Here is a 72,089-nt window from a genome sequence, read left to right as displayed (position 1 = left end):
GTGCCTGCTGGCCCTGTGGATTCCCAAGCTCTAGCATTTCCCCATCAAAACAACCTCGAGCTGCGCCAATAGCGGGAGAAAGGCTCGTCGCTCCAGCTTGGAAAGGCCCATTCGTGCCCCAATAGTTTTGGCACCCAATATTCGGTTCACTGCACGGTCTAAGCCATCCCGGCATCAGAGAGACACAAAGTCTTATTACAAACCGCTTCGTCTGGCCAGAGATCAACCAACTTGTTCGAAGCTGTGCAAGAAGCTGCCAAACCTGTCAAGCCGTTAAAGTGAACTGGCACACGCGTTCAGCGGGGCAACCGTTTCAATCACTAGAGAGATGTTTCGATCACGTGCATTGAGACGAGGTGGGGTCTCTTCCGCCTTGCCAAGGTTTCACGTAACTCCTTACATCTGTCTACCGCTGCTCAAGGTGGCCTGAAGCGACGCCTCCACAAGGCATCACAGCTGAAACAGTGGCGGAAGCATTTGTTGCTACGTGGGTGTCGCGATGCGGTTGCCCTTTGAGCATAACTGCTGATCGAGGCCGGCAATACCAAAGCTCGCTTTTTCTGCCTTGGCGAGACCGCTCGGTACGCGCCTTCAAAGCACCACGGCTTACAACACGCAGCTCGGCATGGTCGAATGTCTCCACCGACAATTGAAGGCGTCATTGACCGCCATGCTTGACAAACAGCCCTGGGGTGCAAAAGCTACCTCTAAATCTGCTTGGGCTGCGAACAGCAATCAAGGATGACCTCGGAGTCAGCGCAGTCGATATGCGCTGTGGGTCGTCAATCTGCGTTCCAGGCGAGTTTTTCGGCACCCAGCCAGGCACTCCGCCAGCGGCCGCGCTGCACATAGAGAGGCTACATTCCGGGCTCAGCCACATTCGACCTACACCCCCACATGTCGCCCGCGGGCATGCAGTGTTTGGTTTCACGACAATGAACACAACCACGCACGCCACCATTACTTCTTCCTATGAAGGCCGCTTTCGTGTGGTTTCGCGTCCAGAGGAAATCTTGGAGATTGGTTGTCACTATAGAGAAGAGAAAGCTTCGTGTGACCACGGGAAACCAGCCTATCTAGAACAACTCTTCATTCCTTCCGTCATTCATGCCTAAGCTTCTGGAACTCTTGGGGGGGTGGGGGAGACCTTGTAGCGACCATCCGTCACTACCTTGTCGCCACTTCGCCGAAATCAAGTTTTCCTTGCCTCGCTGTGGCGCCATTGCCCTGTGTGTTTTGGGGGGAAATCAAGGGGGCTGCCCGACTGGGCCGCCACCATAGTACTCAAGCAACCTGCTTTTACTTTTGAATGAAGCCATTCGACTCTCCAGTCTCAAGCTGTGGGAGCATGTATTCCTTGCCTCCGCAAAACTGAGCTCCTAGGAGAAGTAATAGAGCGTAATTTCACTAGGAGGAAAATGAAATATTGTAAAGTACATTGAAGACAGAGTCTTACAATATAGATGTTTCTCTTGAATGGCGGGCCAGAAGAAGAGCGTACAGCTTACGCACTTCATCGTCTTTCGTGGCACCGACCTTTGCACTGCGGGAGCCCCACATCTTTGTGTCAATTGCCCCCCATGCGAAAATCGACCGTCTCGGTCGCGTCAAAAAGTTCTTTCAGCGACATAAGTAATGGAGCTCCTCGGGTGCATCTCGGCGTTCACGTACGTGCATAGTATGGTTTCATGCGCACTACATGAACGACCTCAGCGCGAGGACGACAACGAAGGGAACCTGGGTCAAAGCTGCAGGGGACGACTTCGTAGGTCACGTCACTGAGGCGGCGTGTAACCTTGTATGGACAAAAATATGGGCGGATTAACTTTTCCGAGGGTCCACGGCAACGGACAGCCGTCCAGACCCACACGCAGGCGCCGGTATTGTTATGGGCGTCGCGTCGACCCTGGTTGTATCGAAGGGTATCGGTATGCTGTTGGCTCCGATTACGATGCCGAGCAAGCTGACGTGCCTCTTAGGCTCTTTGTACGAACTCTTCCACATGTTCGCTGGTCGGGCTATTATCAGCCACAGGTAGCATGGCGTCAAGTGTTGACGTGACGTGGCGCCCTTATACAAGTTCGAACGGCGTAAACTATGTAGTATCCTGTACAGCAGCGCTATACGCGAAAGTCACATAGGGTAAGATCTCGTCCCACGTCTTGTGCTCTACGTCGACATACATGGATAGCATATCAGCCAGCGTTCTATTCAGACGTTCTGTTAATCCATTGGTTTGGGGATGATATGCAGTGTTCTTGCGGTGAGAGCTATGCGTCAGCTGCAGAACGTTTCGCGACTCAGCAGCCACAATGGACGTGGTGCATTTTTACGTTCGTTCTTACGTTTTTTTCTGAAGTGTATTCGATTGTTAGTTGATTTTAATAACCACGTCTTAACGCTCTCAAGAAATGGCTGTTTTTAGTGTTGGGGGGGGGGGGGATGTGCGCGGGTTCTCTTTCTTTCTTGCGATTTGTTGTTGTGGGTCCAGCACTGTTCTGGGGCAATTGCTTGCCCATGCAGGAGACGAAAAGTTGCGAGACCTGCTTGCAAGAACAATTTCACCCGACCGGATATGGGAGAAAAGTCACAAGAGTGCCACGAGGACTGATGACAACTCCCAGGAACCTACCAGCTACGAACTAAGGGTTCGTCACCTCTAATGGGAATTCTGCTGCTGAATCGCCGATACCTCGCACAGCGGCTGCTGCCCCTTACGCGTCGGGATCTTCCTCCCCCCGCCGGAGATGCTGTTATGGTTGGCGTCTGGCACCACGTGCACAAAGGAATTTCACCCTATCTTCTCTCACCATGTCTCGTCGAAATGAGGTGTGACTTCTCCTGCCACAGCTGGCGTCCCGCACCTCGTGCAGAAAGGACTTTCTCGCACCCGACCTTCACCCACCAGGCCTCGCCGAAATGAAGCGTGACTTCCTAATGCGCCATGACCATTTCGAGTTTCTGGTCTGGCGGAAGTCCCGAAGTGTTTACAGGCCTCTTTTGTGTGTGTGTGTGCGGCTTTAGAGGGACCCTTTTCTCGAACGGCCAAACTCTACAGGAAAACTTCCACGAACTAGCAACGCACAAGAGACGGACAAGCGTCTACAATTCCAGGAGGCGGGACGCCATCCTCCTTGCAGCAGGCTCGGTATAACAAGAGGAGGAGGGGCCCTCTTTCTGTGCCGGTCACGTGCCGTCGACAGAAGCAAGATCCCTCCCACGATTGTAGAGAGCCGAAATGGGGGTTCCGAAATGTACTTTGATCACTCCATTCTCTTCTCATCATCTTTCTTCAACTTTTGAATAAACCACGCAAGTTTCGCACTAGAAATTGTCTCGTCCTTGCCCGGTCGCCATGGTCTACCGGATGCCGGCAGCCCGCCGCCAACGCCACATTACCCTATTAGCAACGTCGGTCAAGCTTCGATATGCAGGCATCGCTGCAACTCGGCAGCAGTACGATACGCTACCCGGGAGTACGCAACACCAGCCAAAGTTAAGGTCATGTGTCAGCTGGCGGCTCAAGCAGTCTTTAGTTTTTTTTGTTTCTGCGTCCGTTCTGCCTGCGTCTGCGATGAAAACAACAAGTGGGAAGACAGATAAAGAGAAAGTGGTGAGGGGAGGTTGTAGCGTAATGGTTAGCGTGCCTAGCTAAGAAATGCAGAATGCTACGAATACATGGGCTCGAATCCCAGTGGCTTGTTTGCGAAGACAGCTCTCTGGTGACGGCAAAGCTCAGAATGAGGAGGCTGCCTGACGACAACGGTCGCCGTCAGCGTAACAGAATAAGCGGACGTGCAAGGTAACACCTAAAGCCGAAAGTATATTTAGAGGAAATATACTATGCTCCTATAAAAATGCCGCAAAGGACGCGATGACGCCACGGCACTGTACGCCAACAAATGAAGATAACTTTTTTAAGGTGAAGCTTTTTTTGCTTCTTCCTTCGACTTTTCCACTGGTGCTGTTGCCGTCTTGCACGTCGTGTCGAAGGGAGGTTCAGAGCGTTCGTATAGGAAGGAGCGTAGAAAAGAGGGAAGGTGGCGCAAGAAACTCGTTTGGACCTTTCCATCGCATCACATGTGCACAGTGCCCTCTGGAGCTTCCTGGGTGTTGTCACATTAGCCTCTCGGCAGTTGTAATTATCCCTGACCCGCCGCAAAAAGCATTGCAGAAATGGCCGCGCTTACTCTTAGCCTAACATGCGAGTCCTGAAGATAGGTACATAGAACGATAAAGACGGGGCAAAAAGAAGAGGCGGAGAATGGGTAAAACCGGGGTATTCGCGAAACTAGTGAATAATACCCTTTCCATTGTTCGCGCGCAGTTCTCATACAGGGGGGAAGGATGGGACAGGGAAAGGGCGACGTCAGGGCGAAAGGGCGAAACGCTATTACTACGGATAGACATGACCGTGGTTGCGGGCAAACTGAAGGGACGGTACTGCACGTTTCTGCTATTTCTAAAAAATAAAAACCATGCAAATTTGTCGAGTGGCCAACTGACGCATGGCGTGCCGACGCAAATCCGCAATTAATTACCGTAGGGTATAGGTGAAACTATGAAGTGGTCGCACGTCAAATCAATACTTATGTGCTCACCGCGGTGCTTCGCTCTTAGTGCTATTACCCGAACGCAAGTGCGATAAAATGCTGGCTACGAATACCCCGTGTCGTTCATGGCGAGCGGACGCAGCAGTCCGATGAAAACGGACAATTAAAACGATGATCACGTGGTACCGCAGAGGCAGGATGGCGAGGAATACCACGTAAAAGAGAGAGCAGGGCGCAAAGAGAGTGACACGGGGAAAAAAATGTTGACTCCGAGGTTAGGTCTTTCATGGCGGTTGGGCAGAAATGCGTCAGGTGTAGGACTCAATGTCGGAGTGGAACCGGTAGGCCTAGTTGGATTGCCACAGCATTTTCGAGATAGGGGCGGTTAACTTGCTTCCGTGCTCGTGGTCCCCGCGGCACGGAAGCGTACTCCAGAACAATGTGAGGAAAAAAGCAAAGAAGAAAAAAATTGTAATACTATAAACAAGCTGGGCACCAGATTGAGGCCCCTCGCCTTCGCTGTGAACTGAAACTGAAACCGCTTTAATTTACTGCCTAACGAATCACTCGAACAATCAAGGCAATTTGAACATGCAGCAGAACACGCAAGACGGACAAGCAAGCGCCGGCCAAACAAGAAAATTCGCAAAGGCAGAAAGAATAAATAAAATAAATTAAGGGGTTTGAGGTGCCAAAGCCAGGATCTGATTACGAGGGACGCCATAGCGAAGGACTCCGTAATAAATTGGACCACCTGGGGGTATCTTAACGTGCACCTAAACCCAAGTATACGGTAGTTTTCGCACTTCGGACGCCGATTTTCACCCCCCTCGAAATGCGAGAGCCGTGGCCGGGATTTGATCCCGCGGCCTCGCGCTGCCCAACACTATAGGCAACCACGGCGGGTGGGGCGAAAAATAAAGCCCTTGGTTTCGCGGACGCTAAGCAAATCGTTTTCCCTCGCACCGCAGCACTCTCGAAAAAAAAAAACCCAAGGGGGTCGAGCTCCACCAGCGCCTCCACCAGGCCCACTTCTAGAAAGCCCCGAACACAGTCTCAGCTGTGTTCTTATCGGGCAGCCTCCTTGTCTGCAGCCACCTGCGCGAGTTCTTCGGAGTCTAACTCGATGCGTGTGCTTCCTCCATGCGACGGGTGCTGTTGTGACACGCGTTTCAAAGGTTTCCAACTCGCGTGCTGCAGAGCAGGGCCCACAGGCCCGACAACACGTACTCGTACATACATACATACATGCATACATACATACATACATACATACATACATACATACATACATACATACATACATACATACATACATACATACATACATACATACATACATACATACATACATACATACATACATACATACATACATACATACATACATACATACATACATACATACATACACACATACACACATACACACATACACACATACACACATACACACACACATACATACATACATACATACATACATACATACATACATACATACATACATACATACATACATACATACATACATACATACATACATACATACATACATACATACATACATACATACCCCCGCAAGGAGCGTGAAGTACCCTGGGGATGATAACGCATTTCCAATTATGGCCTGGCATATCCCAAGTTCTTCAGCTTCGTGAACGTATAAACGCACTTTAAGACGTGGACGTAGTTCAAGGTATGCGCTGAGCGCGTACAAACCTAGTTGTTAGAAAATCATGTATTGAATAAAGTCCCACTCTCGCCCGAAATACGAAGCATCGACTGCGATAGCAATGTAGTAGAATTCCATATACGAGGTATCGGCCCCCTATCGACTCGAAACATTCGCTTAGTAACTGAATTAACAAGCATTGGTGTCCGTGCGCACTAGCAAACATGAATACATCACACTGGATGAGAGCGGAGACTTGCTGCAAAATACTAGACGCTGATGTGGGCAAGCCTCGCAGCAGCAGCGAGCGAAGTGACATTTGTGTTATCTATCGCTTCAATACAAGAACAGCGGGAAGACAGCGCGCACAAAGGCGTGAGAAGTCTGCAGAGCCCTTTCAAGATACGGCGCGCGCGCCAGATTAAGCCAGGATCGTCGGCTCCCTTCACCTGCTTTCACTCGCTCATACAGCATAGTGCGCGCGGCGACAGTGTTATCGCCCTTGGACTTTATACGGAACATCACGGTGATGCCGACGACGAAGGCAAAAGTGCGCCTGGATTGTCCATATAATTCCTATCGCAGCAATACATAGGCTCCCATATGTTACACTAAGCCCTTAAGCCTCCATTTGAAGCACGTGGAATCACGGGTGCTCAGCTGGAATGTTAGGGACCAAGTGTTCACTGGAATTTATACCAGCAATACGTCTGCAAGCGATAATATGTATGATCACATAACATTTTGTTATCTCAGACAGTACTGAAAAGAACATACAACGTTTTTATATATGCTAAATTTATTTCTTCGTTCCTTCTTTGTTTTGAAATATTTATATTTTTCAATAGCACACTCTTTAACCGATTTTCTTATACTTCGATATAAGCTCAACTAGTGTGTCATGCTTCTCACAGATAGAGTATACATTCTTATGGTCGTCTTAAAAATCGCTTGCCTATCTCCTAGAGTGGACATGTGCCACTAGCACACAAAATTGGGTGGGAATTTTACGCCCCCGGAGAAGACGACTATTGCTACTAGTAGAAGTACAATTAGTTACTACTACTATCATTGCTACCACTGCGACTGCCTCTACTATCAGAATCACCATACGCTACTGTTACATATATGAATAGCAGTGTTTTTCCCTACACGCGAACATAGTGCACGTTCTTAAATTGGTCATGTATGTGACTCTGAAGTGAGCCGATCATTTTGGCCACGCCCATGCTATACACAAGTCAAATAGGAGCAATACATAAATACCGCCGTTTTTATATTGACAATACGAGAAGCATGTAATTTCGACGTCAAGAAAATTTTCGTGATCGTGCCCAGCACCTGAATGAAAGCAAACAGAGCAACCATAAGGCTCCAATGTTATCCTTTCGGCCTTTTTCCTGTTAAAACGAAGAAAATTCCTGCGTGGTCTGCATTTTAGAATACACGAGCAATTTACAAGTACGGACACACCTGCTTTTCAAGCAACGCATCATCGCAAGGTGAGCGAATGGATAAGTAAAGTTAATATTTTGCAGCGTCAAGCACCTTGGTGGCTATTTCGCGGAGTCGTGGAGCCACCGTCTGTTTGTTAGCTCCAAGAATCGCTATGAGCTCTTTTGCACGCCGGCTGTCGTTGGGGCTGATAAAGGTGTACGCCGTGCCCTGATCAGCGCAGCGGGTGGCGTGCTCCACCCGCTTATGGTAGTCCTCCAGACACAGCGGGTAGTCGTAGTTGATCACGAAACGCACGTCGCCATCGTCCAGCTGACGCGTGGCCACGTCCGTTGCGACTAATACGGCCGCCGAGCCTTTTCGAAATGCGTTGAGTTCGCGGTCGCGGATTCCTTCCGTCATACCGCCGTGAATGGCGACAGCTGGCCAGCCCAGCATTTGCAGATTTAGCACCAATACATTCACGCTTTGTCTCGTTCCTGCGAAAACTATCACCTTGTCGCACTTCTTGAGGAGAATGTCCTCAAAGATGGCAATTAATTTGTCGTCTTTCTCAGCTTTACCACAGATGACAACAACATGCTCAATCTGTCCGCTTTGATGCGCCGTCTGTAACCCGAAGCTCACCCGAACGTAGTCGTGCATCAATTCATCGGCAAGATGGGAAACGGCCCAATTTGGTGAAGCAACCAACATTATCTTCTGACAGACTGGGTGAACTAGGGCGTTGATGGTGCGAATTTGTTTTTCTAAGCCCATAATCAGCATGAGGTCCACTCGGTCCATCACCAGGTAGGAGCAGCGACGAAGATTCACCTTGCCTTCTTTCAGGAAGGACAACAGACGGCCAGGTGACGCAACGCAAACCTCACATGGGCCTCTCTTCAGGGCTTTCAGTTGCCGTAGCTTCCATTCCCCGCGAGACAGGCACACGCTGCGAACTGCCGTGTATTTCTCCATGTGGCAGTTCAGCTCGTGGGTCTGTCGTGCCAGCTCCGGCGTCGCTACTAGCACGAGCACGATGGGGCCGTCACCAGACTGGAGAGGTGGTTGGTGCATGACGTGCACGATGGCTGGAAGCAGGTAGGCCAGTGTCTTGTCTCTAGGGGGAACGCTGCGTTCGCCGAAGAGTGCGGACGTGCCTCACATGCACTCCGTGATTTTGGGGTCCTTTGACCCGGTTAATCCCATCGGACTACCGAAATTCTGGTCGGAATCGACGTCGGAAGTGAAGAGGACCACGAGGATACCAATTTCAAGCCGGTGGGTCCTTTTTTCGGATTTTATCGGCATTTGAAGTTCCCACGTGGTCGGCAGGGCGTTACGTACGGGGCTCCGCGGCCTTCCCGGCTTCGGCCCGCGGTGAAGACGCATCGGAGCGATGTCCCGAACGAGCAATCCGAGCTACGACCAACCCGTGACCTTAAGACCGACAAGATTTTCGGCTGAATCCCAGGAAAACATGGAAGAAGACTTCCACGACACCATCGAAGTGGCCCACATGCAGCAAGACCGAGACGGCCTCGCTGCAGCAGGGATCCAAGCCCCGGGAAGCAGCACCTCAACGATCCAACGCTCACAAGTAAGCGGAATCGACAGAGAAAAAGAAGACGACTGGATAGTCGCCATGTCGAAGAAACAACGGAAACGCCAAGACGGCGGCGGCAAGCAGCAAGTCTTGGCGGGAAACGGCCTAGATTGCGCGCCTTTTTCAGGGGCGACGAAGAACGCAGCTGGCGCGCCAGCCGCGGCGGAGAAGAAGGAGAGGGAGGGAGCGCCGAGGCGACGCCTGCCTCCGCTCCCCAGAGACGACTTTAAAATCGTCCTCCGGCCGAGAGGACTCGCAGTCAGAGACTTGCACCAACACCACGTGGCGCGGGCGGTAGTCGCGGCTACCGAGCGGGGATGTAAGGAAGAAGACCTGATCATCCGGCTGCGCATTGGATCGAACATCATAATTGTGAGCACCAGCAACGAAGAAGCGGCCAAGAAGATTATGCGCATCAAGCAGCTGAGCTTCGGAGACAAGAACTACGCCGTAAACGCACACGTGGCGGCGCCGGACGGCACGCTACGCGGGGTGATCCACGGAGTGGATCCGGAGACTTCGCCCGAGGAACTCAAGGCAAGCCTCAGAGTTCGCACGCAAGGCGTGAAGATCCTAACAGCCAGAATGCTCGGGAGATCCAGCACGGCCATCATCACCTTCGACGGCCCCACCCTCCCGAAGCAAGTTCTCTACCACAGCGGAGAATTTTGGTGCTACCCGTACCGGCCCACGAGGCAGGTATGCTACACCTGCGGCCAACAGGGGCACCGAATGGACGTCTGCCCGAATCCGGAGACTAGGGCCTGCAGACAGTGCGGTCTCCAGAACCCGGCGGCAGACCACCCATGCACACCCAAATGCCTGCTGTGTGGCGGCGACCACGTGGCGGGCACGAGAGACTGCAAACAGCGACTCAAGTCGGCGAGCGAGCTGCGGTGGGGCCCCCTGCAGCAGCAACGCCGTAGCCGGGGCCGCAGCCGGGGAAGAACACCAAGATGGTTCCGTGACGAGAGTCAGGAGTCGGGCCGGAGCAGCCGCGGGGGCAGCCGGAACCGGAGCCAGAGCCGGGGATCCGAAAAGGACGAGTCCTTCCCACCCCTGGGCGGCAACGACAAGCAACAGCAGAAGCAGACGCAAGGGCAGAGACAGCAAAAGAAGAAGAGCGGCGGCGTTAAGGTGAGCTGGGGAGACGGCCCTCCCAAATCACTCTTTGCTCCGCACTCGAACACAAACAACACACAAACCGCACGCGAGAAACAGCTAGCGGAGGAAAATACGACACTTAAACGTGAACTTGAGCAGCTTAGGAAGCAGCTAAGCGAGGTTATCAGAGAACTACGTGAATCGAGGACAGGCTATGCCCCGCCTAGGACTCTGACCCCACCGCCTAGGGCGATGGAGACGGGGCAACAACACCACGAGGGAGGGACCTCCAACGATGACCTTAAAACCTTCATGATGAACATGCAGAGGCAGATGCAAGAGCAGATGCAGCAGTTAAAAAGCGAAATGCAGCAGGGACAACAAAAGTTTGCCCTGTTAGAACAGAATGTCAGGACGCACATCAAGAGCCAAAACACACAGAGAATAACCAATGATGCTAGAGACAGATTACTTAACGAACGCAGGTTCGGCACAGAAACCCCCAACGCAAATAATGGTAACCCATCATGGCAGAACGCCTCCAACAATTAGAGATGTGACAGTGGAACTGCAGGGGGTACAGGCAAAAACAAGGCCTCCTGCAGCAATTCATCTATGCCAGAGGAACCCCACCAGACGTAATTATGCTACAGGAAACAAACTGCACCCCTACGCTTAGGGGCTACACGTGTCAGGAAAATGGCCGTACGGCAACTCTCATTAGCAAACAAGTAGTAGCCATAGCACATAACGAAATAAAGGACACCCGGATCGAACACGTGATCACGGAGATAATCCCCAAAAAGAAAGCACGATCTAAAATCACTTATATTATAAACCTATACAGCCCGCCCAGACAGAAAGATGGGGACTTTATTAGGCTCTTTACGGAGGCGAAAAAGTTCGCGGGGAACAACACCCTAGTAATAGCAGGTGATTTCAACGCCAAGAGCCCGAGGTGGGGCTACAATAAAGACGACAAGAAGGGACGTGGCATTTGCGCTGCAGCAGAACAGGCAGAGTGCGAATTGCTAACCGACGAACACCACCCAACTAGACAGGGGAACAGCGTCAGTTCAGACACGTGCCCTGACTTAACCTTCGTAAGGGGCGCCAGACAAGCAGAATGGGAGAACCTGCTCGAGAACCTTGGAAGCGACCACCACATAATAAGGATCAGCACAACCGCAAACAATATCAAGCGGAAAATAGGCAAGGTCCGCCTAACGGACTGGGACGCCTTCAGAGCACACAGCAAGCAGATCAAGGGCGACATTGTATCTGCGGAGGAGTGGAGCCAGCAACTCAGACAGATCCAAGAACTCTATACTAAAGAGGTGGATAGAACCGAACAAACTCCGGAGGTGGACAAGCGGCTCCTCAAGCTATGGGAGGCGAGACGCGGCCTCACCAAGCATTGGAAAAGACAGAAGTTCAATAGGAAGCTAAAGATTAAAATAGCCGAAATAACTAAACAAGCGGAGGAGTATGCAACGCAGCTGGCTAGGCAAGGATGGCAGCAATTCAGCAACGCGCTGAACGGCACCCTCAGCACGGCCAGGACGTGGCAGATCCTCAAGTCCCTCATGGACCCGAGCAAGAACAAATCAGAAAGCGGCAAATCGATTCAGAGGCTGGTGCACCAGTACACGGGCACGGACGAACAGCTACTCGAGGAAGTCCGGGTCAAATGCTACGGCAGAGACCAGGTCGAAAGCTACCAAGAAGAGTACCAGGGCGAAGAGAATCCCACCATGGATCGGCCCATAACGAGAGAGGAAGTCGTCGAGGCGATCAGGTCGGCAACAAAAAACACAGCAGCGGGGGCGGACAGAATCAAGAACTCGCTCATAAGAAACCTCAGCGATGGCGCCATAGATCAGCTCACAGCCTACTTCAACAAGCTCTGGCACGAAGGAAAAGTGCCGGCCGAGTGGAAACACGCGGTAGTGGTAATGATCCCGAAGCCAGGCAAGAAACTCCAGGTCGAGAACCTCAGGCCGATCTCCCTCACGTCGTGCCTGGGCAAGATGTACGAGAAAGTAATCACAAAAAGGATCCAGTCGCACCTAGAGAGGAACCAACTGTACCCAGACAGCATGTACGGGTTCAGAGCCCACCTGTCTACGCAGGACGTACTACTCCAACTCAAGGAGGAAGTACTCGAGAAAATGCCGAGAAGTGGCGAAAACGTTGTCATGGCCCTCGACATAAAGGGAGCCTTCGACAACGTGAGCCACGCCGCCATCATGGAAGGCATCAACAACACCAACTGCGGGGGAAGAACCCACGACTACATCAGGGCCTTCCTGAGCGACAGAACAGCGACCGTGGGACTAGGCGAGCTGAGAAGCGACGTCTTCACCACGCCTTGCAAAGGAACACCCCAAGGCTCCGTGATATCGCCCGTCCTGTTCAATATGGCGATGATCGGGCTAGCAAGACGCCTCAAGGAAATCCCGGGCATCCAACACGCGATGTACGCCGACGACATCACGGTGTGGGTCACCCAAGGATCGTTAGGGGAGAAGCAGGACAGACTACAAGAAGCTGCGACCTGCGTAGAGACCTACGTCAGGGAGAGAGGCCTCAGATGTTCGACGGAGAAGTCGGAAATCATCAGGATCGGAAGAAATCCTACCAAAGCCTCGCTGGAAGTAGTTCTAGAGGGGCAATTGATCCCAGAGCAGAACATGGTACGAATCCTAGGCATGTGGCTGCAGAGCAGCCGAAAATGCAGCCATACCATCAGCCTGCTGAGAAGAGCCGCGGAGCAGGTTGGCAGAATGATCAGTAGAGTCTCTCAGAGAAGGTACGGGATGAAAGAAGAAGATACCCTCAAACTCGTCAACAGCCTAATCGTTAGCAGAGTTATGTACTCCTTGCCCTACCACGCAACAACAAAGGCGGAGCGAGAGCAAGCCGACTGTATTCTCAGGAAGGCATACAAGATTTCTCTACACCTGCCCAGAAACGCATCAAACGAGAAGCTACTCCAACTCGGAATCAGCAATACCTTCGATGAGCTTGCCGAGGCTCAATTGGGGGCACAACTCATCAGACTCAGAGGCTCCTCTACGGGAAGGGCGCTCCTGAGAAGGTTGGGTCGGAACACGTGCGGACTGGTAGACAGATACGCGGACGTACCGGACGACCTTAGAAAGACCTTTAATGTAGGACCCCTGCCTAAAAACATGGATCCTAACCTACACGAGGACAGACGAACAGCAAGGGCCGAGCAGCTAGAAAGGAGGCTTGGCCGGTCAGAGAACACAGTCTATACGGACGCCTCCATGTACGTAGATGCAGGGAAGCGCTTAGCCGCTACGGTGGTAGCTAATAGCACAGGAGACATGGCCACATGCGCCTCAGTGGAGGTCGTGGGCATAACGGAGGCCGAGGAAATTGCCGTCGCGCTGGCGGTAGCAGAAGGCTATGGGAAAGGCCGATCCCTAAACATCTTAACAGACTCGAAAGACACGTGTAAAAACTATACGAAGGGCAGAATTAGCGGCATGGCCCTCAGGATAATCAGTGGGGCAGCAGCCTCTGCTGAGCAGACACCCATACAACACATAATCTGGGTCCCAGGCCACGCAGGCGTAGCGGGGAACGAAAGAGCAGACAGCCTAGCTCGAGGGCTTACATACCGAGCAGGCATGTCAGATGTTCTGGAGCTTCAGCTACTAGCATGCGAGGGGGGATACACAGAGACATTACAACTATACAGGGGGACTAGATTCAAGTACCCACCACCACACAAAGCCCTCACGAGGGAGGAAGCAGTCGGCTGGCGTAGGCTACAAACAAACTCCTTCGCCAACTTGTACATCTATAACAAGATGTCACCAACACAATACAGAGCAAACTGCCCCTGGTGCGGCGACACACCCACACTATACCACATCACATGGGAGTGCGAACGAAATAAAGCATTCCACCAACACGAATTCCCGAGTGCGGAGCAATGGGAGAGCCGGCTCACCAGCAGCGAGCTCGCGGCCCAAAGGGCCTTAGTGCGGCACGCTGCTGATGCAGCGCGACTCAGTGGAGCCCTGGACTAGGGGCCCAACCTTGCTGAAGAGAAGCCTCAAGTCGCCGGCGCCAAGAAAGACGACGGAGGCTTCGAATCCGCGAATCTCTTAAACGATCTCATTAAAAGTTTTCTACTACTACTACTTGTCTCTAGCTCCGCCGTGTGCCGTGACCATAAGGTCCCTGCCCTTGAGAGCAATGGGCCAGCACTGGGCCTGAATGTCGGTTGGCGGACCGTACTTCCCCGCTTCGATGCCTTCTAGCACGCCGCCAGGAAAGTTGGCTTCGTAAAGGCGTAGAACGGGCTTCGGCACGGCGCGCCCCTCGACAGTGATGCCCTTTGTTTTTCTGTACGCGTCCACGTCCACGGAGGAACGCCGGGCTGTCGCGAAGTGCTCTCGGTAGACGTTCTTTCGGAAAGGCAGCGTCTCCGCCGGTCGCCATTTGGGTGCGCGAACGTCAAGGTCAACGTCGCTCTCGGGGATTCCCTTTTCGGTTCGCACAAGCAGCTTGCTTGCGAACATGCCCTCACCTCTTGGCAGATAAATCCGCCGATAAAATGCGACTTCATCAGCCGTGAGGTCTGGTAGCGGCGGCGGGACGCCCCATAGCTCGATCACGCCAGTAGCGTCGTTCATGCCGTTGAGTCCGTTGACGCCGGCCGCTTCGTTCATGGCGGCTGTTCGCCGGCCTCCTTTGCCCCGATTTTTCGGCTCCTACCCCAGCCCTGCTTGTGACCCACCCTGTTTGACGATGAAACCCACTGTGGGGGTGACCCCACGAACCGGTGGTATTAGCACTATAGTTATAAGCGCAGATGGGAAAGAAACCAATTATAAATAAATCATATAGTGTGTAATAAAGTAGTCAGCCCTGCATGAGCACGTCGAGTCAAAAGTAGTTAATGTCATTTAATGGCCAGAGTATAGTAAATGGTAATGTATTAAAGAATAGGTTTAATTAAAAAGTAATATTGTTAATAATAATAATTAGTATTTGTCTTCTTGCTATTTGAATATTATATTTTATTTCATTGGTATTCATTTGGCCGACTTCCTCTTTCCTGGAATGAAACCCTAACCCACTGCAGATTTATGGCAAGAAGCACTTGCGTAAATGCAAGTTTTTCATCGTGGACAGGAGTCGCAAGTTGCATTTCTATTACTGGCCCACCGTAAAATATACAATAGCGTAATACCCGAGTTAATCTCGCAAAATAACGGATGATGCCTTCGTTAGCTGCTTCAGTTTCCTTTCCAACTGCTCTTAATTTTCTGCAAGAGCGATTAGGCCGCTCATTCTAACGAGTAATTTTGTATATCAACAGCACTTGCACTATTTGCAACTCCAGAATCCGCAGCTTGAGCTGCCCTAATAAAGGTGGCCACGACACCCAGGTTCACGGTGGCCCTATTGCTTCGTGCTTTGGTCACGTTTCTATTTTGTTGTGTCTGAACGAGGTGTTTCGTGGAAGCCGAAACAATCCTTGTTGCTGAGCACCTCATTTTGACCAGTCTAAAGGATTGGAGCGGCAAATCACTGAAATAGTTGCGCTGTGCGGGTAAGCGTCCGGCCTGCCCAGCGAGCCGCATCATATTTTCTTGCAGACAAACAGCCGTTCAAGCGGGCCAGACGTTAAATAAAGGGAAGTATTCGTGCGTAACGGGACTCTGAAAGCGGAAGAAGTTGTTCACGGGTTTGCTTCACGGCTGGAGGAATGATACTTGGTCGTTTTCTAGCTTCATAGGCTACTCTTGCTAGCAATAAAAGCAGCGCTAAACGACGGGACGAGTGAAGGGACACAGACAACAGCGCTGTTGTCTGTGTCCCTTCACTCGTCCCGTCGTTTAGCGCTGTTTTTATTGCTCTTAATCATGAACCAACCAGCCCAAATGCGTACTCTTTTGCAGTCTACTCTCGCTAGGCTACACACTGCAAATCTTGTTACAATGAGGCGTTAGCATCTCACAGTGTATAGCAGTAATGTCGCTCGTGCTTTCAGAAGCTATATAAAGATATTCTTCACTCTTAGAACGAGACTACAGACTGTAAAGTTTTCTGGTCAGTGTGTCTTAGAATAAAAACAAATGAAGGGCGGGATACACCTTCTTTTTGTGTTTAGCTGATACGTGCAATAACTTCGTCTGTATCCGATGACAGGCGCTTGTCCTTGCTCGCAGTATGCAGTGTTCGAGCCAGTGCCCAGGTTTGGGAACACAGCAGGCACCTGACGCCCATAGAATTCTCAAACCCGGTGAAACGTGAAAATGAATACGCATACGAACCTATCGGACTAAGTTTAGTTTCTTCTAATATGTTTCCAAAAGTTAGCGAGGGTTTCCTTTCGGCAAATTCAGGCCGTAGTAGTGTACATGCAGATTTGTATACCAGTTAGACCACTTGTAGTGGAATTTAACTGTGTGCACAATGTGTGCGCCGCTAGTTTGCTTTCTGACATAGTGCTAGCGGCATCTCACCGCGTTTAATGAGCAAGAGCTCGATAGTAATGCACATAGCTTCTGAAGATGACCTACAAAACTTGTTTGATTACCAATTCTCATCTATTTTAGTACTTGTTTACTCTTCCAATGTCCTTGGCCATAGACGAAGATGGCCTGTTAAGCAGTGACAAAAATACGTCAATATTTTACTCCAATATCCGCAGTGTGAGGAAGAACCTGAACCTTCTAGTGGCTTCTATGACAAGATATTCCCGATCTTTTGATATTGTAGCACTTACAGAAACCTGGCAGCATAAAGATGAGAAAGTTGTGCTTCCTGGCTAGGTTATGCTATCTCATCCGAGGGAATAAAAAAACTGTGGCGGTGGTGTTGCCTTTTTTCTCAAAAATGGACTGTCTTTCTCGTTTTTGGCACCAGTCATCCTCAGGCATACAGACGTAGAAGCACTGTTCAAAAAACTGCCCTATTCATTCACTGTTGGAGTTATTTACCGCCCACCAAATTCACGCCTTTCGTCCTTTCTTGATAAACTCGCAGGAATTCTTGAAACGCTTACTACTTACTCAGAACGCATAATTATTGTTGGCGATTTCAACATTGATACCACTACTGAGTGCCACAAGGACTATGTGACCCTGTTAACATCGTACATTTTCCGAAATAGGATTAATACACCCACGCGTGTAACTACCTCCTCTTCATCTATTATTGATCATGCATTAACAAATATACAGACTGGGATACGCACGGGGGTTTACAGAGAACGCATCTCCGATCACCTCCCACTTTTTGTTGCTACTCACACTGATATACAACCAGAGCGTGAGAGCAAGAAGTATGTGTCTAAAATATATGATGCACTACTGCATGATAATCTATTGGCCGTCGACCCAAGTGCAATATACCATGATGACGTCGATACAGAGTTTATTAAGCTAATTGACGCGCTTTCGCAGATGGTTACTAACTGCAGCCGAAATATTAGTCTTAGCTCTTACGAAGTACCATTATGCCATTGGATGACTGCGGCAATCCTCGCCGTTCTAAAAGAGAGCGATTCATGGTACCGCAAATGGAAGCAACAAAAGGATAATGTTTGCTATCTAAACCAATTTAAGAGCCTGCGCAACAGAACCGTGTCGATGATTAGGGCAGGAAAAAAGCATATTACAAGCGTCTCGTTGAACAGGCTTCCGTCAATTCACATAGGCTCTCGAAAATAATCAATGAGGTTGCTGCCAAAGCCAGTTAGCGCCGTGTTCTCCCGGAAAAAATAGATCGCACTACTATAGAAAGATTTATTTCCTTTTTCATCAATATCGGCGTGGCATTGGCTGCTCAATTATCTGAATCACAACAACAAAATGCTGGATCCAGTCCAGTTCTCCATACTTTTGGAATGTTTGAAATCGAACCCGATGAAATTAAATCCATCATTCTCAGCTTACCAGGCAATAAATCGGCCGGACTGGAGGGAATTTACCCATGCATACTTAAGGAAAACACTGATATCTTGGTACCCCCCCCCATGGCATGCAAACTTTTTAATCATTCATTAAAATGTGCAATGTACCCCTCTGCACTAACGATTGCCAAAGTCGTCCCGGTATACAAAGATGGAGACCGATCCAACCCGTCAAGCTACAGCCCTATTTCTATGCTAAGTATTATTAATAATATTTGCGGCGAGATTCTATCCAATACTATTTGCTAATTATTAGAAAAATACAACTTACTCTGTCAACAGCAACATGGATTTCGAAAACATCATTCAATGGCATCTGCAGTCCTAAGCTTGACTCAATTAATTATTACAGCATTACACGAAAACAAACTGGCCGCCGTTGTATTTGTTGATTTAAAGAAAGCATTTGAAACCATGGTTCACACTAATATGCTCACGAAATTAAACCACTATGGATTCCGCGTTGAAGTCTACAGCTTGCTTTCCAGTTACATTGAAAACAGTCAGCAAGCTGTAGTTATCAATAACATATCATCACTTCAATATTTACAGGCCGGGGTTCCTCAAGAATCCGTTTTAGGGCCCATGTTATTTTCGTTATACTTGACTGATTTGCCGAAGGTCCTAAGTTGCTCTGATATTTGAATCTATGCAAATAACACTGTGATCATAGTTACAGCTGACAACAATGAGAATCTATAAGCAAAGACAAACGCTGAATTGAAAAAAATTTCAAGCTGGTTTTTCACCAACAATCTAACTATTAATTCAAGCAAAGCCAAATACATAGTATTTAGCTCACGAGCAAAAGTTATTGACAGCTTCCAAAATTAACATTTTCATTAACGACCACTCTCTCGAACGAACACATTCATTTAAGTATCTTGGTGTCATTATAGATGAATATCTTCACTGGACAAATCAGATTAGCGCCGTCTGTTCGAAGTTGGCTTCTAGCTGCTATGCTTTTTTACAGGCCCGCAATTGTTTTAACACACATACACTGCGTACCCTTTATTTTGCCCTTATTAACAGTCAATTTACATACTGTGTAGAAACATGGTGTTTGACATACAACACTTACCTTGATCCTATCTGGCGATTACAAAAGCGGGCTATCCGAATTATAACACAAAGCAAGTATACTGAACCAAGTAAACCAATTTTCCAGTTATTAAATATCCTTCCTTTTGACCTCTTGTGGTCTTTAAAAATGGCGGTGTGTGTAAACAACATAGGAAAATATATTCAACTTTTCAATGCCCTCCTGACCCGCCGCGGTTGCTCAGTGGCTATGGTGTTGGGCTGCTGAGCACGAGGTCGCGGGATCGAATCCTGGCTACGGCGGCCGCATTTCGATGGGGGCGAAATGCGAAAACACCCGTGTACTTAGATTTAGGTGCACGTTAAAGAACCCCCGGTGGTCTAAATTGCCGGAGCCCTCCACTACGGCGTGCCTCATAATCAGAAAGTGGTTTTGGCACGTAAAACGCCATTATTTATTGCCTTCCTATTTCGCTCTCCTTGTCTACTCACAAGGAACCTCACACATAGTAACTTTAATCTGCCACCGAATATTAATATCTACAGTGAAAGATTGGTGCAGTTTTCAGGAGCCAAGGTTTGGAATGCTTTACCCCTTGAAATAAAACAGTCCCACGAAACAAATAAACCAATAAGAGCACACTCTATGAGCCTTATTTGATCTGTGTGACAATCGTTTTCGGTTTGTGTTTGTTGTACCGTGTTGTTCATGACAGATCTTTATTCACTCTGCTGTAAAGTGCAGATTATTTTATTTTCTCCTCATTGTATGCTGTACTTTGGTATTTCACCGTGATTTTGGGCTTTTCATTTTACACAAGTACTCTGTCATTGCCATCGTATATTTTTGTTTCTGAAGCCCACACTAGCCTCTGGCCATGGGTTCATTCAGTGTTTTGATCATTTGTGTGGCAAGAGTAGCAATAAAATGAAGATGAAATGAAATGAAAACAACACCTTCTACTTCTGCCGCTAAACTAAACTACGGTATAAAAGTGATATATCGCTTCGCGGCATGACATGTGCCATGGTCAACTTCAGACCTACCGAGGCAGTTATAATTCCAGCTTCCATGCCTACAGGTTAGGTATATGAGCGAGAATACTCCTGCTGATTAAATCATAGGTAACACTCACGCTGTGGCGGGAAACTATAAAGGAACAAAATAAACTCACAATCCCGGCCCTGCGAAAGTATGTCCAGCGAAGCTATTGAAAACCACCGTTACAACTGATGAGAGAGGCATGCAATGCTTCATGCCTTGAGAGTAAGGGTAGTAGTGCCATGTTAAGGTTATGGAAGGAATGGGAGCAATTGTAATTTTGACAGCACGCCGCCGGCCATAGCGGTGCTGCAACAACATTGAAATCAGTTGCTGGGCTAGTTTATTTATTTATTAGCTGCATGGCCCCGTAGGGCATTACGGAAGGGAGGTTATAGACTTAACTAGGTACACGAACGAATTATTGTAATGAGTGGAAAAAAAACGTAATTTGATGCGACATATGCAACGCTTGATGACAAACTGTTCCAATCTCGAGCAGTTCTAACAAAAAAGGAATAACACAAGATGTCACCCCCACAAGAAAGTCTTTTGCGACACGGGTATCTTCACAAGAAAGCGGTAGTTCAAAAGCGGAATCGGATGTTCTGGCATACTTCGGTGCTAACCATCGAGGTAGAGGGCGCGACGCCAGTGTGGAGGCCGCAACCTCAAGGTCATCAGTATGGAAGATTTATAAAAACTTCATATGTACCCGTACTATGTACATGTTCATCAAATATTTGAACACAGAGATTTTGAAAACAGACTTGACCTGGTCAATTGTATATTCCCGAAATGTGAAAAAGCACCAAACTTTCTCACTCGCATGCCTTGGACGGATGAGGCTAATTTCTCCAGAAACGCACACGTTAATCTTCGCAACGCGCACTACTGTAGTGATAGGAATCCCCACTAGCTGGCACAAACGACACCAATACCAGTGGTCGTTTAATGTGTGGTGCGGCATTTCTAATCAAAACATCTTTTTGACAACACACTAACGACGCAACGCTACGTCAACGCCATCTTCGAGGGCCCCGTGAACAACGTGTGTTGCAACGTTCCACTTGTGCACCTTCGGAACATCTGATTTCGACACGATGGTGCTCCTGCGCATAGTAGCAGTCACTCTCGAGCGTGGCTCGACAAGTTTTTTCCTGGACGGTGGATTGGCCGGCACGGACCTGTACCCTGGCCTGCAAGGTCGCCGGACATGACACCGCTGGACTTCTTCTCGTGGGGCTACGTGAAAGATCGCGTATATAGCAGCGAAACTACCCTACCGGACGCCCTGAAGGCAAAAATAAGCAGAGTCTGCCGCGAGATTCCAACGTCGTTGATCAAAGCTGCAACAGCATAAGTGTTGAAAGAAGCAAATACTGCATTGGCTTCAGACGGTGACCTGTTTGAGCACGTGCTATAAGTGGCAGTGGAAAATATCACTGAAAACTAGTTAACCACTGAAAATACCATTGAAACTGTTTAACGCACAAACATGACTGTTTAACGCACATTCATGATGTCACCCTATCCTTAGATAAAAAAAGCTTGCAACATAGACAGAAATAGGCAGAAGGAACTGCTTTGTTTTGTCTCTTTTACGGAGTTCAAGAGACTGAAATGGTAAATGGATAAACCAGTTGCACCTTTGGGTGTTTCATTGTGGGCGGCTGAGACTCCTTACGTGCTTTTTGTTTATGTTGTATTGAAATAAACTCCTGAGTAGCTCTTTTCGGTTCTTCCAAGAGCTGCCTTTTCTTTCATCGTGCTTTTTTGCACACTGTTTGTGACAATGGTTGAATTTCTTTTGCAGATTTGTTTCGAGAAATGCGAAGGTTAAAGCTATCCCGAGTGCCTCGTGATCGAGCAAAACATTCTTGCGCTCGCATATGCTGACGCTTGTCGCACCACGCTGGTTAAGTCGCGAAACCTTTCGAGCCATCCTACGCGACGAAGGCTTCTAAAATGCTGCGATAAACAAATGCAGCCGTATATCTTTCAAAGGTTGCTTCAAGGCTCTTCATTAGCGCCACGCGATGGCTCATCTATTTCATATTTCGCGTATTTCGCGAGCTTTTGTTTTTTTTCCTGTAAAGAAGACAACCAGACACTTCAGCACGAAAGAAATGCTTGAATCGCAGGTTATTTGAGGTGCCCTACAACTTTTCCATTGACATGTTTGCTACTCAATCACTAAGTAAAAGTTCGCAGATTAAAAGCAATTAATTAGCACTCCGTGAAGAAAAAATACTGCCTGTAAGTACACACGACTGCCCCTACAATGCACTCTGTCCAATTTCTCTAGTACTCTTGTTTTCTTTTTAACCTAGCTGCTAATTAACTGGGACACCCGGTATAGCTTAAGAAGGAGCGCACATTCAAAAGAAAGCATGCTCACTTGCCTACGTTACCGCCGTGGCATGGCCTTCGTCGGTATAACGAAGGTCGTTCCATGGCCGTAATGTCAGAAAGTGAGCATTTGTTTTGTTTTTAGAAACACTTTGCACGCAAAACAAATATATACGAAGAAAAGGAGCAACACAAGGACCAGTGCTCGTCTTTAAGTTGCTCCTTTTCTTGGTCCTTGTTTGTTTTGCGCTCAAAGTGCTTTTAAAAATTAATCTGTTCCAACTAGGCCGACTCGCAGATATGCTTCATTCGTTTTGTTAATGTGTGCCCCTTCAGGCTAAACTACGCGCATACCCCCGGACCTACAGACTGTACTGTATATATATGTATATATGTACGTTTTCTTCAAAGTTCAGCACGCAGGACCTGACGTAACATACGCAGGAAAGAGACGACAAACTTTTGGGAAGACTTCTTTAATTACTGCTTTCGGCTGGGCAGCCGAAAACGTTAGGAAGTCTTCCAAAAAGTTCGTCGTCTCTTTCCTGCGTGTGTGTATATATATATATATATATATATATATGTATGTATATATATATATATATATATATATATATAGATGTGTGTGTGTGTGTGTGTGTGTGTGTGTGTGTCTGTGTGTGTGTCTGTGTGTGTGTGTGTGTGCGCGCGCATGTGTGTGTGTGCGTGTGTGTGTGTGTGTATTCCCGCTTTCTTAAAGATCGCTTATCATCGCAGCGCTATTAAACTAAGCGTACTGTAGAGTGCACTGTGTTGCCGGTATACACGAGCGTTCACGGTACGCAGTGCTCGAGCACTGGAAAATGTATGTACCACAGACAGGGTTAAAACCCTGTGGAGTGGGCGAGTGCATGCAAAATTGCATTAGTTCACTTAGTGACAAGGCAGGAGGCGAATTGCGCATTGGCCGATACTCGAGCACAATAAGCAGCGCATGCGCATTGCCCTTTCTCGGTGTCACATTAGTTCGGCACAAGGCGCGAGAATGCAATTTGGCATCAAGTCCATAGATTAAGTATATTGAAAGCTTTGTCGGGTCACCGTTAACATGCCTTCACACCGTCTCCCTTTACCGCCACTTCCTAGACATGAGCAGTGCGTCACGCGGCATTTTTTTCCGGCTAGTTTGCTGTTTTTAATGCATTATTATGTCTTTAAGTAGTATTGTTCTCACGAACATAAGCTTAAATAAGTGCACGAAATACAGTTTCAAAACGAGTATTCATGAGAAGTACAGCACAACGCAAGGTAGAAGTCATTAGTTGTTGCACGCGTTTTGAGAGATTTTTAACCCACGAGGGAAGAGCATTAGAGAAGTAGAGCAGCGGGAAAGCAAGAATGACGCCATGTAGAAACTTATCTACCTCTATTTTGGAACGTTATCGTAGATTTCGCCAAACCAAACGCGCAGGTTTGCGGCCGTGTATCCCACAGTGACTGGGAACCCGCTTGAATGTTATGTGGTGGCCGTTTTCTTGCACTAAAGTTTTTTTGGCTCGGCAGTTTGAAGAGCCAACACTCTGTAAGCGCTTTCTTTCAACACCACTCTAAGTAGTTGCAGAGCTGAGTTTGCGTCACTGAAGACTGTCCATATTTGAGGAGGTAGCCGCGAAATATATTGAACGGCCTCTCTAATTGCCACTAGTTCCGTAGATGTTGCAGTCGTCTTGTTACATAGACGAAACCGTCGAATGACTTACCAGAATTTACCAAGTGCATTCTGATTTTCTGTCAGCGTATTTGCCTGAACAAATATGAGGTCTTTGTTTGCTGGTTAAGCTCTGCGCCACCACGTAGCTAGACCGTGGAGACAGATCAGGTCGCTCACGTACGGCTACGCTAAGTTCCTACATCACAACGGTAGTGGTATGGACGGGCTTTAGTTTGCGCCTCCGCCCATCCGTCAAAACACGCAGCTTGCCTGTAGTTACCTGAATACTGGACGCACTGCGACAGAATTCTCGCAAAGCACGCTGCTTCTATAGCTCTCGCTTGGAGCGGCTGGCGGAGAGGTTCGAGAGGCGCTGATTACAAGACAACCGGAAGTAGACGACACGACGTCCCGTCATGACGCAGAACCATTGAAGGCGGAGCTTAGCGCCAATCGTTCGGCGAACAAGTCGAGGAGAAAAAGCATGGCTATGGCTTAGGGTAACTTGTAACCGTCCGTAACTTCGCATATATTGCGGTGTGAATGTTTTACTGTACCTGTACGGTAGGCATCTATAAAGCCTGTCCGAACGGTTTCTTGGACCCTTTACCAACCCTCCCCACCCCCCCTATTGCAGCACCCATTCATACGAATTTATTTTCCCTTCCCGTACACTACAATATAGAAAGGACCCGAACAATAGCCGAGAACTAGTTCACAACAACTCGAGCCCCTTTAACAAAAACGACCTACATATGCTCGCCACTTATAAAAGGTTTACACGCTTTAGAGCTTATCTTGTCCCACAACAGTAATCGCCATTGCCTTCCGTTCGTTTCATTTCTTGAAAACTCTTCGCGCGTTATATTCCTGTCAAAACTGCTATGTCAGGTGGATGTGCATATCGTTTATGGCTTAGAAGTACGAGGAGTGCAGCACTAAGGAAAGGAAAGACGCCCAAGGTAAATGGCGATAATTGTGGGAAAAGATAAGCCCCTAAGCGTTCAAACTCTTTTTAAGAGTTTACCAGGCATAGTATTGCTTGCTTAGTAAAGAATTCAATGTTATTCAACCACTAAAAGAAACAAGTAGAATTTGTTATCAAGTTATCGCTATGCTAGCTTGTCAAGTGCGATCTTTATACTCACTCGGAGCTTCTCTAGCACCCTCACAGGTTTGTTTCTGGTAAACGATTCATTTTACGAGGAAGAACCCTTAAACTGCAGCTCCACCTTCTTGGATTACATTTAACTGTGGCGCATTTGGTATACTTCGGTGCCTCGGCTCTTATGGTATCTTCAATATGGCCGCCTTGATCCTCGAAATCAGTGCCGTGCCGGCCCGACGTTGTTTTTTTTTTCTTTAGCTCAGAAGCACACAACGAGCAGGCAAGCCGAACGTACCACCCGCTCTCGGAGCAGGATGAAACGGCAGACGCCGAACCACATGACTACAGCGAACGTCCAATTTCGCTCAGCCGAAGTTCCCGGTGCTGCTGGAAAGAACAGCGCACGCACAGGTAGGACGAACGTTCCATAAGAAACCGCCATGCAATGGCTTTTTTTAACAGTGCAAGATCGCCAAAAGCGGCGACGCTGCGCTGTGATGACGTGCGGCGCAAAACGCTCTCAGTCTTGACGAGTGCTCTTAGGACAAGGCTCGGAGCGCCTGAGAGCACTCGACGGAGGAGGAGAGCAATAGAAAAGAACCAGGCTCATGCAAGGCCATGCGGGTGCGGTCAAGCGCACTCCGGAATGACCATCCGAAGCTGCCATTAGGCACAGCGACGGGAAAGTTCGCTCTGTCATTCAGGACTTCGTCCTAAGGTCGACGCGATTAAATTCGTAATGCTTTTTCGCCAACTGTATTTTGATTTGTGTTATGCGAGTTACTCTTCACTTTCATCAACATACACTCAAAGTTTTCTTTTCTAATGTGCCGTTTGTCAGCCAACGGCTACTCTTTCTATAATCTTATAAATTCCAAGTTATGACTTGGGAAAACCGATTCTTGAAGGCGAAAAAGGAAGGAGAAAGTTTCATTTCATGAATGTTCGCGTCGAAACCCCAGCGCCAGTACATCAGCGCGGCGTCGTTGATTTCAAGGGGTGTTCTCGGGGTCGAGTCGTTTTGGCGACCAGTAAACGCTCTAAAGACTACCCAACTATTCCCTTTCCACGTTTTAGAATACAGCGTAGTTCATTTCTACCTATAATAAAAATAGCGCTGACGCCGTCAATGCTCCTCGCGTCACGGAGGGTTCATGTGGGAACTACGTCACCACCGGTCTATAATTCTCGCGTCTTTCAAGGACTCTCGGGCCTGCACTCACGGTAATTGTGACCCCTCTCTGTTAACGATGATTGCCAGTCCGAAAATACGTGATAGGTGCGCAAGGAATGAGGAAGCGACAAGGGTAGAGCCGCCGATAGTGTAACGACCGGTGATCCGCAAAATTAAAAAGCCCTGGCGTGGCCTATCAACGTGGTGCAGTGGTCGAAAGCTAGGAAGGCTCCAACGTACAAATGGCCGATGCTGAAACCAAGCCGAAGACAAGGTTTTGATAAACGAACTGTTTGTTATAGCCTCGAGGACGACAAACCGTGTGTGACACCGTACACGTAAGTTTCGCTTTTTGTCGTCATCTTGATACGGAATACCAATAAACTCATACGGAACGTGCGGAGTATGACACTCGTAGTCCGTATATGCACCATGGTTCAGACACGTGTCACATTGATGCCAAAAGGAGAACAAGAGTCTGTCCTCTGCTAAAAATTTGCTCGTGCAAAAAAAAGTAGAAAGTAGACGTCACAATCGCAGCGCTCCTTGCGCGTTCCATCTCAGCAAAGTCAATTTTCATACGCATACGCGTCACAGTAAGAGTTCAGGTGGTGCGCCGACTGCGCAGGATTCATGGCACAAACGTCAAACGGGCACGTGACTTATGCCGCACTCTCCTGCAACACAAAAATCACAGCAAAGCGCGGAACACTTTCAAAATACCACGAAGAGGATTAGCTTACAAGTACACAGGCGTTCTGAACATTAGAAAGAGGTAAACATCATTTGCGCTTGTTCAAACGTACGCACCATTGAGCATCAAAAACGGATATGTATGTGTATATATAGCGAATGACGAAAAAGTGCAGAAACAGGAGGGCGGAGAAAGGGGGTAGATACCCATCCCAACAAAACACCAGATATAACCTCTGTCCAATACCGGCAGTGCGCCGTAAAGTATCTAACGGGTCACACCACACAGTCGGGAACGAGATACAGAGTAAATCATCAGTTCGTCCCATCGTCATCCACTAATTCATACCCCGTGCGAATGGAATCATCACAGAGATTAGCGCTGCACAATGTGGGACAGTTGGCTGGATGACGTAACTCGCGCGAGCTTTATGTCACCCACACCAAAAAGACACTTGCTGTTTTGCGGCAAATGCAAATGCGTTTTACAAATTGTGAAAGAAAATAAACAAGGGGCACTTTACACGCGACAAGCGTCAAACAATTACCCCGGCACATCTGGTTTATGCTAAAGGGTTTCATCTATACCCCATTGTTAACCCTTCAGTGTGAATAGAATGATCTCGGAAGGATTAGCGCAGGGAAAGTGCAGCCTGTTTGTTACTGTCTTTTTTCCCTGATCAGCAAGGCGGGGTGGCTTCGCATTGCTGTATATTTTGATCACCCGTCGGATGAGACTAAGGAAACAAGAATTTCAGCCCCGGTATAAACCTATACGCTTTCGCTAAATCTGTTAACACTGTCGATATGTACAAAACATGCCGAGAGCTTGAAGCGCAGTTTTGGGAACATGGTTATAATAGCTATAAAAGAAAACCATATCGCGGTGTACCACGCGGTATACAGTGCCGCGGAGGTTTCCGGTGTCAAAAGCCTGGGCACTCCTCCGATCGCATGTTGCTGTACGGCGGGCAAGAGAAGACGTTCGCGAAGTCCTCCTTGTGCTTGAGGGGGCCGTTGCACAATGCCGTTCCATTCTCTTCGGCGCAGAGCGTGTAACAGTGGACGACGTAGAAGAGCTGGTGGCCTGTGAGCGGCACGTCCTGCAGCCGTTCCTCGTCGAAGGACGGTACGAGCTTGAGAACCATGAGCGCGACGTCCAGGGCAACGCTATCTACCACGTTGGTCTCCATAAGACTAATCCATTGGGGGGTGGGCTCCCCTTGCCGCTGAAATAGCGTGGAAAATGACAAGCCTTAATTAGGGTGCGCACCCTGATTAGGGAGCGGCGGCGTGAGGGGGGGGGAGGTCAATGGAGCTGGAATTATCGAGTGGGGGTTGAAACAACGTGCGACAAAACCCACTGTCACCGCGCCCCGCCTTCCGTCAAGTGCGTAATGTACCCACGATAATGTAATCCTGGCTACGTAACTGCGGTTATATAGTAAGATTTGATGGATCTCTAAAAAAAGGCCAATTTTGGATTGTGATCTTCGCATAGGATGAACTCTATGCTACTGAAGCCCTAGGTTACTGTGCAGATTAAATAACTCACGCAGTCACCCACCTGAATCAACAAATGCGCAAGAAATCAACTTGTCTACCACGGCGCTCCAACTTCATCACGTCTCCATGGATGCCCTATCCAGCCCCCTATATCTATACCCTTGGTCACTAAGTGGTTGGAGTATAACATGAGGGCTGACAAAGGTGGATATTCTGTAAATGTGTAGCGATCCTCCGTAACTTCTTACGCGAGTCTAGCAAGCCACCACTGACTCATTCTTACGAGGGCCCTTTCGTGTGGTTTCACGTTCAGAGAAGACCTTGATAATTTACGTTCGCGGCAAAGAAGAGACAGTGTCGTGTGAACGCGTGAAACCAGCCTATATTGAACATGAACTCTTCATTCCTTTCACCATTCAGACCTAGGCCTCCAGCTTTCTGAAGGGAGAGGGAGGAGCCTCTGTAGCCAGCGCTGGTCACTTCCCTGTTCCCGCCATGAGGGTCATTGTGCCTGCTCGAACCGAAGTAGCTGTAAGACAGGAGCACCACTACTGCCAATAAGGAAGCCTGATTTTACTCTTAATAAAGCCCGTAGATTCACCTTCTCTGGTTGTCCAAACGTGTATTCCTTGCCTCCGCTAAACCTAACTCCCAACAACTGTGCATAGTAGCTTGGAGGTACTGGTAAACTAGACGTGCCCTGTGTTTTGAACCCCGTGGGTTCGGTTTAAAAAACTCTGGCCAACCTTCTAGCATGATTTGCAGAGAAAGAAACACAATCACACCAGGATGCGTTGACATGACCTGTGTACATGCATATTTTGGTGGTCGCGTCCATTTGCGCTACACACCTTGTGAACAGAAATGCACCACCTGGCCCACAGAGATATCCTAGAGCCATACCAACCTGCTTATCCTCCACGCCGAAGAAACATGATTGGAAGCGGTCCAGGGGATCGGTCCCATGGCCTTGGAATCGAAGCTCCATGTAGGACACGACCGTTGCCTTGGCCACTTCAACGCCGAAGGTGCCCAAGCGCACCGCCGTAGGCGCGGTCATGTGGTACATAGGCGTCATCAAAATGGACGGCTTGAGGGCGTAGTCGAAGCGGTCGCGATTAATATTCGGGTGGTAGAAGTGGCTTTCAAGCACCCATGGCTGGAGCATCCCGCCGATGGCTTTGATGTCCGCCCGACGGTAGGCCTTAATCGCGTCACGCAGATTCTTTACAAAGCTGGCCTCCATATCCGGGTACTGTGAGAACCTGTTTCGAGTACGAAAGCGCCGAAATTTCAACAAGAGTAAGCTTTAAAACTAGCTCACCAATTGCCTCTGAGTGCCGCAAACCCCGCACCCTGTAGTGCTTGCGTACTTTTGTACTCCTGAATATAACGCAAAATTAGTACTAAAATGTGCAAAGTTCGAGGACTACAAAACAGTACACGAGTGTACAACTCGCGGCGGTTGCGCTTTTCGGGTGTTCGAAAATTAAAACACCCAATTGTCCTTGCAAATGGACTTTTTATCCCTTATTTAATGGTTAATGCGTGGCGCTCTACGAGCTGCCACGCTTGCTTAATAGCTGAAAAATTTTGCCGCTTAGCTTGGGGTTGAAGGTTCGAGAAAAGGATTCAGCCCGGTTTTCGGTTCACTTGCCGCTGGTTTTTCACACACCGACTATTCCTCGCGAGGCGCGATACATAGGCAATTATAGGAGCGGTGAGGCTGCATCCCCTCTGGGCTTAGAGCATACACCGCAGCGTACCGCCGCAAAGCTAAAACGCTTTCACTTCGCATTCACTTTACTATGAGGCGTCACGCGGTTCCGAACCTCGCCTCGATGTCGTCCATTCGGGCTATCTCCATGTACTTGAAGGCCACGTCGAGTTCGGCCCACGGGTAGGTGGCGCGTTCGAGCCTCTGGTACACGACGCGACGCACCTCCCTCGCAATGCGCCTCGCGTCCGTGCGCACCGGTTCGGTGTAGACGCGCTCCAGGAACGGCAGGAACAGGGCGGCCCCCATGAGGTAGCTGGCGAAGGCGAAGCAGCCTTTCCGGTGGAACTCCTCGGCGCCCTCCAGAGTGTTGTAGTGGTTGGCGATGAGCTGCCGGTTGGCGAACCGCGCGGTGAACTGGACGGCCATCCAGCCTATGATGAGCTCGACGATGGTCTCTTTCGTCTTGATCAGCTCGATCAACAGCTTGAAGTATTCGTGGTGGCTGGTGGCGATCTCGATCTGGGAGGGCGCGCGCGTGTGGTGCGCGTAAGCGTGAGCTGCGATCTTGCCTGTCGAGAACACCGAGGGAGAAAAGACAACAAATTTATCCTGTCTTTGAGTGGTAAAGGACTCTGCCACATTTCGCATTCGTCTTTCTCCCACGAAGACATAAATATTTGTTGGGATCGCTTAATTAGTTTTTCCTTCTTCCTAAGTATACAGTCGTTGTGGTGTGAACCTCTCCTCTTGTCCTTTGTGTTTTTGACTGGTTTTTTCGTTCAAGTAAGTATACACTTTGTCAGACGCCGTTTAAGTAGCTCCGTGTTCGTTGTACTTGTTCGTTAGCTGGTGTACTGTCCACAGTGCACTTTTGAGAGTTTGGGATTGCCTGTGACCTATGCGTGGCCTGAAGGGTGTACGCAGTCGACAGCCTGGACACGGCGCGTAGAGATTTTATAGCCTGTAGTGTTTACATGGCATCTAGACTTATGGCTCTAGGGATACGGCTCGCAGGCCGTACATTGGGAGGCGCAGGGAATCTCGCAATCCGTGAGCCGGTGCTAACGAAGTGTTGTTCGCACGTGGTGGAAAAACAGATATGCGCTGATTAGTGTGTGCAAAAGTATGAGCCGTTACTGTACTAGACAGCTGGAGGAGCATGAGCAATGGTGGCTCTTGTTACTTAACTTTCCCAGTAGACATTAGAGAATGAGCGATGGCCTCTGTATCGATTCAATTTTTGCGATTCCTGGGGTTGAAAGAAATGGTATAATGAATTTCAGAATGAGACAAGAGTAAAATATGGGTGAGCTTTTTTTTTATTCTGGAACGAAGTGGCATCCAACTTCTCAATTTATGTACGTCCATTAATAACGAGACAGACTCGCCATAACCATCATTGAACAAGCATATTCAAATACTCATCTTTTCTCGCGCACCATTGATCAGTAGAATCGCTTGGATTTGTGACAATTCTCACTTTTGCACTTTTTGTGTTCACATGTTTTGTTCAGTGTTTTCTTTTCTTTAGCCCTTCCTGCATAGACCTTGTGTCCGGGGTATATATAATAATTAAATTAAGAAACTGAAATAACAACATATATCTCGTCTGCCGGTTCGACTTTGATGTTACGACGTAGTTTTGGTCAATCTTCCCACAATCTATAACTAGAAACAACGCATACTTGTTTAATACTCGTGCACATCAATTCAATTTTGTTAATTACCTTTTTCCTTGAAACGTAATTAACGCTCGTCCGTTTCTGTCGTCTATTAGTGTCCTAATGATCAGTGTCCTAATTTGATGATAGCACAGTTACACATTCGGTTTCAGTGAAAGCAGAAACCATGTCCAACTGAGATCGGCTTGCAAATGGGGCTCGCAGAATTTAATCACCATTAGTTTCAATGGTAACCTAAAGCGTTCGTGTGTCTGTAATGTAAAGTGCTTTTGTTGGCAGCACCGGTTCTTTGTAATGACTCTCCTTAGATAAATATGTCCGCAGTATTTCGCGATTCCTAACTCACTCACAAAAAAAAAACGCTTGACGTTGCAGTTGTACTTTAATGATAAACAAAAGCCAAATCGCGGCTTGACGCTACTGCAGTCATAGCCAACTGTCTGCTGCCAGAGTGTGAACTGGAGCAGCAAACCAGGGCAGCATCGCCTGCCGCCTTTTAACGCAACAGCGTCAAAGAGCCCGTCTTCGAACATCGCCAGCAACACTGAAGACAGTAAATAGCACATAGCAGGTTGTGGGTTTACCCGCTCGTTTCCGGTCAAACCGTAGAAATCTTCGATGTCGCTGGTCCACCGTTCCCACGTTCCCGAGGTGTCCGAGTGATTCCTCTCGAACACATATCTCCTGGGCGGGGCGTGGTACGCTTCTAGCAGCGGCAGCATGATGTCGTGCTCGTAACTGAGCATCTCTTCGAAGGTGACGCCATTCAGGACGCCTCCACCATAGTGGGCATACAGCGCATCGAAGTACGTCCGATGGGCTGGCGACCCGACGCCAAGCGTCGCCGCGTGGAATTGGAACTGATCAAGGCCTCTGGTAGGACGTGCGAAGACCTGCAAATTGATAAATGACCTGAAGGAGCAGCTAAAAAGTAAAGCAGTTTGTTCGAACGGTAAAGCATTGTTGCGATGGAAATAGCGAAAATGCGAATAGCGAAAGCATTGATGCGATGTAAATCCATAGTGAAAAGAAATGTCTCGAAATCTTACGCGGTGTGCGGTTCTAGTATTCTGCTTCAGCTTGCTTCACGTCCGAGAAATCTGGGACAAGAATGCCATACTGATATATTCATACTTTATGAGTAGCATCATTTGATACCTAGGAGACAAACCGTCAATCTATTTGCTGCCTATACTTATCCCACAATTAGGTGGATGGCGCCAGGTCTGGCAGTGGGACACTAACTGTAAGATCACATATATATATGACAACTTTTTCGCGATTCTTAAGCATGCCAAGTAAGATCTTCTTGCGTGCGAGCTGGGCGTCGGGAAGTTAGCACTTCTGAAATATAGCAATTAGTTTAGCATGACGCGTCACTATATACACCCGCAATGTTTAAAACACACGACGCCTCTTCGGTCGTCCTTGTTATTGGAAGATGAGCCAAGCTGCGTCTGCGCCACTGGTATTCTTATTGTGAAACATGCGACCGTGTGCTTTCTTTTTTAAGGCGTAAGCCTTTAGTGACTCACGAGTGTCCGTGCACAGTGCGTGGAGGACGCAGGAAATCGGTTATCAATCACAGCCGGTGACACCTCGCTTGCATCCCATGCTCGCGGACACAGTGGCGTCCGTTCGGAGAACATTTCAGACAACGGCAACAGAGGCAGTCATAGATAGGCTTTCGCCTATCGCAGTTTAGCTCAGCAAAGTGCGCGTGGATTTTTTTACCTCAAACGTGCTATCGCTGACGTAGTCGGCGGTCAAGTCTAGCAGGCAGGGCCACCCCCACTTGTCGTTGAGTTCAAGAATGCTGCGAAACACGTCCACCGACTCGATCTCCCGTGTCTCGGGGTGCTCCGGCCAGTGCAGGTTGGCGTCGCGCATGTATCCGCGGATGCGTGGCACGTAGTCCGTGTCCTGCGTCACGATGTCTTCGCATGACTTGAAGAGCCGTGCCGCCTTCTGCGCCGCTGTCTGGCCCTCAGCCGGGACGTCCTCGTGTCTGCAGAAGGGAGGAGCGCGCGCGCGGTTAGCACTGGCTTGAGGGGCTTAGTTATCGCTGTACACTAACTCTGGGTCGGTTTGAATTCGCGCATGCATTGCAGAGATTCAATGTCGACGGCCAACAGAGCTTCAAGCTATGGAAAGCACTAGGGACCGGTTGGGTGACATCTCTGCGACACAGCACTACACACAAACAAAATCTACGAAAAGTACAGATCGCTACACTTACCAATGAGCGTGTGCAAATTTATGAAAAATACGTATATACATTAGGCTACCAATCATTAGGCTGCCATCACACACCAATCATTATCCGCGAAGATGTAGCTTATCATAGATAGAAGAGTTTAATTGTTGTTGCCTGGTTTTCTCTTCTATTCTACGGTCTTTTTCTGCTTGCTTTCTTGCTCTTTGCATGGGGTTGATTGAGCATTTATTATGCCAACTACCACGTTGTACACGTACTCTGCAGAGCCGTTATCTCTGTCCAATATCTGCTAATATCTTACCAAACCTAGTCTTTTCCTGCTTTCAGTTTTAATTTCTATTATTCTTTTTGCATGGAATATTGATTTTGCGTGCTTATTACACAGTGGGAATAAAGCTTTCGTCACCTGGATGTTTTGAACGGCGGAGCTGCTTAAGCTTGAGTTCCAGCCGTGCCCGGCGACCGCTCAAAAATCGGCGCAGCTAAGCAAAGGGAAGTGGAGAGGAGGAAAGGCTAAGCGAGACATATAGAGAGGCAACATGTAGGAGCGCGCGTCCCGGCGAAGTTGTTTTAGTGATAATGCGCGCAGGGGGCTACGCCTAGCGATGAAGTATGCTCTGGCGTACTCGTGCACTCCTAGTGCGATCCGCCCATAAGATGGGCAGACCAAGGAAGGCGTTCTCCCCCGAAAAAGAAGAGAAGCGACAAAAAAGGAGGCCATCGCCTGCGCGCATATATCTCGGTGACCGCGTTGCAACACAAACAACCATTTAACTAGCTAAAGAAAAAATGATGAAAAAGAACTGCAGAAATTCTATCAAGAAAAACACTATAAGAGGACAACAAAAATGGCAGGATGAATTCGGCCACGAACGGTAATTCTTCCTGCGCTCATTCCTGTCCGACTTATTAGGCTTCTTCCTGCGGTCCGAATTTGAGGGCCTTCCCATGTAGTTTAGACTTTCTTCAACTGGACGGTGATGGGTCTATTAAAGCGCTGACTGCATGAGCGTCAAGAACCACGCCGAAGCCAGTGGTTCTTTTTCTTGCGTTGCAGTTAGGTTTGGGCATAGGATCACAGCTGCGTCATGTTAACCTGTGGCTCTAACGTGGCGTCGTCAGGGCTTCCTTGGCGGGCGTATTCTTTGCTTCCAGGCTTCGTAGGCAAAGCGGCGTCTTATTGATATGTCGTCGAGATAGTCTTTTCGGCGTCTCCGTCGACGGCAGATGATCTTCGTCAGTTCGACGAAGGCAACCCCACCTCCGTCATTTCCTGCATTTAGTTTTCCGGATTAAAGCTGGACCACTGTATGATCGGCGCTGCAGCGACAGGTATCTACCGGGCGATGGCGAACATTGAGGGCTCCATCCTGTGGCGGCAAGGTAGTCGGTGATATCATGTGGCCTTTCACATTTCTGCGATCACGGTGCATTGACGGCGCTTGACGGCGAACCCCCGCCGTCCCAAACCGTGGTATGGTTATCGGTGATAGACATGGCGGGCTTCCCCGCAGTGATAGTAGAGCGGGCGTTCGTCGGGGGTGCTCCGAATGCCCGTCATCCTCGATAGCTGCACAAGGTCACTGGCGGACATGCTGGTGGCGGCGGCGGCAGTGGGCGATGGAATTTCAGTGTTGTGGGGCCTTGGCGTGGTCGCGAAGCTGGACCTTGACAGCGGGCGACGGTGGCCTATGTTTTCGCTCCCGGCTGGGGTTGCAGCGATTCCGGAACTTCCAGTACTTCCAATTACCGCGGAAGCTCTCCAGTAACTATGTCAGCAATCAAAATCAGCCTGGTGCTCCGACTATGGGCACAACTTTGGCAGCTGTTCCGTACGACCACTCTGATCGTCTCGAGCAGGTCGTCGGAGCTTAGCGCTTCAGCTTCGGCGTAGTTCGTTGTCAGCGCACGGCGGTTGTATTGCCTGGTCCGCATTTCAAGAGTCTTCTCGATTGATGCGGCCTCCAGAAGAAATTATGCGACAGTCTTGGGTGGGTTGCGTATTAATCCGGCGAATAGTTGCTTTTTGACACCCACAATCGAGAACCGAACTCTTTTCATCAGCCATGTTAGGGTCGGCATGGCGCAAGAGGCGAGTCACCTCGTCCGTGAACATCGCGATGCTCTGGTTCTGTAGTTGCACCCTGATTCCTAAGCGAAGTTCGGCCCTTTCCTTTTGTACGACACCGGTGAAAAGCTTTACGAATTTCTCATGAAATAGGCCTCAGTAACCAGGGCGCTCTCTGTTCTCAAACTAGGTCCCAGCAGCAAACTCCAATGAAAAAAAAAATAGACATGGCGCAGCTAGACGTAGCCGCTCTAGTTGTTGAACATCGTGATCCTCTCGTATGTCTTCAGTCGGGTTTCAGAGTTTGCAGCCGGTAATCCACAGAAACTTGTTGGTTCCCGAGGTTGTTGCAGCAGGATGATGGATGCTGGGACTGCCATTGGGTCGTTGACTTGGCCTTGATCCATATGGCCTTCTCAGGAAGAGGTCCACACTCCGGTAGCAGTCGTTGTCTACAGCTAGGTCGCTGGTCCTTGGCGACGTTGGTGTTGTCCTCGGGTTTAGGGCTTGGATCGGGGATTTGTGGGGATGTTCGGCACATGAATGGGCTAACACTTCCACCAGATGTCATCTAGCAGAGCGGTGAAGAACTCAGCAGAAAACTATTATTGAGGAAACAGTTTTATTGAGTGAACCTGTGGCCACAACAACAGGCTACAATCAGACCACAATGATGGTGGCGAACACCGTCGGGGATCAGCGAAATCTTATCCGCGAGTCAAGCGTATCGGCTTTTAGACATGACTATGGAAAGTTCCAGGGAAATCGCTGGTGCCCGCGTGCCTTCCAAAAACTTATTTTAAACGGAACAGCACGGTGTTCACGGGGACAAGCAGGGAGAAACGACACGGAAGATCGCTGACTTGCAACTGAAGTTTATTGCTTGGAACGAAGCATATACAACTGCTCCAACCAATAGGAGAAACCAAAAAAACACACATATTGTTCCTTGAAGCTGAAGCCGAATACTATTTACAATTTATCTACAGGGAAGCTCACGGAGGCCAAAATGGCGACGCTATATCGAGCCGGCACACACGTCGTCTTCGTCCTCATCAGTGCAGCCACACTGTGGCGGCTGTTCCGTAGTATCACCCCCCGCTGTAGAAGCACCGTCCCGGTGCTTATACTACACATCCGCGGTGAAGGGTGTATGGTATGATTTTAGTCTTGCCACGTGAACGATGTCACTTGCAGCCGATGATGACGCTGGGAGATCGGTGGGGATGATTTCATACGTGACATCGGTCACTTGTCGTAGCACACGGTAAGGGCCAGTGTAGCGCGACGGCAGCTTTTCGAAAAGGCCCAAACGTCGAACGGGTGACCAGAGAAGCACCAGCGAACCCGGAGAAAAGTGCACGTCACGATGGTGGCAGTCACAGAGGCATCTCTGATGCTCCTGTGAGGCCTCGAGACGGGTGCGGGCGAGCTGGCGCACGTGGTCGGTGTGTGCGATCGCGTCGCGGGCGTATTCAGTGGCGGTACGTGTGGCCGAGGGCAGCAAAGTGTCCAAGGGCAACACGGTTTCTCGGCCATTTAGGAGATAGAATGGTGAATAGCCGGCGGTGTCGTGACGCGATGAATTATAAGCGAACGTCACATATGGTAAGTGAAGATCCTAGTCGTGGTGGTCGGTCGCAACGTACTTCGAAAGCATGTCGGTGATGGTCCCGTTGAGGCGCTCCTTGAGGCCTTTGGTCTGTGAGTGGTACGACGTGCTGAACTTGTGCTTTGTCGAGCAGGAGCGGAGGATGTCCTCGACGACTGCCGACAGAAAGCTGCGGCCACGTTCAGTGCACGGCGCGGAGCACCGTGCACTAAAATGATGTCATAGAGCAGAAAGTCAGCAATGTCAGTAGCGCAACTTGTCGGGAGAGCTCTGGTGATTGCGTACCGCGTAGCATAATCGGTAGCGACGGCGAACCATTTATTTCCGGAGCCCGAGAGAGGAAATGTTCCAAGAAGGTCTAGAACATTACGGAAAAAGGGTTCGGGTGGGATGTCGATCGGCTGCAGACATCCAGCTGGAGGTGTGGAGGGCTTCTACCGGCGCTGACAGGGCTCACAAGTGGCAACATTGCGCCGCACGGAGCGGGCGAGAGCCGGTCAAAAGAATCGACGGCGTACACGGTCGTATGTGCGCGAGACGCCCAAGTGTCCAGCCAAGGGAGCATCGTGAAGTTGCTGGAGGACAGTCGAACGCAGATGCGATGGAATGACGAGCAGAAGGTCAAGGCCATGTGGATCAAAATTGCGGGGGAATAATGCCCCCTCCTTAAGGAGAAGCATCCGGAGAGAGGCGTCGCCAGGAGTTGACTCCAGAAGGTCGATGACGGCTCGTAATGAAGGATCGCGCCGTTGCTCGTTGCCGATTTGAAGCAACTGGGACACAGAGAAAACGCAAGCAATGGCGTCCGCACCATCCGGTTCGTCGACGGGGCAGCGGGACAAACAATCAGCATCCTGGTGCAAGCGTCCCGTCTTATATACCACGGAGAAGGTATATTCTTACAGGCGTAACGCCCAGCAAGCGAGTCGTCCTGTGGGGTCCTTGAGCGAGGATAGCCAGCAGGGAGCGTGGTGATCAGTGATGACACAGAAGGGGCGTCCGTACAAGTATGGACGAAATTTCTCAACAGCCCACACAAGAGCGAGGCACTCGCGCTCTGCGATTGAATAATTGCGCTCGGTGGGTGATCGAAGTCGGCTTGCATAGGCTATAACGCGATCATGTCCACGCTAGCGCTGTGCTAACACTGCTCCTATGCCATGAGCACTGGCATCAGTCCGAACTTCCGTTGAGGCAGACGGGTCAAAGCGGGTCAAAATTTGAGACGTGGTAAGGAGAGTAGTCAGCTGCGAAAAAGATACGGCATGGTCAGGACCCCAAGAAAAAGGGGCGTCTTTCTTCAAGCGGTCGGTAAGGGGACGTGCGATAGTCGCAAAATCCTTCACAAAGCGTCGGAAATAAGAGCACAGCCCTACGAAACTACGAACGTCCTTGGCAGACTTCGGAACAGGAAAATTCGTAACGGCGCGAATTTTGTCTGGATCGGGTCGCACGCCTCTGGCGTCTACGAGGTGTCCAAGGTCGGCGATTTGGCGGCGAGCGAAATGGAATTTTGACGAGTTTAACTGGAGACCGGCGCGGCGGCACACGTCAATAAACGCTGAAAGACGGTCTAGATGCGTGTCGAATGTGGGCGAATAAATCATGACGTCGTCCAGATAGCACAAACAGGTGAACCACCAGAACCCTTGAAGCTAAGAGTCCATTCGCTCGAAGGTGGCGGGCGCGTTACAGAGACCGAAAGGCATCACCTTGAACTGATAAAGGCCGTCAGGGGTAACAAATGCAGTCTTCTCTCTGTCCATGTCATCGACAGATATCTGCCAGTAGCCGGACCGTAAGGCGATAGAAGAAAAATAGGTGGCACCGTACAGACAGTCTAGAGCGTCATCAATACGTGGCAAAGGGCACACGTCCTTTTTTGTGATTTTGTTCAGGTGGCGATAATCTACACAAAAGCGCCACGTCCCATCCTTCTTTTTGACAAGTACGATGGGAGATGCCCAGGGTCTACAGGAAGGCTCGATAATGTCCTTTGCAAGCATCTTTGTGACTTCCTGTTGGATAACAGCTCGTTCCGCCGCAGAAACACGATATGAACGTCGGTGAATAGGGTTCGCATCGCCAGTATATATGCGATGGGTCACGACGGACGTTTGACCTAAGGGTCTATTGTCAAAGTCAGAAATGTCGCGATAGCCTACAAGAACGCGGCAAAGTTGTTCAGCTTGAGCAGGTGTAAGGTCAGATAAAACCATCCTCTTAATGTCCACGTCAGTACCGTGCGATGACTTCACGGTATGGGCTGAGCTGTAACGATCTTCCACTATTAATGCCTCGACCTCATCATCCTGCAAAGCGCTAATTATAGCCAAGGAAATCCCCTGAGGCAGGTGCGCTTGCCAGTAATTTTCAGCAAAGTGTGCGGTACGATAACACCATGTGTAAGCATAACGGCCGGAATTGGTGCGGCCACGTAATTGCCGTCAGGTAGAGCTGGTGAGGACAAGTCGACGTGTGTCACAGAGTGAGGCGGTACGCGAATAAAATACATGCAGCTCAGATGACTTGGAGGGGGGTCCACAGCGTCGGCAAGAAGGGGCAAGTCAATGCGAAGTGAGCCGGCCGAACAGTCAATGAGGGCAGAATGATACGCAAGAAAATCCAGACCGAGAATGAGTTCGTGAGGGCAATGCTCGATGACGGTGAAGAGAACGACGGTGTGCCGCTCATCAATGGTGAGTCGGGCAGAACACATGCCAACAATAGCGACAGACTCTCCGTCGACGACTTGTACAACTCGGTTCGGGGCAGGCGTCAGAACTTTCTTGAGCCGACGGTGAATAGCAGCATTCATAATGGACACATGCGCCCCGGTGTCAATCAACGCGCACACAGGAACATTGTCGACGAGAACGTCCAAAAGATTCTTCTTCGTGGGTAAGGTGAAGCGAGGATTTCGTGCCAATGTCGTCAATGCAGCTTCACCTCCAGAAGCTGCACTGTCTAGTTTTTCGGTCGGGGGTGCGGCGAGTAGGTCGGAGAAGGAGCACGGCGTGACGGGGGCGAGCGAGATTGGCGGCGGGAGGGAGAAGGCGAGCGGGAGTAGCGGAGTCGTGTCAAATGTGTGACAGGGTCAGATCATGGAGCGGACATAGAAGGGGCGAAGGAAAAGAATGTGCTAGAGGGGCGAGGGGGGTAATCAGGATAATAGCGCGTCGGAGAAGCCCAGCGGCTGCGGCAGTGGCGAGCGACATGTCCAATGCGTCGGCAGTTAAAACAGATCGGCTTGTCGTCCACGGTTCGCCATTCGGAGGGGTTGCGCTGTGCATAAGAGGAGTAAGAAGAGCGCGGTGGGGACGTGCGTGGAGACAAAGGTTCCGAGCGTACGGAACGAATGGATTGCAGGCCGACGTTGGACAACTCTTGACGGACGACGGCCTGGATCAAGGAGATTGTCACCGGAGAATGAACAGGTAACGGGAATGAAGGGGCCGCCGGCTGTGCCGCTTCGACCTCACGACGAATGATGCTGGTCAAGTTGTCACATCGCGATGGCTGGTGGAACAGGTCGTCACAGGATGACGTAGCAGCTGTGTTGGGATAGCCGCGTGATGTGCTGTGATACCCGGCGGCTTTTAGCATGCTCGAGACGGCGGCACTCCTTGAGGATGGTATCGATGCTGGTGACGTTCGTAAATACCAGTAAATTGAAGGCGTCGTCAGCAATGCCTTTGAGGACGTGATTAACCGCATCGTCCTCAGTCATTTTCGGGTCAGCCTTGGCACAAAGAGCCAAGACGTCGATAATGTACGACACGTAGGACTCGGTCGACGTCTGTACACGTGTGGTAAGGGCTTTCTTAGCATTGACATGTCGACTAAACGGATTGCCAAAAATGTCGCGTAGCTTGTCTTTGAAGAGATCCCAGGTAGAGATCTCCTCTTCGTGAGTCTGGAACCACGCCAATGGATCTCCGTCGAGGTAGAAAAGCACGTTGGCAAGCATAATAGTCGGATCCCACCTGTGACTGGTGCTGACACGTTCGTATAAGCGGAGCCAGTCGTCAACATCAGGACTGTCGACTCCGTTGAAAACACCAGGATCCCGAGGTGGCGAAACGGCGACGTAGGTCGAGGCTGCAGGCGGAGGCGCTTGCGTAGATGAAGCGCCGCCAGCAGCAGCCTAAGTTGCATTGTTGCCGTTGCGACCGCTGCGAAGCTCCATGACCGGTACGGGGAACGTCCACCTCCGCCAAATTAATGTTACATAAAGCTGAAGCCGAATACTATTTACAATTTATTTACAGGGAAGCTCACGGAGGCCAAAATGGCGACGCTATATCAAGCCGGCACACAGGTCGTCTTCGCCCTCATCAGTGCAGCCACACTGTGGCGGCTGTCCCGTAGCAATATATCCACCATCATTCCTACACGCTGCACTGAACAGGGGAGATACCTGTAATCATCATATCCTCTCCGCCGCTAAACATGCTAGTTCTTTGGACGTAATGGATAAGGAGGGGCTACTGACGCATGCGTCTTTTGACGAGGCGATGTGCGCTGCTTCGATGAATTCACGGGTTAGTTGGTTACTATGTTCACTTAAAATTTGTGTTCTAGCGAAGTCAGGATGGCAGGCATTAGTGTCGCAGTCTCTACAATGGATGCCCAGATGCCCTTTTACTGTATTATGCACATTGTTGTTGTGCTCCCTCAGGCGTGCATTAAGGCATCTCCCCGTTTGACCGACATTAAGCCTGCCACATGACAATGGAATGGCGTAGACAACTCCCTCTTTACAAGAGACAAATTGATTTTCATGTTTAATGTTGCACTCTCTTGGAACGAATTCATTGTTAACCATTTTTCACATCTTCCCAAGCTTATCCGGCGCCGAGAAAACTACTTTGACACGTGCTCTGTTGGCTATCTTTTTTATTCTATGGAAGATATGATGAATATAAGGCACTACAGCGGTTTTACTTTTTCCTTTCCTGTCGTCGAATCCACCCTTTGTTCTTTTCTGTTTTGGCTCAACCTTCTGAGGATGATTTCTGACACTGACACCAGCAACTACTTAAGATAACCAGCCTTTACCAGACGATCTGTTTGATGATTGAAGCTATCTTGCATGGAGTGCGTGCATGATTTGTTAAGCGCGTTATGGTAGCATGTGTAGCATGTGTAATTGCATTTGCGCATGCGCGCGTCTTTATTTTAAAAAAGTTAAATTGTGGGGTTTTACGTGCCAAAACCACTTTCTGATTATGAAGCACACCGTAGTGGATATCTCCGGAAATTTCGACCACCTGGGGTTCTTTAACGTGCACCTAAATCTAAGTACACGGGTGTTTTCGCCCCCATCGAAATGCGGCCGCCATAGCCGCGATTCGATCCCGCGACCTCGTGCTCAGTAGCCTTATGCCCCAACCACTGGCACGCGCTGGAAAGCTTCGGCGCGCGCCGAAGGGTCAAATGCGTCAACGCGTCGGTCGCAAACGCGCTGAAGCGGAACGTCGCGCAGCGATTATGCCTTCTGCCGATGCTTGAAGTTTGCCGACGCGTGGCGAAGCTGCGCCGGCGTGCACCAATGAGAGGCTGCGACGAGTCGCAGGCGTCAACCAATCGGAGGCTGCGGAGACTCCGCTACTAGGCCTGACATGGCCGCCCGTACCTGCCCGTACGAAGGCGACGGCACCATCGATCGTCCGAGTTCCTTGGGCGTACGACGCGCGCGACAGTGTTCCTGAAAAACAGTGTTGTAATAGTATGCCGACGACGACACGACCGACGACCGTGGGTTGTGGCAGTGCGACGTGGATCCGAAGCGACTTCGAACGACGCCGACTAATCCAACCTGCCCACTGGGTTCCGCCGGGCTCAGTGCGATCGTCTGCTAAAACAGCCAACCGAATCACGATTACCGCAACGTCCGTGCTTGTTGTGTGTGCATTTTGTTGTGCTCAAAACGAATGGAAACATGTTTACGAGTTCCGAAGTCTGGATAATCAGCACTCGCCTATCGCCGATGTTGTTTACGTTACGCGTAGGCCTAGCGGGTCCATCGAGTTCGTAACTGGCGAGTGAACGAACTCACCTGAGAAACTCTGTCGAAGGAAATGAATTTTCAAGTCCGTTTGGTGCTGCAGTGATTTAAAATATGGCACTCTTGACTTCGTGTGACCTGTGATGTGGTGAATGAACCGTGTGGAAGTTGGGTTGGTCAACCGCGGCGTGTTTCGTGTGGTGTCGGTTGACTCAAGTTTAACGGGCAAGCTCTGCGCTGTTTCCAGTGGTAAAGATAACTTCCGCCGAACTATTGGAAGTACTTACATAATCAGCCGTGCCGCCTGTTTCATCTGACACTGCGCTCTTCTATTCGGCATGTGAATCCAGTTCAGTACAAGTTCACTGTACTCATTCACTAACTTCTTTCTAGTGCGTCCGTCTTTTGGGCTAGTTGGGCATAAATCGCTCGTGTAGCAGTCAAGGACACTGACGCACTGAAGCATACGTGACAACACAGCCATGTTTGAGTCAGTGTGTCGTTATAGTTGAGCACTGCAAAAAGAAATTATCTGTTTGCAACATGTGCCCTGTGTGCAGTGCATAGCAGGACCTGCATCATGCAAGACCTATGCATGTAGCAGCGTATATCACGATTGCTTCGATGCCCGCTTCAGAATCAGCAAGTACTGAGTCAATGAAACTGTAATTGATTTTTTATCTCACTTTTTGCTTATGGAAAGTGTAGATCGTGTGAGTGCATTGTGGGGAAGGTGAAAAGGTGTCATCAGTGTTTTGTGCAGTCAGTATGCTTAAAGTGCTGGAATCCCTTCAGCCTCTACTAAAATGTTTCTTGCTGCTATAATATAGATTGTAGTCAGGACAAAGATCTACTCAAAACAAAGTTACTAATGCATCTGCGCAGAATGTGTTTGATTAACAAGTTAACGCTTCCACAACAACAATATGACGATGCACAGCATGTGTGCTTACAATAAATACATTCCGTAAAGGTGAACGACTGGGCCTACAATATCAAACTTTGTAGTAGCACCGTAAAAAGTGCTGCCATGCATATCAGCCACAACGAAACTGCTGCACGTCCAACCTTCTTCCTTGGAGGCACTTCTATAAAGACTGTTCGGGCCCTTCCCATTCTGGGTGTAGCATTTAGCTGTTCTCTCAACTTTTCCGCATATGTCACCAGCACTGTATGTAAGCACCGGCCCTTTCTTGGGTTTGTGTCCCGTGTCTCCCTTCCCTGATGACCTAAGGTTTTCCGAGCACTCTACACTTCTATCATTCTGTCACGACTTCAGTACTGCTCATCAGTATAGTTCCCGTACCAAACTCGCGACGCTAACAAACTTAAGCTTGTTCAGCGCCGGACAATAGGCACCCTTTACTCCCGTCTTTTCGGTTGTCACAAGCTCATGCCAGCCTTCGAGGATTGCCTCAAACCCCTCAAGTAGCACACCCTGCAATACGAACGCAACATTGCACTAGTCTATACTGCAGGGTGTTTGATGTCTCTCTGGACAGCACTAATCTTTCTTCAGTTCGTCTGAACAAGTGGTCAGCACAGCCCGAGCCCTCATCACGCCTCTATGGCCCGACACCACAACTCCATCATTATATCTGGCATGCAGAGCTTTCTCTCCACTCCCCTGGCGATTTGGATTCTCCTTCCTTGGAACCAGACTTCATTGGCACTCCTGTGTGTTGTGCACCTGTCAAATGTGTGCGTGTGTGCCGTGCTGTGTTATTGAGCAAGTGTGTGTGCACATGGAGGGGAAGGAAGTCTCTTCTGCATCCTGCAAATGCCTGCTTTAGATGGCTGGTTATCAGATGCTCTAACATACAGGCATCAGCCTTCTTTTTAGTCTAGTGTGCCAAGTTACCACTAAGATTATTATTATTATTATTATTATTATTATTATTATTATTATTATTATTATTATTATTATTATTATTATTATTATTATTATTATTATTATTATTAGAATCATCACTTTGACCAGATTGATTGTGTTGAAGCCAGCGTGACACTTAATTCAAAATATTTCTGGGTCTTTGTGGGCTCTCTTTTCTAAAAGGAGTGCCAAAGATGTACGTCTTCTTCATGAAAATAGTGGTGTTGTCTCGAACACTGCTGATGCCTTTGCAGTACATTTCTGTTTGCTATATGGTGTGAAATATGCTTCAAGTAACGTTCCTTTTCAGTCTGGCGCAGTGTATGCTAACAGTCAATGAAAACCTTGTTTCCAAGTATATGAAGTGCCTTAAACTTTGCCTTAAACTTTCCCTTTCTTGTGGTGTTGATGGTATTTCCTCCACAGAGCTTAACCCTTTGAGACACCGTCTACACAATTGGGCACAGCAGGAGCGTGCATCAATAGCAAAAGCACTGATGAAAGTAATGGTATTTAAAATGTGTTTCATACATTTGAAACACTTATTATTGGAACTGTACTGCAATTTTGAATAATGTGCAGAATGTCTTAACAAAATGAGTGGGAAGGTAGACGGCTGGGTGTTGTTACTCTGTGTCAGTATGTTGTATGTAGCGGGTTCACTTCTTTCATTGTTTTTTACAATGTCGTGCACCAGGCATAATTGTCAAGTGGCTGGATAAGTGCTTTTCAAGCTTTTCAAAACACGAAATAGTACATGTTTTCATATTTTGTGTTCCTGTAGTGAGTTTTCGCATGGAGTCGAAATTATGTAAACTTGACAAAACTCGCTAAACAATTGAAAATTCTTAACATTTGCTGCAGCTGTACACTTTCTACGATTTTGAGGATGCAAGAGATGTGGTGAAAGCAACTTTTCAATCAATGGGATAAAGTGGTGTCTGAAAGGGTTAAGACGTATGGAAGCATACTTGTTCCTCGTTCTCACAAGCATCTTCAATAGTTCCCTAAAGTCTAATACCTTTTCTAGCACTCGAAAGGTAGCATGAACATTGCCCATGCAAAAATCAGGTGCTAGATGTGCAGTTACTAACTGCCGACCTATATCTATCCTCTTCAGTGCGTCAGGTGTTTGAATCTATATGGGATTCCTCGCTTTCTGTTAGTGCTAAGAGCATTTTAATAAATGAACAGCATGACTTTGTGTGCCGACATTTCAGACTGTCAACAGTGTTCACCACTGCATCGACTTCCAAAAAGACATTTTTTCACTCTCAAACTGGTGCAGAAGCAATAAGTACTCTTAAATGCTTCCAACACTATGGCATTAAGTTATATGCACAAAACGCACCATGTGAAATTTTGATACACCCTACGTGATGCTCCACTTCTTAGGGTCAATGAAATGAAAGATCTTGGTGTGTACTTCGACAAAACGCTAAGCTTCTCTTCACATAGATAATTACACAAGATGCCCTTCACGCTCTTGGAATTGCATGCCGTATATTGCATGATTTCCACTCACCTCTTGTGTTTCTGAAATTCTGCTGTGTGCCTCCAACTACTAGAGTATGCTTCTGTAGGAGGGGAGTGCAATGAGCAAATCTAATTCTGACCTCATTGAACGCATCCAGAATAAATTGATATCTATCTTAAAGCACCACTTTTGCCATTCTGGCGACCACAGTTGAGCCTTCTCAAGTATACTTCAACTCGCACCTCTAGATTCAAGTCTTAATAAATCACACCTTTTGTTCCTGTATAAGGTGGTCCATGACATTATACATTCCTTAAAGCTTCTTGATCATATGCATTTGTTTGTGCCTCAATAGTATACCAGGTAGCATTCCACATTCGTTGCCTGGGCTTGTTACAAGATTGTGCTAATAAGACTCGACTCCAAAACATACTTCAGAGTTCATTTCCTGTGTTTTGTGTATCTGTAGATAATCATGTAGGATTAACTCCCTTTTACTTTTCCGCGTTTCCTGTTTTTCCTATTTGTTTCTCTATCTTCCATTTTTTTGTCTACTACATTCATGTTTTCTGTACATTTTGTCTCACATAGTGCTCGTTAAGTGCACCTGTACAAAGGCTCTCTAGCTGTTCCTGGGCACTACAATAAAAATTTGAATGATTGTTTATTATCGTAGTATAAAATTGTGCTGTTTAAGTATGTACTAGTATACTATTTCAGTGCAGTAGCTTTTGTGCAATTAAAGAAAGGGCATGAATTAAGAAGAGAGAGAGAAAATGATAAATGAAAGGTAGGGAGGTTAACCAGGACTGAGCCCATTTGGTTACCCTACACTGTGGAAAGGGAAAGGAGGACGGAAAGATTAAAAGAAAAGAAAGTCCACTGGGGATATCAGTCGGTCACTCAGTTTGGATCACAGACGCTGACTCAATCCGATATCTTGCAAATATCGCAGCAGCGCTTTTGTGGCCTTTTGTAGCTGCGACATGCGAGGGCATGGTCCCAAGATCTAGTTCAAGGTGAACGGCTTTCCATCTAGCTGATTGAGAGCTGTGCAGAGGTCTTGCCTTTCATCTTCAAAAGATGGGCAGTAGCACAGTAGGTATTCTATGGTTTCCTCGACACCGCAGGCATTGCACTCTGCGCTATCAGCCATTCCAATCAAAAATGCATATGCATTGGTGAATGCGACGCCCAAGCGTAAGCGGCACAGCACTGTTATCTCATTTTGCGGAAGACCTGGTAACAGCCGCAGTTGCATAGAGGGATCGGGGGAATGCAATCGATGTTGAGTGAATTCAGGTGTGTGCCACCTTTCCAATGTCAAAAGAGTGCTCTAGCTTGCCTAAGTGTTGGGCTGCGTCGATCCACGATAAAGGTATAGAAATAAGGGTTGCTCCTTCGTGGGCTTTCCTAGCAGCTTCGTCAGCGAGGTCGTTGCCGGAGATACCGCAATGACCAGGCAGCCACTGAAACACAACGTCGTGTCCTTTCATGATCATGTGATGGTGCATTTCTCGTATCTTCGACACGAGTTGTTCACATGACCCGCGATGAAGAGATGACAGAAGACATTGTAAGGCCGCCTTTGAATCGCAGAATATTGCCCACCGATTAGCCGGTTGGTTATTAATATAATCAACGGCACCTCGGAGGGCAACAAGCTCCGAACCGGTCGATGTTGTCAAGTAAGAAATCTTGTATTGGATGCTTAGTGATCGTGATGGTATAACCACTGCGCTGGTGGAGCTAGTCTGAGTAGAAGAACCATCCGTATATATGTGGACTCGATCAAAGTAGAAAGTGCGCAAACAATCCAGAGCTGCTTGCTTCAAGGCCAAGGTAGGCAGGACGGTCTTCTTTCTTATCCCTGGAACCGTAAGACGCACTTGAGGTTGTTTTAAACACCACAAAGCTGAGGTTGAACATGCTGAGGGTGTGAAACCCTATGGTAAGGAGGCACGATGGATGCTGACCTTGTTGGAGAAGGACGCCTGTGGTCGTCGTTCTGGCATGAATTAAGAAAGTGCAGTAATATGCTATGTGCCTGATCATATGCATTGTGCTATTAATTTCTTCTGAGTTTTAATAATGGCTGGCTACTGTATGTAGTGTTGTGCAATAAAATAATATGCCAGAGCAATTATTGCGTGCCTTGCAGAACAAATTGAATATATATTTCTCAGTCAAAATATCATGGCAGGCTGAAAACAATAAACTGTAATTTTTCGTTTTGTGGTGACGAAGTGTGTAAATTGTGAAAATAACCTGTTTATATATTTCTGATACTACGCAAATGAGCTGCTCCCATACATTCGAATAAGTGCTTCAATAGTATGACTTGGCAAAGGGCAACGAAAGACTCCTATCAAAACCCTCTAATTCTCAAGCTTGTATTATCTGACGGTATGTCATTTCATTAATGTAAAGAAAGGCAAACTTGATATGTGGAAACCAGTTACAATATAACATGGCCCTTGCACTGTGAAAATGTTTTGTAGCAATACACTCAACGTGAAGGCCTCGGGATGCGGTGTTGATGCATCAAAACAACCTAGAATAATGGAGGTGCTCCATGGGCTAGATTTGGCAGAATCAAGAATTGGGGGGAGACAAGATACGAATTACATACATTTTAGCTATTCTAGTTTTTCTTCTTTTTTTTGTGAGTGCTACAGGTGTTTCAATTTCGCTTTGCTGATTTTCTCAGAACCCACTTTTTCACGTTTCTCTCGTGCACCAACAAGCATAATTATATTGACACGGATGCTTTATCTGTATCCGGTTACCGTATTTCACCGGCTAAAAAATGTTAAACGTTATCACTCGGTGCAGGATGCGCCTGAAGGTATCGCAAGTTTCGCGAATGCTATCGATGGTTCTGTCTGTTGTCGACGAACATTGCTAATCTGATTGCATACGCGACACGAATTGTGTTGTAGTTTCTGGAAGGCGCGCGGGCACCAGCGAATAGGCTGTAACTTTCGACGACTGACGTATGCAAACCGACGCGCTTGACCCGCAGATGAGATTTTCTACGATTGCCGACATTGCTCGTCGCTATCGTTGCGATTGAGCCGGCACTATTTATTTTCCGTCACTACTACGTGGCACCCGCCGTGGTTGCTCAGTGGCCATGGTGTTGGGCTGCTGAGCACGAGGTCGCGGGATCGAATCCCGGCCACGGCGGCCGCATTTCGATGGGGGCGAAATGCGAAAACACCCGTGTACTTCGATTTAGGTGCACGTTAAAGAACCCTACGTGGTCGAAATTTCCGGAGTCCTCCACTACGGCGTGCCTCATAATCAGAAAGTGGTTTTGGCACGTAAAACCCCATAATTTAATTTTTTAACTACGTGGCAATATTTCCAACACAGATTTTTTTCAGTTATACATTGCACGCCTAATTCTTACATAGTTGGCTGTGCAATAAGCTACCGAAAAATGAAATGGTACAACAGTTTTTGATATATGGCATCGTCGTGCAGGTGTTTGCAAAGCGATCTTGCAGACAGACGACGCGCGTGCGCTGATGTCGATATTTTGTACACTATTGTTACTTCAAAAATAAAAACAAACTTGCGGCAGGTGTATATTCATTATTCAAACGTGTTTTTTTATATCTAAAAGCACATACAGATCACTAACTTATTGTTTCAAGCTTAGTTTACAGCAGGCTGTTTTAGGCCGAACTTTGACGGATGAAGACGGAATAGTCCAGCAACAGTGCGCCGCAGCCGAGGAGCGAGCTTCGGCGCGCGTCTCCAGTGGTTGCGCGCCCTTTCCCTCCAGCCGAAGCGAAGCGACGCGTTCGCTTGCCAGCGCGCGCCGAAGCTTTCGGCGCGTGCCAGTGGTTGGGGCATAACACCATAGCCACTGAGCAACCACGGCGGGTACGCACGTCTTTATGTCTCCCTTTTTGAATCTGCCTGCGCCTGAGTGAGTGCGTGTATGCCCGTGCTGTGTGTGTGTGTGTGCGCGTGTGTGTGTGTGCGCGTGTGCGTGTGCGTGTGCGTGTGTGTGCGCGTGTGCGTGCGTGCATGCGTGTGTGTGCGTGTGTGTGTGTGTGTGTGTGTGTGTGTGTTTGTGTGTGTTTGTGTGTGTGTGAGTGTGCGTGTTTATCTTCTCTAGGTCCAGTCAAAATGTGGCGCAATCCAGCTTCTAGTATGGTATACCAAGAAGCCCAGTCTTCAACCTTAGCATGTCTGCGAAATTTTTAATCCTCTTTTTTTCATTTTCCCGGTGTAAAAAAAAGAAGGAAGTTGTTATTCCCGTGTGGAAAACCACTTCCAGTGGCCGAATGATTAGAGGGTCGCGTTACAGTGCTGAGGGAACTAAGTTTGATAACTACGCACGCACTACAACCGCAACTTCTTCAGCGCTCCTAATCACGTGTCAAGGTCACCCTCAAAGTCACATAAATGGCCAGGAACTGACATGTATCACAGTTGGGGAAAGAGCTGAAGAAAGCGATGACTTAAAAACGAAATCGGCTCTCAACCATTCCAAAAAGCTTTGGGAATATAAAATGTGAAATTCTTTAGATGAAATTTGAAATACCCAGTCGCCCAAGCTTTTTAACAAATACCACTGTGGTGGTTTTGCATGTGAACTCTATAGACACAAAATAACTTATCCCCCACCTGGCGATGTTGGCAACCTCTTGGATGAAGCGGTAGCTAATGCGGTCGCGCACCGACGACTTGTGCTTCCAGCGGCCACACACGAAGTGGTAGAAGTCTTGGCAAGGATCCACCGACCAGTCCATGCTTTCGTTGAGTAGCTGCACACAGCCAAGGAGTAGTGAGCAACGCGTCAGGGTTATGAGAAAAGCACTTGGCTAGCTGGCTCGTTCATTGACAAAACATGGTGAGCCATTTGATCTAAACTTTCTGCATGCGCACAATTTTTTTATTTCCTGACAAAACAATATACGGCAGGAATGTCGATGTTCATTTCGTGCCACACACCGAGTGACACAAGCTGGCGTCAAAGAGGTTCGTTAAAGAGTGGCGAAGACCAAGTGGCATGTACACGCAGCTCTAGGTTGGCAACAAAGAGGTTCATTGAACAGCAGCACATGTGCAGTACCACTTGCCGGTCCAATGGTTGGTATGAAACCCTTTTCCCTCACCGCAGCAGCTTAGTGAGACACTAATTTAGCCGTGTACTACCCAACGACTCACGTTCTCGGGTAAACGCCTAAATACACAGGCAGGCAGGCAGGCAGGCCGGCAGGCAGGCCGGCAGGCAGGCCGGCAGGCAGGCCGGCAGGCTGGCCGGCAGGCAGGCAGACCGATAGACAGACCTCAGTAAATGCGTCAAGTACCCTGAGAATGCTGATCAAATTAACATTTCGCATTGAAATGTGAAGCATTGATAATAATAGGTACGTTTAGGGCTCTTCCAGGAGCGGGCCACACACAACTGCCCTCCAAGAAATCCTACTTTCTAAGCTGCTGCAGGCAGGCGGCAACACAACGTTATGCTTGCGCCATCACGGCAGCAGCTCCCATCCGCATAGGTGAAGGTAAATTTCAAATATTCCTTTTAAATTGGCAACTAACTGTGGGAAGTGTTATACTAAACGTTGTAGACTCCAAAACGCAAAGTTTCAGCAAAATTTGAGCAGTAATAGTGCACCGATTAGTGCAAAACCTGTTTTGGAACAGCCGCAGCGAAATGTGCACTACCCTGTACCAGAACTTCCACCATCAAAAATATAAATATTGTAAGCGCACTAACAAGTCCGTTAGTGTTGAGCCAATGCAAGCAGGCAATGTACTACAAATTCAACTTGGTCGAAATGGCGGAATCCGTCGATAATTAAAATTTCAAGCTTTTTCTTTTTTCTTTTTGGCCTCACTGATGTCAAAAATTGTACGTTAGGCTGACTGCTCTCGTGGTGTTTCCAGTGCACTCACGCGGTACCGCGCATTCGTCTGGGCGCCATGCTTGCGGTGCACTACCTTCGTCTGGAGAGAGCAGGTCACGTGTGCGCGCCACCAGGCCACCGCAGAGATCGACAATGTAGCGCGGTGCGGTCCCGTCGCGCAGCCCGCGCCTGAAGACGACGAAGAGTGGGCCGTTCAGCATGCACTCAGTTCGGGCTCCATATTGTGGCAGGCAGTTACGATACGAACCGTGTCTCTTCATGTCTCGCACAAAAGTGCATTTGCTGCCAGAATCTTGGAGCCTATCGGTCAATGAAGACGACTCATTTTACAGCCGCTATCCTAGCCGCTATCTCATACTAATATGAATGAGATAGTTCAAGTGGCTGAGGAGCTCTATAGAGATTTATACAGTACCAGTGGCACCCACGACGATAATGGAAGAGAAAATGGTCCAGAGGATTTCGAAAAACCACAGGTAACGCCGGAAGAAGTAAAGAAAGCCTTGGGAGATATGCAAACGGCGAAGGCAGCTGGGGAGGATCAGGTAACAGCAGATTTGTTGAAGGATGGTGGGCAGATTGTTCTAGAGAAACTGGTCACCCTGTATACGCAATGCCTCATAACGTCGAGCGTACCGGAATCTTGGAAAAACGCTAACATAGTCCTAATCCATAAGACAGGGGACGCCAAAGACTTGAAAAATTATAGACCGATCAGCTTACTGTCCGTTGCCTACAAACTATTTACTAAGGTAATCGCAAATAGAATCAGGAACACCTTAGACTACTGTCAAGCAAAGGACCAGGCAGGATTCCGTAAAGGCAACTCAACAATAGATCATATTCACACTATCAATCAGGTGATAGAAAAATGTGCGGAATATAATCAACCCTTATACATAGCTTTCATTGATTACGAGAAAGCATTTGATTCTGCCGAAACCTCAGCAGTCATGGAGGCATTACGGAATCAGGGTGTAGATGAGCCGTATGTAAAAATACTGAAAGATATCTATAGCGGCTCCACAGCCACCGTAGTTCTCCATAAAGAAAGCAACAAAATCCCAATAAAGAAAGGCGTCAGGCAGGGAGATACGATCTCTCCAATGCTATTCACAGCGTGTTTACAGGAGGTATTCAGAGACCTGGATTGGGAAGAAATGGGGATAAGAGTTAATGGAGAATACCTTAGTAACTTGCGATTCGCTGATGATATTGCCTTGCTTAGTAACTCAGGGGACCAACTGCAATGCATGCTCACTGACCTGGAGAGGCAAAGCAGAAGAGTGGGTCTAAAAATTAATCTGCAGAAAACTAAAGTAATGTTTAACAGTCTCGGAAGAGAACAGCGGTTTACGATAGGTAGCGAGGCACTGGAAGTGGTAAGGGAATACATCTACTTAGGGCAAGTAGTGACCATGGATCCGGATCATGAGACTGAAATAACCAGAAGAATAAGAATGGGCTGGGGTGCGTTTGGCAGGCATTCTCAGATCATGAACAGCAGACTGCCATTATCCCTCAAGAGAAAAGTTTATAACAGCTGTGTCTTACCAGTACTCACGTACGGGGCAGAAACCTGGAGGCTTACGAAAAGGGTTCTACTTAAATTGAGGACGATGCAACGAGCTATGGAAAGAAGAATGATAGGTGTAACGTTAAGGGATAAGAAAAGAGCAAATTGGGTGAGGGAACAAACGCGAGTTAATGACATCTTAGTTGAAATTAAGAAAAAGAAATGGGCATGGGCAGGACATGTAATGAGGAGGGAAGATAACCGATGATCACTAAGGGTTACGGAATGGATTCCAAGGGAAGGGAAGCGTAGCAGGGGGCGGCAGAAAGTTAGGTGGGCGGATGACATTAAGACGTTTGCAGGGACAACATGGCCACAATTAGTGCATGACTCATCGCATGCGCGCTGCTCTTCAGGAATCCTCACTATACGTGGCTTTCCCACAGCATGGTCAGAACACAAATGCAATTCCTTACTAGCCTGGCTCTGCTTGCTTATATGTAATGTAGTGACGTCACGTCCTGCGTTACACACTGTGCTGTAACAAACCTGCACTTTAGTTTATATTTGATATGAGTATTGACGTCCAGTCACCTGTTACAATCGGATGTGGTTATCAATCATTCTGCGCCTCCCATTGTTAGCTACTGGCTTATGATCCATCACGTTGATCGAAGGTGTGCGTAATGCTCGTCTTTGTCGAAGCATGTGTCATGCACTGTGCGTGTTATCGGAGTGAGTTTTCACACTTTTCACTTCTATTTTAGCCTACGATGGTACTGCCTCCGGGATCGGCCCCAGAAAGCGATTATTTTCACCCGCGAACACGACAAATTCATTAGGCGGTGGGGGGGGGGGGGGGAGGGGGAGGTAATGGTATACACCTCCGCGGTAAAAGTGGTCCTAGAATTGGCGGTGACTCTCCTGCGAGCATTTATTCCCTTATCCTTGACGCCTTGCCATACAGGCTACACACTTCAATGCAACGGAGTTCCTCGAACACACTCCATGGCCAGTCCATGCCACAGCAAGTGTCACTAAACCTTTCCGTTTCACAGCCTGCGAGTGACACTAACGGCGAAGTGCACTCACTCGAAGTGACACCAAGGTTGCCCGCCTGACTGGGGTACATCGTTAGTTTAGCGCTCACACTCACGGCAGATGAGCAGAAACGCTAGTTTGCCTATCGACTGTGCGTTGCCAGTTGAGAGTAGCCTGGAGCGTGAGCCAGACCCCAGCCCTTGCTCTGCGACCGAGGCGAATGAGCGTAGCGGTGACGGAACGCCCACTTCGCTTGCTTCTTTGTTTTTGCAGCCAAACACACGTCACGTGTTTGCAGACTCTAAATCTCCGCGAGCGAGCCACGCATGCGCCGTGAGTGGGACTGCGTCGCAACGACGGCGGCAGTGGCGACGGCGTGAATGCGCCTGAGGCATTCGTATAATTGCTATCGCAATCAATACCTCTGATACTCTGCGTTCAGCGCCGAGACATCGCATCCGAAGACTGGCTACACTGGAATACGAATTAGAAACGTAGTTGGTCGTAGATAACACACATGGGGACCAACTTTTTCACTACGATGACTGAAGTGGATATTCCCATGTACAATAATAATTACTTGCGCATATCACTAACCGTTCTGAAGAAGCATGTACCGGCTTTATACACTGCCTATGCAAAGAAGACGTCGTTGCGAAACATTGTTGGTGGCTCTTTCATGCGGCAGCAACAATAATTAAAGAAGCTCCATGAAGACACCGCTGCCGCGAAGGATACGGGGATCGTGGTAATTTCTAATGCACTGAGGGGAAACTATTGTGTGAAGTGCACTGATCTGGGTTTGTTTTGTTTTTTTTTTGTTTTGTTTGTTTTGTTATTCTGAAACTAACGATAATGAAGGGGCACTAAAGAGGAGTGTAACTGAAGCTGTAATAAAATATCACCCTCGCGGATTTCCGAAACATCAGCTATCACCAAGAGAGAAAGATCGATAAAAAAAGTTCCACAACAGCTAGCTGGGACGTCGGGGGTCTTGACAGCATCTCCTCGTGCATAATTATTTCACTCTCAGTAAAGATTAACTGCTTTTTTATGGTAAAACAGCTACAGAGTGAACTAAGCACGTTTCGAGTTCATTCCCTGCATCAAAACGGCCCAGCTCCACTTTTGAAATCAGTGAGATCACACCGACGCCGAGGTTCCGGTGCGAAATTCGTGAGTGGATTAGATATATCAGTAATAGGGTACAAATTTTGTTTCCTCCGGTGCTAACTGCATTTAGAATTGTTAGCTGAGCTTCATTATCAACAGTGGCTACTTTGCTTAGTCGGTAACGCTATTACATCTACCCTTACCAACTGAACTACCACGGTATAGAATGCTGAGAAAACTATGTTGTAACTACAAAGAACTTCAATAAGAGTGTAGGACACAGAGGATGAAACATGTAGGCAGGGGCACTGACGTGAACGTCACGTAATCTCTATGAAGATGCATCCATTACGGCTGTTGGTCAAGGCAATGGGAAACTGCCTGTGGTGCTAGCTCGCTTCTCCAAAAATGCCTCTCAGAACACTTCCTATTGCTATATTTCCGCTATTACGACACCCTTTAAATAATTGGCGCAGCCAAGGCAGTACAACATTACTTTGGGGGCGCCTGGCAACTTTCAGCATCAATCAAATATTTTTCATGAGGCTCGGTGACATTTCAGTGCAAGGCAGTGGCTATGCCTTACACCGTAGCAGCATAGTGTCGAATAAATTAAGACCATCACAGGGATTCTTGACGACGCGTACGAAGCATCGGCCTACGTCAACCTCGTTACACTCTACCTCTTATAGAAATAGACCGCCGCGACCGGGCGACCTCATCCTCATGCTCAGTGCGTGCCACAGCCCCTGAGACATTGCAACGGAGTCGCCCGTACTACGGTGAAAACATGCACAAGTCTGAAGGCTACACAAGCGCTCGCAGGCCTGCAATGTCGCCCGTGGACTTAGCGCTTCTCTCAATGTGGAATCAGCTACAGCATAAAACCATTCGTCGCACGTATTTCCGCGAAGGTGATCATGCTAAGGCGAAAGCCTTTAGTGGCTCATGAATGTCCGGGCGCAGTCCGTGGTGAACGCAGGAAAGCGGTGATCACCGGCGAGGGGAACTAGGAGAGGAGGCGCCATGCGAGTAGCGCTGTGCGACTGGACGCACGGGAGAGCGAGAACATGCGCGTGGGGGTGTGCGCACATCGGCGACAAACCTTTCAGCCATATTGCTGTGATTGCATCCCATGCTTACGTCCACGGCGGTGTCCGTTCGCAGAACAGTTCAAACAAGAGCTACAGGGGCATCCATAGATAGTATTTCGCTTAACGCAGCTTAGCTCAGCAAAGTGCCCATAGACTTTTTTTTGTACACGAACCTTGGTGTACAACATGCAGTCCTCGTCGCAGATGCGCGGTTCGACCTCCACCTTCTGGGCCACGATCAGCGCCGCCGCGCACACGCCCACGATGACCGCCGCGACGATGGCCGCGTACATCGCACGGCGCCACGGAAAGTCATCTGCCCAGTGGCGCAGTTCCTCGGGCACGACTACCGCCGCGGCCACACGCTCGCGTATCATCTGGCGCCTCAGTCCATGTTCGAAGGGTCGCGAAGGCTCTATGGGCGCCGCACACGATGCCATCGAGGCTCTGGTCCTCTCCGTGTAGAAGTCCAGCGGCTGGGGCGGCCTCGTCAGCTGCGTCGTCGGACAGAAACCGAGACAATGACGACCACGCATAGTCGTCACCATTATACCACCGCATTGACACCGCTACATCACTTTAGAGCCAAGGTTTTTTTTAACACTTTTTGCAACCCCCTCTAGACTTGGCTGACCGTTTCTACAGATGCTGTTGTCTTTTCAAATAGCCTGCAGGTAGAAACTTAAACAATTACGTGTCTGACGGCGGGATGGACCTTTGGCATCGGGCATAACCGTCTACGCTCTAGAATTTGGTGCGCGCTTAAGCTTCGCCTTTAAGTGTGGAACGTGATACCATTCAAAGATCCCTGACTGCTCCTCATGCTTCAGCTTATGTAGCCATAATGTTTACCCGCAAACGCTGGCAGCGAACGCAATGCACGAAGGCGACTTTTCTGGTAAAAGCGCTGGCTCTTGCATGGGCCGCGGATGCGCGTAGGCGAGCGCCATCTGGATGCCTTCGCAAGTAACCGGGCGCGCCGCTTTTTGAATGATAAAAACTGGAAAACGGATTTGAGTTTAATTTCCGCGCAACGGGATTATGTTTTCTCGCATATTTAAATTACAATCTGACGCTGTCCACGTCTGTTGGTTTTGAGTAAGTCGTACTTTACGACATTTCCTCACGCGTTTTACTTGGAGAAATACAATTCCTTCAGTAACGTCTCGGCTCTGCATGAAGAGCCTGCGTGGTTGGGTATGCGTGGTTCGGAACAACTTAATTAGACGCTGGACGCGGGACGCCGGTACCGGATTTCCTGCGACACGGGGCTCTTAACGCTATCGCGGTAATACCTAGGCCACAGTCGTGAACATACTTGTCTGGTGTGAAAGCGAGGTGACTTTTTCAGACTATAGGTGCCTGTGTTACGTCACGTTACACGTGACCGAGAGCACGTGTGCGCGAGAGCTCGTGCGCGGGAAAGTATGGCCGCCAGTGTCCATTAGGCCACTGTTGCAGTAATGAATTATTGAGTAATTATCGACCATATCACTGTATTTCGCGTGTTACATCTGTCGGCAAATCCCTCGTTTCACAATTTTATCCTCTACAAACATCAAACTTCGTCTTCACGTCGTGGCACCAGTGCGTTAACGTCTCAATGCGCACTTGCATGAAGTGGTGTTTGCATTTCGGCTTAGCTTTATGAACCGTACATTGCATAAGCATAATCATGGTATGAAGTCAATAAGGGTTTTCACTTTGGCTATATATAAGCATCAGCATTGCTCAGATTAGGCAGTGGATGGGATCAGAATGAACGCAACTCGCATCGCATTTGGTATTACAGCATTTAATTAGCCCCTTCCCGAAAGATTCGCTTTCCAGCATAGGCATTGGATTTGTGCAATAATTTGGATCACCAATGGTTAATCAAGTGTTCCACGTCCATAAACGACCTGCCGAGATTCTTCCTTTCGTTCCGATTACAGAATTTTTCGTTTAAATGCAACAAGCTTAATCAAATACGGTGCAGTAGTTGCCAAGAAACATGATTTCTCCTTTTCTATATATTTACATAGGAGCCCCCAAGCTAAAGCTAACCCTTAGGCTGTAACACAATTTTAAGAATAAAGCAAAATTTAAACTTTTTCTTTTAAATGCAACAAGCTTAATCAAATATCGTGCAGTGGTTGCCGAGAAAAACGATTTCTCCTTTCCTATATATCTACATAGGAGCCCCTAAGCTAAAGCTTACCCGTAGGCTGTAAAACAATTCTAAGAATAAAGTAAAAGTTTAAATCTAGTTACTGTTAGAAGCGGATTCTTTATTTAGAACATCGGATTTATGAAAATTGGCGACAATTGAAAACTTCCCGAAAACCAGTCTATCAAGTTTACAGCTCTGTAACTCAACAATCAAAAACAACATTGCAATTCTGTATCACATCTAATAGCACATCTAAAGCTGGCAAATTTGGTGTATTTTAAATGGTTCTCAAATGCACCACTACTCTGAGCAGCAATGTTGGAAAACCTGCGAAAACGTTCAAGAAATTCCCGTAAGTCATTGTAGTGTCTTCGGTTATCTCTGTTGTGGTCAAGCCCTGGTGTGGACGGCCCTGTGACATCACTAAAGAACAGAAATAAAACGCGGCTGCCTAATAAACACGGGCCTTTTTAGTGGCACGAACATCAAATGACACTCTGGTTTCTCGCACAGCAGTTCCGGTTCACCTGTCGATGCGACCGAGTAGGAAATTCAGAATAAATGAGGAAAAAGTAGATAAAGATAGCACAGTACGAAATTCACGGGTTTGATTAAAGATATGATATCGAAGCACAATTTGAGTTATTGATGTGTCTGGAATAACGTAAATTAATTAGATATCACTGAAACGGCCGGGGACCAAATTCGGTATAATTTAGAAAAATATAGGAAAAAAATGCACAGCACCAAATTCATGGATTTCATGATATATATGATATCAGAGCATGTGTTTTGTTACAAGTTGAGTTACTGAAGTATCTGGAACAAGTAGAAGTGATTAGAAACAACTGATTACCGCACACTAAAGCACAGAATCGTAGATTTTAGAGAACCGCCAGGTGAGCACGACTTTGGCGAAGTTCCTGGAAGCAGGGAAGTAGAAAGCGGATGTAATGAGGTCACTAATGACTTCACAAACAAGATGGCATGATATTTTCCCGGCTAATTATTGAAAAACAGTTGGGTGCGAGTTCGGTTCGTACGTTCTGTTCGCCTACGGCTAACCCAAAACACTGAAGCAGAGGTGCGAGTGCCACTAAAGCACACCTAAATGAAGGATTAGGCACGCATGCCAATTTCTGAGCACGTGGCTACATGGGAGTGGCATCCGTCTTTCGTTCGCATCATAGTTCTACAGGACCAGACGCGACAGACAAATTATATGTATCAAATTTCCCGCTTTGAATGTTACGATGGATGCGATTTACAGAACGCCGATACCTGCTCTTGCTGTAGAGGGACAAATTTGTACGCTTCGGGCTTCCATATTTTTTACCCCCACAAATACATAAGAATCATAGTAAGAAATTAAGACCATAAATCGCAATTCCGCTTGCAACAGTAACTAGAATTTAACATTTTTTTCTCAAATGCCACACATTTCAATAATATTGGCCCGGGGCTTATTTTAGAAAAGCGTTCCTGTGTTTTACATGTATTCGAATAGTCGGTGTCCGAGTTGGGGCCGTGAGAAAGCCTCCTCTGAAGGGGAAGCTTTAGTGCTACAGCGCACTCGGTAGCTATACGGCACACGACGCTATCCGCCCTCGGTCGCCTTGGCGCCTACACTCCACGCATCGTAGATCGTTTTCAAGACAGGCCTCGCGCGACCACGCCATACGCAACCGCCGCTGGAGTAAAACTCACCGTTGTGAACATGCGCTTACTATCTGAATTACCCAGCACGGTGTCAGCGCGCACAGGCAAGCATGAACATTCATACTCGATGGCCGCGGACACTCGCTGTCAAAACTCTGGCATGAGGAATCGCGGCAGTAGCAGTGAGCGAAGTGAGCTTCGTGATATCTGTCACTTCATCGTAAACTGAGCGGTAAGAACACAGCACATACTAAGGTCCGAGCCGTCGGCCCACCTAGACTGTGCCCCCAAAGCAGATCGCTTCGAAATAAAGCCCGTGGACAACGCACGGCCGAAGTACAACGTCTCCCCTCCCTCCCCTCCCACCGTTCCATGGTGCCATGCGCACCACGAGATACCGCGCTTCCTCCCATTGCGCACGTGAGATTGAGCCGCCATCTTCAGCTTACCGTCGCACGCTTTCACTCGTACACACAGCGCACAGCGCGCGAGTGCGATGTTACGAGTAGACGACCCCGGTACGTGGGCATCACAAGAAAACCTGTAGGAACTCCACCTCCACCTACTTTCCTCCTGCGCGACGCTTCGCCTCGTTTCTCCATCCCAACTTTGCTCAACGTAACCTACACATTCCTCTAGGTGGTGGTACTTTGCCGCGCGCTGGACACGCTCCATCGTACAATCCCCCGCACGCGATTCGCTTCACGTTCAGGCGCCTTCCTCGTTCGCTTGCTTCGCAACCTCAGACAGACACCACTGAATTGATGAGGTGGCCAGTTACGCTAGCGCGCAGATATATATGTTGCGTTGAAATGGCGAATAAAGGCATATAAAACGTAGTAAATGAAGCCTCAAGAACGTCTCAAGATACAAAACGAAGATCAGACAAAACCATGTACTAACCAACTAACCATCGTTCTCATGGTGGCGCCGGGTTCCCTCAAGTAATTTTGGTTCGAAACTCTATGGCACGAACATGGCCTCTGGGATCAGGCGGAGCGCTGCTCCATCTCGGAAACCATGGTAACGGCCGCGCGCGTTCCCAGCTGCCGCCTTCACGCGTCTCATCGCTGTAGCTGTCATTTTCTATTCCACTACACGTTTCGATGCCAAATGGCTTCTCTTCTGAACTGAGAATTGCGGGACTAGGCAAGCAAAGCTATACTTTAGATGCGAAATAATTTCATGAAATAGATTTCTACCTTCCAATAGCCTAGAAAAGGAAAGCGGGAACATCGTTAAGGGTAAATCGTAACCTTTAGACGACAAGGTAGACATTTTGTTACGCGCACTCTATGATCAAAACAAATTTGTTAGCAGATCCGTTGAGTTCTGCAGGAACACGCGACGTCTTTATCTAGGCACTGTTGTGCGAGGAACCTTTCGGGCAGGGCGGGAACATCGTTAAGGGTAAATCGTAACCTTTAGCCGACAAGGTACACATTTTGTTACGCGCACCCTATGATCAAAACAAATTTGTTAGCAGATCCGTTGAGTTCTGCAGGAACACGCGACGTCTTTATCTAGGCACTGTTGTGCGAGGAACCTTTCGGGCAGGGCGGGCCTAAACCTTTCGATCGTCAGCGACGAGGAAATTTCAGCTGAGCTACCGCACATCAAGGGCAGCCTTCTGAGTCGTGGTTGTTCTTAAGTGCAGACTAACGGATAGCACAAACTGCGCTCACCTGGGGCTTTAGCTTCTTCTTTCTGGTGACGATCTTGCGCAGACGTGGCAGGTAGTGCATGGCTGGCAGTAGAAAGAGCGTTAGCAGTGCGGAGCTCAGCAAATGCGCGACCGGACGCGAGCATAGATCTTCTTCTTCTGCGCGTTCTCGCGGCTCGAGCAGCTTAACACCACGAGCGGCATTTCTTTTCATCTTCAACCTGTAAGCACGATTGAACGTGCAGAGGCACTGCTGCACAGGAAGAAAATTATTCACGTATCTGTGCCCGTACTTTTTGAAAAAATTCAACGATAAATCCAACGTTAAAGGATGTGCATCTCTATCTTTAAGACTGAAAAACAAGAAGAAAAGATTGTGCGCTTATCCCAGTTTGGTTTTGCCGTCGAAAAGCCAGTGGGCATCGCCTGTGGTCTTGGGGAAGAAAAAGGATGGAACCCCATGTTTCTGCGTCGATTATCGTCGACTGAACAAGATCACGAAGAAGGACGTATACCCCATTGCGCCGATAGACCCTGCAACCCAAAATTCTTCTCGTCGATGGATTTTAAGACTGGCTACTGGCAAACAGAAGTCGAGAAGAGGTATCGAGAAAGAACCACCTGTTATATCGTGCATATTACTCAGTACGACAGGAATGGAGACATTACTCATCCTCTGCGTTTATTCCCTGCTCTTTTTGCTCCCCCTTGGGCCGCTCCAAGCGCGCGCCTTCTCATGGCGCTGCGGTAGGCAGCGACGCCTTATATAACATATCCCCTCGTGAAAAAAAAAATTGTCCGTTACTTCCTGATGTAGTCATGCAGCTTCTTCGGTGTCTTCTTGTTGCGGGCGCTTCTCCTCACGCGCTCTTCGCATCTTGGCAAATTACCTGAAGCTTGTTGCGTGCGCCCTGCAGCAGGTGGTTCAGGATTCAGGGGTGCATTATCTGCGCTTGGTGTGCCAGGTTGTGACGGATGGCTTACAGCCGCACTAGTTGAGACATCGGATGCCGGTGACCAGTTCATGACAGCAGTGGTACCTAATTTCATTCTGCTGATAGCTTCAGGGTGAACGGCCGCTAATTTGGTAGCATTCCACACCCGCCCATCTTCCAAGAGGTAAGAGGTGGGTCCGCGCTTTCCAATAATTTTCTTGGGCGCAGAAAACTGTGAAGATAACTTCCCATGAACTGCAGGTAATTTAACCGGCACGTGGTCACCCACGGCGAAGTTGGGTTCCTTGGCACCGCGTTTTTGATCGGTGTAGCGCTTCGACGTCATTTGCTTCTTCTTGATGCGCTCTCTCAACTGCTGTAGTGCCCTTGAAGGGTCATTGGTGAAACATTTGTCAGGAAATCCCACAATGTCAAGTCTGGTGCGAGGTTGGCGTCCATGAAGAAGAATAGCGGGTGCAACACCAGTAGTCGCATGAGGCGTACAGCGATATGTTTGTAGGTAATCAAATATCGCTGTTCTTCTCTCACGACGTTCTAACAGGGCTAATTGAATATAGGACTTTAATACCCTGTTAAATCTTTCCACTAAACCGTTAGCTTGCGGGTAATACACAGAACAGTAGTAATGGGTGATTCCGCGCTCTGTGAGTCCAAGCGAAAGGCGCGTTTCCTCGAAGCAAAACACGCATTGGCTCCACAACCTCAGAAAAATGCGGAATGAACTTAGAGTACAAGCCTGCGAGTCCCAGCAGCGAGCGAAGTTCATTAATATTTGTGGGTGATGGTGCCTTTGTTATCGCCTCGATAGATGACATCAGTGGGAATAACCCTTTGGCGCTGACAACATGGCCTAGGAAAGTCAACTCTGTGACGTCAAAAACACATTTATAGTTGAGCCTGAGGCCAGCGTCAGAGAGCCGTTTCAAAACAGTGCGCTAATTGACCAAGTAATCCTCTCTGGAGCGTCCCTACACGATTATGTCGTCAATGTAAAACAAGACGCATTTGCATCCTTGGAGGATCATATGCATCAGCTTCTGAAACGCTGACGGTGCCGATGCCAGTCCGAAGCACACCCTCTTAAAGCGAAATAGTCCGTCGTGGGTTATAAACGTCGTAAGATCACGACTCTCTGGACTTAGTGGTAACTGGTGGTATGCAGAAGCTAAATCTAGCTTGGAGAATCGCTGTGCACCAGCCAAGCTGTTCAAAAGTTCCTCAGTTTGTGGCAGGGGAAAAATTATAGCTTTGTTTGGCTCTCGTAGGTCTACGCACATGCGAATCGAGCCATCCTTCTTTCTGGCTACGACAATTGGCGAGACCCACTCTGAAGAATCGACGCGCTCAATGATGTCCTGAGCTTCTAATTTTTGTACTTCTGCCGAGACTTGCCCACGAATGACGAGTGGTAGTCGTCAAAGTTTGCTGGCCACTGGTTGAACAGATGCGCGAACTCTGACCTTGTGAGTGAAACCTTTGACAGTTCCTAGCTGCTTTTCAAAGAAGTGCTCGAACTTGGAACGTAATTCAGGAGGGAGCACAGGAGTTCCTTTCGTCATTAGCAGTCACCTGAGAGGTGACCCTTGAATCTTCATATCCAGAGCCGCGATACCATCTAAACCAAGAATTGTTGTTCCTCCCGATACAACGTACAGAAGGACAGAAGTGCATCGGCCACGAAATGAAACTGGAGCAATGAAACATCATTTTATAGGAATTGCTGACTTAGAATAATCGAGGAGCTGGACGGATGTTGATGTCAGGTGAAATACAGTATCGAAATGGCGTCGGTAAAGTTCTTCCCCTAGGATTGAAACCGATGATCCAGTGTCAATCAGGAACGACACGTAAATTCCTTCAATTTCCAACACTGCATAAATTCCCTTCTTACGACTCCAGATGTGACAAACACTTATGTGATCGTCCGTGTCAGCTGTATCTGCGTCGCCTTCCGTGACATGCTGAATTTTCTTTTCAGACTTTCGGGAAGACTTGCACACCTTTTCCACATGGCCAGTCTTTCCACATCTGCGACACTTATGTGTCTTAGCTTTGCAGTGAGGACTATTCGCCAGATGGTCCAAAGAGCCACAACGATAACATTCTTGCTCTTTCAGAGCTCGACGACTTTCAGTTGGCGTCTTATAGCACGTGCACGTGCCACAGTGCTTTTCTGCCATATTTGACGTGTTTGTGTCTTTAACGTGATGCACTTGTGCTTCATGTCATGCAAGTTCTCTCGCTTCTCTAGTCGCCTGATCATGCTGTCTCGCAATGGTAAGGGCCCGAGAAAGCGTAAGAGACTCTTCCAGTAAAAGACGTTCACGCAAGTATTCGCTAGTAGTTTTTTCTATAACCTGGTCGCGCATCATGTCGTCCGCCAAGTCACCGAAGTTGCACGCTCCTACGAGACCTCGTAGCGCGGTGATGTAATCGAGCGCAGTCTCACCTGGGGCTTGTGCACGTCGACGGAAACGTGACGCGCTGCGGTGACATTGACAGAGCTCTTGTAGTGACTTTCAAGTGTCGCAACAGCGCAGTCGAACTCATCTGGGGCAGGAGTCGTCAACGTCCCTCCGGTAGCGCTCGAAGCCATAAAGCGCGGGTCGTCCTCCGACGTGAGAGTCTGGAAGATGCGTTGTCCTTCCAAGCCCAAGCAGTTGAGCAGAATCGCCTTCCGACGCATGGCAGGTAGGTCGGAGGCGCCCGACGCCACCATGTAGTTCTTGAACGCTTGAATCCCTTGCTCCCATGGCATGACTGTGTCTCCAGGTGATGACAGGAATGGGGGTGGCGGTTGTAGCCCCGAAATACTCATCGTAGAGGATGATATGCAGCAATCGACAGCACAGATGAAGGGCAAGCCGGTAGCACATGAGTTGTTAAATCCTCGTCGCTAATTATGTTATATCGTGCATATTTCTCAGTACGACAGGATTGGAGACATTACCCAACCTCTGCGTTTATTCCCTCCTCTTTTATGCGAAGCATACTAGCCGCACAACCACGCTCTTCCTTGCTGCGCCGCGTGCGGCCGCGTAGCTACCATATGACGTCATAACAGCTGCAAAAGCGGAGGCTCAACTCTTGCGCTCGCCTGCGGTGGCACAGCCGGTGCTGCGGCCTAACTCCCGTTCCTCCCGCTAAGGCAATGGCGTCATAACAGCTGTATAAAAGAGCGGCGCACTCTCGTCGAGGCCAGTTGTATAGCGCGATGGCGGGAAAGGAAAGGGCTGCTCGTCAGACCGCAAAGCGCAAGTTACAAAGAGCCACGGAAACGGCCGAAGAACTAGAAGTTCGGCTTGCCAAGCGACGTGCACAGTACGCGGCTAAACAGCAGCGTTCCTCCACAGAGTCCGAGGTAAAGGATGAAGTTGCACAGTCTAGCCGAACCAAATATAGCCAAGCAACAGCAGTTCACTAGGCTAAACAGTGGTTCAATAACTAAAATAAATGCTAGTATGCTTCGCATCCTGGGCTTAACCTTAACTAAGACACAGCCATTTTTTTCCTCCCCCTTGGGCGGTTCCAAGCGCGCGCCTTCTCATCGCGCTGCGGTAGGCAGCGACGCCTTATATAACACCGCCTTCATCACGCCAGGCGGCCTCTACGAGTTCAAGGTTATGCACTTTGGTCTGTGCTCGCCGCCTGCAACCTTCCGGCGCGTGATTGACACGGCGTTCGCAGGATTGATGTGGCACACTTGTCCTGTCTACCTCGATGGCGTCGTCTTCTTCGCCGGGAATTTTGATGATCACCTTCGGTGGCTTGCGACAGTATTAGAGGCCATCAAGTCATCAAGGCTCACTCTGAAGCCGGAAAAGTGCCGCTTCGCTTACGCTTATGCTTACGCTACGCTTCGCTTATGAGGCCACGTCATCAGCAAATCTGGAGTACGCCCTGACCCGCAAAAGACAGCCGCAATCGCAAAGTTCCCGCAGCCCGTCGACAAGAAGACAGTGCGTAGATTTCTTGGCATATGTACCTACTACAGGCGCTTTATCCAGGACTTTTCACACATCGCTGAGGCGCTGACACATCTCAATAAATCTGATGTCGAGTTCAAGTGTGAAATGCCGCAGGCAGACGCATTTCAGGAACTCAAACGACGCGTGCAGTCGCCACCGGTTCTTCCCACTTCGACGAGGACGCCAATGTAGAAATCCACACTGACGCCAGTAGCCTAGGCCTCGGTGCCTTCCTAGTCCAGAGGAAAGACAGACTTGAACGGGTGATGGCTTACTATAGCCGGTCGCTGCCATGAGCTTAAGGCAATTATTCTAGAACTGAAGAAGAATGCCTCGCTATCATTTGGGCTACAGCAAAATCCGCCCTCACCTCTATGGTAGGCCATTCAAAGTCGTCAGCGACCATCACGCGTTGTGTCAGCTAGCGAATTTACCCGCCCCTTCAGTACGCCTGGTGCTGTGGAGTCTCAGACTGCAAGAATATGACATCACTGTGATCTACAAGTACGGACAAAAACACTCTGATGCAGACTACCTATCACGCACCCCCATGGACCCGCCGCCGCAAGACGACGATGATGACGACGCCTTCTCTGGAATAATAAGCGCGGAAGACTTCGGTGAGCACCAACGAGCAGACCTGGGGCTAAAAGGACTCGTCAAGTGTTTGGAAGGGAGCACCGACCTTGTCCCTAGGGCATTTAAACGAGGATTGTCTTCGTATTCGCTTCAAAACAACATACCTTTAAAGAAGGCCTTCTCACTAATCAGCACCAACTAGCTTCTTAGGGAGGTAGTGACACGTGTACTTGTTTATCGAATGAACGCGTTTCATCGTCTAACAACTGTTATCGCTCAGCGCAGGACGTGCCTGCATTTATCGGAAGTTTCTGTGATGTTATCGATGGCTCTATCCGCTGTCTCTTGTCGCCGAACCTTGTGTACTTTGATTTCATGTATGCGCGGCGCGAATGGTGTGCGTGCTACTTTCTGGAAGATACGCGGGCCCCAGCAATTACTCTGGAACGTTCGATGGCTCATGTATAAAGGCTGACGCGCTTGACCCGCTGATAAATATTTCACAATCACCGACTGCGTTCGCAGCTATCGTTGTGCTTTGCGTGTGCCTGTTTTCGAGGGCACAATTCGCGCAATAAAACAATCGCTTAGCCATTCGCAGTTTTGCTGCTTTCTTCACCATCACTACCACGTGCCAATATCCGGTGTCGGTATCTGCCTCAACGGGGCCCGATAACGCCAAGGCGTTTCACTCCTAAAGGCGAAGCTTAAGCGTGCTTAAAGCTTTCCTTCATCGATTGATACTGACATTATACTAGGGATCCAGATGCTGCTAAACACGTTCTTTGTGTGACATTACTTTCTCTAACAAATGTGAATTCAAATTGAAGTGCAAACAGAGTTTCGTCAAGCGTGAATAAACGATGCACCTACAATATGCTGGAATGGCTGGTAGACTGAACATTCAGTTTAACCACTAGCTTCAGACGATCCCGAAAAAGCAACAGCGGAATCACGTGACGTGCTTCGTAACAGTAGAACCTAGTGCGTTCACAATAGCATCGGTATTGAACATAAATATGCAAATAAAATCCAGAAACAACACAGTGTGTGACGCAGTTTGTTGTTTCGATGCACTTTTAACACAACTGTACAGAACAATGGCTCCCAATGAAAATAAAGGGGCTTTGGGAAACAGTCAAGAAAGAATTAAAAGCAGCAATCTAAATTCAGACTTAGTACTTCAAAATTGAGGCAACCAGTTGACATGGTCTGTATGACACTTTCATTACATCTAGACGCCATCTAGCATGCTTGCATGATGCGCGGCAATTGAAAACACGCCACAAAAGAGTTTACACAGCCAAGAGAGCGGTGAGTTAAACGTACATTACGCACCCATTTGTGCACATTTCCAAAACAAACGTCGGAACGTCCATGTAGACTGCATTGGTTACAACACACAGTAGTGTAGGGTGTAGAGTGATGGCGAGTACTTGCAACCAAAGACCTTTGAAAACTCTTTCATATTTAGCTGCGGTAGGAAACAGAAGATCGCAGATGCTGGTTGCTGCTCCTTTCTAACAGGGCACGACAGGACGCAGAAGCGTCTGAAGAATATCTCCTGCACCGATTGCCATCGGCTTTTCCAATTCCTGATCGTTACACTTCGGTGGTACGTTTCTCTGAGAGCTTCGTAAGCGCTACGAGTACCATGGGACCAGATGTAGAACTCTGGATGATTATCGTTGCGTGCGTAACGATGGGTTAAACTTAAAGCTGAAGCCGCCCATGCCTCTACGCAGTGCTCGAAGCGGTGCAATGAAGTTTTTTGAAAGTACACCCATGATGATGCGGTATTTTGAGGCAGCGCTCTCGGCAGAAGAGCTCAAGCGAGCAACACGCCTAGGGTTCTTATGGTGAATTCGGGTAGAACATCGTCCACATACGCGATGGGTTCCCGTCGCATAAATGCTGGAATGATGGCTGTCTTCGACAAGTTGTCGTAAAACAGCACAATGCCTTGGCGCGCTAGTTGCTGCGAATCCATGAATACTTTGTTTAGCGCAAAACAACAAACACAAGGAAGACGACAGGACAAGGCGCTACTCTCAACTGACATCATTCTATTGCGTCACTCCTTTATAGACACCTAAACGTAGAGGAACATGTGCAGTGAGCACCATGCGGTGGAGCCACCAGCATCCGACCCCAAGAGCGCACTCATGCGACAGAATTCAAAAAACCAAATTCAGTGCTGTACAAGGTTAAGGAAGGCACACTAATGCACTGTGACCCCAATGAATGAATGAAAAATGCTTCCGATAGCTCTCGGGCAGTGGTGTCACGGCTCTTTTTCTAAATCCTGGTATCACGAAACATGTGTTTGCACTTGCATGTTTTACAATGCTGAGCCAAATGGGAACCTGTGCCTGTCGGTATGGATCGCTCATGTTCTCTAAGGCGCTCGTTAACACAGCGGCCTGACTGCCCTACATGCACTTTGCCACATGTCAAGGGAACCTTATAAACCACACCGACGCTGCAATCTACAAATTTCGCGTGGTTCTTTTCACAATCTGGTTTTTTACTTGTTTTAGAAACACGGCTGCACAACATTGACAGTTTCTGAGGAGCAGAAAACACTACCGGAATTTGGTATCTAGTGGCGACATTTTTTAGATTGTGAGCCACTCTGTGGCAATACGGCACAACTTCAGGCCTCTTCTTTTGTGTGATGCAGTTACTCTTGTGCCGCTTCCCTTTCAGTTTCTGAAGCAATACCTCTGAGACTGACGTCCCCGCCACACTTGGGTAACCAGCAGCCTGCACCCTATTTAACTGTGCAATAAAACTCAGGTTGGCAGAGTGATGACAAGATTTCGTTAACGAGGAATCTAAACA

At 48.5% G+C, this 72,089-nt stretch overlaps 1 protein-coding gene and 1 pseudogene across 2 annotated transcripts; both read right to left on the bottom strand.

The window, feature by feature from the left end:
• Positions 1-7,752: 7,752 nt before the first annotated feature.
• LOC139050163 (probable ATP-dependent RNA helicase DDX17 pseudogene) lies at positions 7,753-8,742 on the bottom strand (annotated as a pseudogene).
• Positions 8,743-26,963: 18,221 nt separating this feature from the next.
• Positions 26,964-63,918, bottom strand: LOC139049524 (neprilysin-1-like). Of its 2 annotated transcripts, none has more exons than XM_070525058.1 (8): positions 58,442-58,541; positions 52,795-52,947; positions 52,252-52,391; positions 34,084-34,357; positions 32,934-33,242; positions 30,780-31,186; positions 29,855-30,212; positions 26,964-28,670 (listed from the first exon to the last, which is right to left on the bottom strand). In XM_070525058.1, exons 3-8 carry the CDS (start codon positions 52,374-52,376, stop codon positions 28,368-28,370), a joined length of 1,776 nt encoding a protein of 591 aa, XP_070381159.1. In that variant the 5' UTR covers positions 52,377-52,391; positions 52,795-52,947; positions 58,442-58,541; the 3' UTR covers positions 26,964-28,367. The 2 variants fall into 2 exon arrangements, with proteins under 2 accessions (XP_070381159.1, XP_070381158.1); XM_070525057.1 differs by lacking the exon at positions 52,795-52,947 and adding an exon at positions 63,765-63,918 and having other exon boundaries at positions 26,965-28,670; positions 58,442-58,762.
• Positions 63,919-72,089: the final 8,171 nt, after the last annotated feature.

Source organism: Dermacentor albipictus, chromosome 9 (genome assembly GCF_038994185.2).
Source record: "Dermacentor albipictus isolate Rhodes 1998 colony chromosome 9, USDA_Dalb.pri_finalv2, whole genome shotgun sequence".
In the NCBI taxonomy this organism is placed as follows: Eukaryota; Metazoa; Arthropoda; class Arachnida; order Ixodida; family Ixodidae; genus Dermacentor; species Dermacentor albipictus.
The sequence above is the reverse complement of the archived record's forward strand: the minus strand, read 5'-3'. Positions and strand labels throughout refer to the sequence as shown.

Excerpts from the sequence above, each read along its gene's own strand:
- LOC139049524 (XM_070525057.1), bottom strand. The coding sequence starts at position 63,824 with ATGCACTACCTGCCACGTCTGCGCAAGATCGTCACCAGAAAGAAGAAG. Across the intron at positions 52,392-58,441 it reads ACTGCATGTTGTACACCAAG|CTACTCAACGAAAGCATGGA; the intron begins GTTCGTGTACAA and ends GGCTGTGTGCAG. Across the intron at positions 34,358-52,251 it reads GAGGTTGCCAACATCGCCAG|ACACGAGGACGTCCCGGCTG; the intron begins GTGGGGGATAAG and ends TCCCTTCTGCAG.